Source organism: Chrysemys picta, chromosome 6 (genome assembly GCF_011386835.1).
Source record: "Chrysemys picta bellii isolate R12L10 chromosome 6, ASM1138683v2, whole genome shotgun sequence".
Lineage (NCBI taxonomy): Eukaryota > Metazoa > Chordata > Testudines > Emydidae > Chrysemys > Chrysemys picta.
Window position 1 is genome coordinate 114,237,553 of NC_088796.1, and position 72,089 is coordinate 114,309,641.

Below are 72,089 nucleotides of genomic sequence, written 5' to 3' on the forward strand. Positions count from 1 at the left end.
ATGGGGTTATTGGCCTATGGATAGGGGCGGGGAGCAGAAGAAGTGATATATTTTGATTTTTAGTAAAGCTTTTGACACAGCTCAACATGACATTCTCATAAGCCAACTAGGGAAATGTGGTCTAGGTGTGAGGTGGGTGTACAACAACTGGTTGAAATATCATATGCAAAAGAGTAGTTATCAATGATTTTCTGCCAGACTGGGAGGGTGAATCTGGTAAGGGTCTGCTGTGGTCAGTTCTGGGTCTGGTACTCTTCAATATTTTCATTAATGACTTGAATAACGGATGGAGAGTAAGCTTATAAAATTTTTGATGACATCAAACTGGGAGCGGTTGCAAGCACAGGATTAGAATTCCAAGTGACCTTTACAAATTAGAGAATTGATCTGAAATCAACATGATGAAATTCAATAAAGACAAATGCAAAGGACTACAATTGGGAAGGAAAAAAAATCAAACACACAATCACAAAATGGGGAATTACTGGCTAGGGGGTAGTATTGCTGAAAAGGATGGGGAGGGGGGTTTAGAATGGATCACAAATTGAAAGAGTCAATAATGTGATGCAGTTTCAAAAAAGGCTAATATCTTTACATATTGGGGTGTATTAACAGGAGTGTCGTATGTAAGACACAGGAGGTAAGTGTCCTATGCTACTTGGCACTGGTGTGGCATCAGCTGGAGTAGTGTGTCCAGGTCTGGGCACCACCGTGACCTAATGCACCCCTATATTCACACCTACACACTACTGTAGTAATATTTGTACAAAATATGCCTTGTGAGGCATCATCTGAAAACTAATAATTTGCTGGTCAATATAATCATGCTGAAATGTGTATAGCAGCATTAGATGTAAAGTTATGACATAAGCTGAAATCATGACTGAAATAAATTTACCAGACAAGTCTGGGGAGTGAGTAAACCGGTTTCTCGAAGACAAAGGACAAGCTGACGCTTCTAGCCAGGTGTCAACATTGACTGGCAGTCACCGGTCAAGTGGCCATTCTTTGGCAGCAAAGGAGGGCAGGAACAGATCGATTTGCATTTTAGCACACATCAAAATAGAACCTCTTTCACTGTGGGACTCTATGTCTCCATCCTCACAGCTGGAAGGAACTTTATCTAAGGGTATCCCTCAGGAAAATGCATTTCAAAGAGTGACAGGACTATAAAAGGGAGGGGCAACCCACCCCAGGGATATTCTCTCTCACTAACTTTTTCACCCGAAAAGACAAAGGAGCCAGTCTTTGGACTTTGCAGAGAGATCCTGACTTGAAAATTTGATCAGCAATGTTACTGGGAACCTGTGGTAAGAATTCTACCTTGAACGGCGGCTAATTTGTTAAGTTTTAGTTACTAAAAAGCTTTTTATCTTTATTTTTCTTGTAACCCTTTCTGACTTTAATGCCTTATACTTCTACTCACTTAAAAATCACTTTGTTGTTAAATAAACTTGTTTTATTCTTTAAAGACAACAATTGATTAGTTTTGATTAAACTTAACCATGTGGGTAACTCCAATTACATTAGCAAACCGTTGTACATTGACCCCTTATAGGGCCAACAGACCTGCAATATCTGGACTATCCAGGAGAGGACTGAATAATGCAGAACACATTTTTTTGGGACGGGGGGTGGGGGGAGAGTCTGGAACCGGGAGTGTATTGGGATCACACTTTAAGTGGTAACCAAGGCTGGTGGAAGCCAGAGTGTGACTGGACTGTGTTAGCAGGCTGCAGGTACACACAGACACTCAGGGTGTGACCTGCATGCTGTTTGTGAGGTAGGATATTACAAGAAGTAATGGGCATAATCTGCAATAAAATGGAAATCTTTCTAACTGTAAGGGTAGTTAAGTTCTGGAATTGGCTTTCAAGGGAGGTTGTAGAACCCCCATCACTGGAAGTTTTAAAGAACAGGTTGGAAAAACACCTGTCAGGGATAGTCTGGGTTTACTTGGCTCTGCATCAGCACAGGAAGTTGGACTTGACTTCTTGAGGTCCCTTCCAACCCTGCATTTCTATGACTGTCAGCCTCTCCTTCAGCTCCCATAAATAACTGACATACCACTACACACCAGCTAATTGGGGCTGCAAATTTTTTGTTATTGTACAATGAGCCAAGGATGGCAACAATGCATCTGAAAGGGTTACTGAATTTAACATATTTAAAGGCACTGAAAGAAAACAAAGAACCCAACACATAACACCACAGAGCAATTAGCAAAGGTGCTAAGTCAACTTGTTAAGCAATCTGCGATATCAGTCATGCAATCAACATGGGAGGCAATAGAAAGGAACTAATCAGTACTTAGGAAGGGCCACAGAGATATCGAGCTCAGGAGGGTCCCTCATTAACTGAGTTTGAGAGAGCAGATCTTTTTGTTACAATGTCTTTTTTGAAATCTAATATTTCCTCTGATATGATTAAATCCAGGAATGTAAATAAACATTATAGAAAATCCGAGGACCAGCAAAGGCTGCTCTCTAATGTACTTGTGCTTTAAAATTTGAGGGTAAATAGATGAGAGTGAGTTTTATGATGGTATCCAGCAGCAGAGGACCCCAGAACAGTGACATGCTCAATAGCAACATCACCCCTTTTTTGGCCTGATTCTCTAAGAGTGCTGAGCACACGCCGCTCCAGTTGACTTAACCAGGATTTATGGTTGCTCAGCAGCTCTGAAAAACCAGGCAATTGATGTAGTGCCTTTCATAGCCCAGGGTCACAAAATGTTTGACAGATTTAATGTTGCTCCATTACATAAAATAAATAGCAGCTACAGAATATAGAAAAAAATGCAGGAACAAAGTAACAGGGATTAAGAAATTAAGTATAGTCAATGGTTGAGTGAGTTTTTAGGAGAGACTTAAGAGGAAATGCATAGTCAGTGAGGCAGAAAGATACAAAAGGTTTCTGCAGAGGCCAAAGGAGGCAGAGAAGAGCACCGACCAGAGGTATCACTTTACACATCCATGTGCCAGATTTGTATTTGCAGTCGTGCTAACTTATGTGCAATTGTGCATGTAGTTTTCAAAAAAAAAATCAGACCTTTTATAGAAAAGGTACAGATAATTAAATGCACAGATACGATGATCTGCTCTTCTGGACTTACTCCAGCGTGGCTCCTTTGACTTCAGTGGAGTTACTCCTCACTTACACTGTGGTAGATACACCACACAGAGCATCCAGGTTCAATCATTCTAGTAATAAAAGGCAGTGCACTGAGTCCATGGGATGCGACTCAGTATAGAATGTATTCCAAAGTACATCAAAACTGGCTCCTGAGCTATGCTCCATTTTTATACAAACTTTGAAGGGAAGCTAGGCCCACAGTTGGTGGTGCCTCCCTATTCAAAGCAGGGAATTGAACCCAGATCTCCAAAGTCCCCTAAGCACAGCACCATACTTCCAGACTGAGTCAGAATAATGATCCAGTTTATTATCTGGAGCATCAGATTCTATTAGCCTTGTTATCTTAGCATGCACTAAACAACATGTGGGGTTTGCTGCCTGATAGCATTCAGTAATTTCAGGCTTTTGTTCCACCTGGTTATAAAGATTTGGTTTTATGAAGGTAAATGTGAAGTTTCCTCTCCTATGTAGGTGACTGCTGCTGATGATTATTTTGTTTTTTTTGCATATCAGTGACTCATGCTGTTGCACAGTAAATTCATGTTCACGATCAGAACTGCTTCTGTATTCTGATATTAGAATACGGTCCTGAGAGAGGCCATATTACAAAAAGGGTCATGCAAGGAAATTATCAGCATAAACCCCCAGTTGGCGAATAAGAATCAACCCTCTGAACTTACAATTATGGCATAGGACAAACTCATCCTGGAGAAACTCCTTGGAGGCTAATCATTATACCAGGGATGAATCTGGCCTCAAATGAGGTGTCTCACTTCACAGAGGTGGTCACCTAACTGAATGCTAATGGCAAAAAAATTATTAATGCTGTAACATTATGTAGAGGACAATGGAGACAAGGTCATCCAGAAAATCTCATCCTTTACCTCAACCTGGTCATTTTCTACAGGCGTCAAGGTTCCATTCCAGACAAAGCTCTTTTTCCAAATGCTAGTCTTGTGACGTTTAGCAGAGGGTCCACCTGTCACCTTTTCACTCCTTACAGCAGTTGTGATGGGTAGGCGAGCATTTTTGATCAAGGGTTCATCATGATAGAGCTAATCTAAAATTAGCATTTCTGTCCCACATGAAATTCTGACTTTTCAACATCTGTTTTTGTCCTGAACCAGGACAAAAAGTGGAAGTAGCAAAGTTTTTCAATGGAATGAAAAGTTCCAAAAAAAAAAAAGAAAGAAAAAAAACCCCCACAGACTAGAAAAGGGCAAAACATTTTGTTTCAGCATTTTCACTAGAAATATAAAACGTTGATACTCCTGAAACAAACTGTTCCAAAACATCACTACAACATTAAAATGCATTTACTTGTGGTGCCTCAAAGGAGTTGTAATTCAGTAGCCGCATACACTAATTATCCCCTATAAGCGGAGCTCCCTGACCAGTCTAACTCCCAGTCATGTGCTCTCCTGCCCCTGCCCCCGCAATGATGCGCCATGCAGCTCGGTCAGAGGCAAGCATGTTGCATCATGGGAGATGTCAGGGGGCCCAGGCCAGTGACTAAATTAAAATGACAGAATTCTCAGCTCCATGAAAACCAACTTCCTCCAATGACCTACTCAGCTAGGTGCTCTGCTACTCACAAACTTTCCTCAGAACAGGGTGTCTCAGATTGCCTTGCACACAGAGTGCGTAAACTAATACTACTATGCATTTATATAACACTTTACATAATCTCAGGGCAGTGCATTGAAAATCTAAAAATTGAGTGAGGAGACACCAGGATCTGATAGAAAGTCTGTCACAGCTCCTCAGTTCTGTAGCTTTTTCAGTAGAGCAAAAGGGCTTTTGTGAAGGGCGTGGAACAATGTACTTACCTGTGATCTAAATTAATATATGTTCTACTTAGATTATACCATGCTCATCAAAAGCTTTAAACTGGCTTCAAAGTAAAGGTCAGGCAGAGGTTCAGTCTTGTTCTTATACTACCCAAAAATAGTTTTCCCACAGCTGGTAATTATGTTTTGTATTCCTATATAGAAAAAACTGTGCTATTAGAACAAACTTTTCAAACAAACCATTATGGAGTAATTGCTAGTATGTTTCCTGTCTCTCATATTAGCAGCTGCTTGCCAGGCTTCCTATATATAATCATATGGCTGATTATAGAATAACATTCATTTTATTATCTGGAGCCTTTATAACTTAATGCATTGAGCTCCCTCACATCCCCCGCAGGTGTAGTCCCAGGCAGATGGGAACCCTGCAGCAACACAGGTCATCATTGGGAACAACAGGAAAATGAAGGATCTTAAATAAAAAGACCAGACAGTCCAGAGAAAGCAAGTATTTAGCTGTGGCTAATTAAGATGTGTAGAGGAATATGGTTGTTTACCACCACCCCCTCAGTGGAAGGACTTTACTGGGCCTAGACCATCCTGGTTAGATCCACAGATCAATCACCATTGCAGAAGGGGAACTTGGATTCCTCTGTATCATCACATATCACACCACCACCACCGATCTCTATTTAACATGAACTTCCTGAACGTTTTTACTATGGCCAGCCCTTCTACAGGGCTATTATAGATTGAGAATTGGGGAAGAATTGCAATTTATATTTTCTCTCTACAAAACAGCAGTGACTGAGCAAACACGTGACTAGCTCATCTACTGGTACAGCAGTTTTGGCCTGCTCTTGAAGAAAATATATCCTTTACAAAAGCATCTCTTTCTCTCTTCCTCTCCTCACACTATAAGTCAAACATGCAGACTGTTAGAAGAGATGGAAAGGCAATGTTTTGCTGAGGTAACAGGAAAACCATAATGGCTTTTCACTCCCAACAAACTAAGATGTGGATAGGCGTAGGTTCTATGGCAATAAGAAGCTAAGAATGGCCATACTAAGTCAGACCAATGGTCCACCTAGCCCAGGGTCTTCCAACAGTGACAAGTGCCAGATACTTCAGACGGAATCAACAAAACAGGGCAATTTATTGGGTGATCCATCCCTTGTCGTCCAGTCCCAGCTTCTGGCAGTCAGAGATTTAGGGACACCCTGAGCATGGGGTTGTATCCCTGCCATCTTGGCTAACAGCCATTGATACACCTATCCTCCATGAACTCATCTAAATTCTTTTCTGATCCCAGTCATCCTTTTGCCTTTCACAACATCTTCTGGCAATGAGTTCCATAGGTTGCTTGTGCCCTGTGTAAATGCTTCCTTTTGTTTCTTTTAAAACCTGCAGCCTATTAATTACATGGAATTAACCCTGCTTCTTGTGTTATGTGAAGGGGTAAATAACACTTCCCTAGTCAATTTCTCCCCACCATTCGTGATTTTATAGATCTCTATCAGATTTCCCCTTAGTTGTCTCTTTTTTTAAGACAACCAGTCCCAGTCTTTTTAATGTCTCCTCATATGGAAGTCGTGCCACACCCCTAATAATTTTTGTTGCCCTTCTCCGTACCTTTTCCAATTCTAATGCATCTTTTTAAGAGATGGGGTGACCAGAACTGAATGCAGTATTCAAGGTGTGGGCTTACCAGAGAGTTATACTGTGACATTTTCTGTCTTTTTATCCTTCCCTTTCCTAATGGTTCCTAACATTGTTAGCTTTTTGGACTGCTGCTGCACACTGAGCAGATGTTGTCAGGAATTATCCACAATGACTCATAGATTCTAGGACTGGAAGGGACCTCGAGAGGTCATCGAGTCCAGTCCCCTGTCCGCATGGCAGGACCATAAGATCTTTGAGTGATAAAATAATTTACACTGCATCAGTTTGTATGTATAGTTGGGATTATGTTTTCCAACGTGCTTTACTTTGCATTTATCAATATGGATTCCATCTGCCATTTTCTTGGCCAGTCACCCAGTTTAATGAGATCCCTTTGTAACTCTTTACAGTCAGCTTTGGACTTAACTATCTTGAGTAATTTAGTATCATGTGCAAACTTGTCCACTTCGCTGTTCACCCCGTTTTCAGATCATTTATGAATGTTGAACAGAACAAATGCCAGTGCTGTTTGCCTCTCTCCACTGTGAAAACTGACATTTGTTCCTACCCTGTTTTTTCGTCTCTTAACCAGTTACTGTTCCATGAGAGGACCTTCCTTCTTGTCCCACGACAACTTACTTTGCTTAGGAGCATTTGGTGTGGAAATTTGTCAAAGGTTTTCTGAAAGTCCACGTACACTACATCCACCAGATTAACTTTGTCCTTGTGTTTGTTGACCTCCTCAAAGAATTCCAATGGATTGGCAAGGCATGATTTCCCTTTATGAAAGCCATGTTGACTCTTCCTCAGCATAGTGTGTTTATTTATGTGTGTGATAATTTTATTCTTTACTATAGTTTTTACCAATTTGTCTGGTACTGAAATTAGGTTTACTGGCTTATATTTGCAAGGATTGACTCTGGAGTCTTTAAAAAAAAAGAAAAAAGTGTTACATTAGCTATCTTCCAGTAATCCGATATAGAGGCCAATTTAAGCAATAGGTTACATACCACACTTAGTAGTTCTGCAATTTCTGAAGGAACTCTAATATGAACTCTTGGATGAATACCATCTGATACTGTTTAAATTATCAGTTTGTTCTAAAACCTCCTCTATTGACCTCTCAGTCTGGGACAGTTTCTCAGATTTGTCAGCCAAAAATAATAATAGTGAATAGGTATGGAAATCTCCCTCACATTCTCTGCAGGGAAGACCAAAGCAAATAATTCATTTAATTTAGCCATAACAACCTTGTCTTCCTTGAGCACTCCTTTAGCCTCCCACTCATCCAGTGGCCCTCACGGATTGTTTGGCAGGCTTCCTGCTTCTGATGTACTTAAAGAAAATTTGCTGTTAACTCGTGTCATTTGCTAGTTGCTCTTCAGAGTCATTTTTGGTCTACTTAATTATATTTTTACCCTTGAATTGAATTTATGCTCCTTTATTTTCTTTAGTAGGATTTGACTTCCAGTTTTTAAAAGGATGAGTTTTTGCTTGTAACTGCCTCTTTTTCTCTGTTTAGCTTCGTGATTTTTTTTTCCTCATATTTTTTTATTTGGGCTATACATTTAGTTTGTGCCTTTATTATTGTGTGTAGTTAAATAGTTTTCATGCACCTGTGATTACTGCACTTGTGACTGTTCCTTTTAAATTCCCTTTAACTGGCTTCTCATTTTTGTGCAGTTCCCCTTTTTGAAGTTAAATGCAACTGTGGTGGATTTCTTTCCATCTTCAAGTGTAAAAAACAAAACAAAAAGGTAGGTGTGGGGGAAGAGGGGAAATGTGAACTCTATGCACAAACCCAAAATCCATATATATTTTTTTTAAAAAGAAGTAGGATAGACAGGGTTTCCATGGGGAGAGGGACTTAAAATATCTATTTTCTAGTGTGAGCATAAAGTAAAGGGCATTTATTTTGATACATCTGCTGGAAGGCTCTGCAGTACACAGAATGCTCAGAGAAAAGAGAAATAAGAGATGCTTTGATCACACCTTTTCCAGTTAGATTTGTATCTTGTTTTAACTCCCAGACCAACTTCAATGTATTGGGCTAGTGGGTTTTGTTTTGGTTATTTATTTTTAAACAATATCTCAGGTTTTTACTTTGGTTTTATCTGAACTCTCCATTTCAGAATTGTAGCAATATGAAGATGCCCCACGTTCTCTTCTCCTTGGGCTCAGACCCTTGGCAATATAGTTAGAAGGAAAGAAATTAGAGCAACACCTCTCTTTGCCCTCCTCAGCAACGAATTTCTCCTTCTTAAAGTTTTGGAAACATAACTGGGGTGGATTTGTTAAAAGTTAAAAAACCAAACAGATTTAGACTCCCATACCTCTTAAATTTTGTGTAGTGCTGAAGATTCCAAAGCAGTTGGTGCTTAGAAAAACCAATAATTGTCACTACTTCAACTCTCCCATGACAACTAATTCAATCTTACATCAATACCTCTTCCCTGCTGTCCATAATCCTCTGGTCTAGAGCAATAAGACAACAGGAAAAGTCTTCTACAAGTTTTGCAAGCACAATCTAATACACAGTTTATCTAAGAGGCTGTAGTCCCCTCTAATAGCACCGAGACAACATAGACTCCTCTGGAATCATAGAATATCAGGGTTGGAAGGGACCTCAGTAGGTCATCTAGTCCAACCCCCTGCTCAAAGCGGGACCAAGCTTCAACTAAATCATCCCAGCCAGGACTTTGTCAAGCCTGACCTTAAAAACCTCCAAGGAAGGAGATTCCACCACCTCCCTAGGTAACCCATTCCAGTGTTTCACCACCCTCCTAGTGAAAAAGTTGTTCCTAATATCCAACCTAAACCTCCCCCCTGCAACTTGAGACCATTACTCCTTGTTCTGTCATCTGGTACCACTGAGAACAGTCTAGATCCATCCTCTTTGGAACCCCCTTTCAGGCAGTTGAAAGCAGCTATCAAATCCCCCCTCATTCTTCTCTTCCGCAGACTAAACAATCCCAGTTTCCTCAGCCTCTCCTCATAAGTCATGTGCTCCAGCCCCCTAATCATTTTTATTACCTTCCGCTGGACTCTTTCCAATTTTTTCCACATCCTTCTTGTAGCGTGGGGCCCAAAACTGGACACAGTACTCCAAATGAGGCCTCACCAATGTCGAATAGAGGGGAATGATCACGTCCCTCGATCTGCTGGCAATGTCCCTACTTATACAGCCCAAAATGCCATTAGCCTTCTTGGCAACAAGGGCACACTGTCAACTCATATCCAGCTTCTCGTCCACTATAACCCCTAGGTCCTTTTCTGCAGAACTTCTGTCTAGCCATTCAGTCCCTAGTCTGTAACAGTGCATGGGATTCTTCCATCCTAAGTGCAGACTCTGCACTTGTCCTTGTTGAACCTCATCAGATTTTTTGGCCCAATCCTCTAATTTGTCTAGGTCCCTCTGTATCCTATCCTTACCCTCCAGCATATCTACCACCCTCCCAGTTTAGTGTCATCTGCAAACTTGCTGAGGGTGCAGTCCACGCCATCCTCCAGATCATTAATGGAGACCTCATTTCCTTGAGCACCTTCTTGTTGCTAACATACCCGAAGAAACCCTTCTTGTTACTCTTAACATCTCTTGCTAGCTGCAACTCCAAGTGTTATTTGGCCTTCCTGATTTCACTCCTGCATGCCTGAGCAATATATTTATACTCCTCCCTGGTCATTTGTCCAATCTTCCACTTCTTGTAAGCTTCTTTTTTGTGGTTAAGATCAGCAAGGATTTCACTGTTAAGCCAAGCTGGTCGCCTCCCATATTTACCATTCTTTCTACACATTGGGATGGTTTGTTCCTGCAACCTCAATAAGGATTCTTTAAAATACAGCCAGCTCTCCTGGACTCCTTTCCCCCTCATGTTATTCTCCCAGGGGATCCTGCCCATCAGTTCCCTGAGGGAGTCAAAGTCTGCTTTTCTGAAGTCCAGGGTCCATATTCTGCCGCTCTCCTTTCTTCCATGTGTCAGGATCCTGAACTCGACCATCTCATGGTCACTGGCTCCCAGGTTCCCATCCACTTTTGCTTCCCCTACTACTACTACTAATTCTTCCCTGTTTGTGAGCAGCAGGTCAAGAAGAGCTCTGCCTCAGTTGGTTCCTCCAGCATTTGCACCAGGAAATTGTCCCCTACACTTTTCAAAAACTTCCTGGATTGTCTGTGCACTGTTGTATTGCTCTCCCAGCAGATATCAGGGTGATTGAAGTCTCCCATGAGAACCAGGGCCTGTGATCTAGTAACTTCTGTTAGTTGCTGGAAGAAAGCCTCGTCCACTTCATCCCTCTGGTCTGGTGGTCTATAGCAGACACCCACCATGACATGACCCTTGTTGCTCACACTTCTAAACAATCCAGAGACTCTCAGGATTTTCTGCAGTTTCATACTGGAGCTCTGAGCAGTCATACTTCTTTTACATACAGTGCAACTCCCCCACCTGTCCTTCCTGAACAGTTTATATCCATCCATGACAGTACTCCAGTCATGTGAGTTATCCCACCAAGTCTGTTATTCCAATTACATCATAATTCCTTGACTGTGCCCCAGTTCTCCCTGCTTGTTTCCCAGGCTGCTTGCATTTGTGTATAGGCACTGGAGAAGCTCTGTTGTCTCAACCAGTATGTTAGACCACAGCCTTGCTGGAGATACGTCTTATGGGAAAAGACTTCTTAAGTCTGAATCCTTTCAACTGGAGACCTCAAGTCTGATTTAGGTCCAGACACCTTTCCTTCACTACCTTTTTTCAGAGGTTGTTTCCTCTCTCTGGGACAGTCTACATAAGATTCCCAAACCACAGTGTAAGGGGTCCTTTTATTCATTTAAAAAAAACATTATATTACTCAACCAACATGTTGCTGTAGCAGAAAACGTATGCAGCTCTGACACATGCTAATGTGCCCTGGAACTAAATTAGTTTTGAGCTCTTTAGCTCTAATTAAACAGCATGTTATTGCTTCTGTATATATCCAGCAAGGTGATACCATTTCAGAACACAACAAGACGGGCATAGTTTGGGTTGGATGGTGAGGTACAACTTGGTTGGGGTTCTGAGAAATGAAGAACTACGACACAGCTGAATCCCTTCTATGCCCATTTCCAAAGGGGCTTATGCTTGTAAGGCTTTTTAAATAGGTAGAAAGAATAATTCTATTGAAATTATAATCCAATTCCAGCATGTTAGGGAAATTCCCTTGATATCTACTTTAATCTTGTGAAAACCTTTAGTTTCTGAAGTCCAATAAGAAATGAAAATTACAATTTCAAAGCAAAATGAAAATCTGTTTCATGTAGAAAATTCTTCACCACAAATTTTGTCAACCTCAGACTGTTTTCATGATATATATCTATATTGATAAGAGTGCATTTTTTGCTGAAAAAACTTCAGTCAAAACATTTCAGTCAGCTCTATTCCTAATTAAGTATACTGTTTACTAGAGCTGGGCTTTTCAAAGTAGTCTAAGGGGAAGTGTCTGGTCTCCGGTTTTTAATTAGTGGGTAAATTCACAGCTTAAAGGCACATTATAGACTTTTCTCTGGGACAGAAGTTAAGAGGGGGGTGTTGGTTGAAGAGTGAAGATTGAAATGGTACCTTATATGAGCATTTCCAAACCTTCTAATGGTTGGGTTCTTTAAACTAATGATACAACATTCTAGTTTCCCAGGTCCCACGTGTTTTCAGTTTTTTAACCCTTACTCAGCATGTTGCCTTCAAACTTTTGCTGAGTTTTTATAAAGGATGTTTCAAAGGAAGATATCTATTTGCAATCCTAGCTCCCTTAATGACAAAGGGATCCTGTATGCTGCTGAGAGCATCCCATGAGGTGCTGAGAGTCCTCAGCTTCTGTCAGTGAAGGATTGACAACACCCGGCACTTTGCAGAATCCAGCCCTTGTTCTGTCTTCCTATGCTCCGAGACCAGAGTGGAAGCACAAGAAATATGCAGGCTGAACCGCAAACACTATTCCAGTCCTAAACTAATCTGGCATTTTAAGTCTGTCCTGAGTCCTCTGTAGCAGTCGTGGCTTGCAACTTTGACTCCAGTAGCTTTCTAAGATCAACAGCATCTGCCTTACCTAGCTGTTAGATATAATAGGAGCAGACAGTCTTGAGTTTTAGTTGTTCCCTGTGTAATTGTCATGTTGCTAAGTGTCGTTCGAGGTAGAATCTCTTGGAAGGCTTAAGTGAATGATATTCACTAACCTTTAAATAGAGAACATGCACTCACTGGAGCTTTTTGTGAAATCAGATATTTTCTTTGTTGAGGAACATGTATGGACAGGCTAGCAGACCATTCTGATGGAACAGAAAATGATGATTATTTCCATTATCAGTCAGAATTATTATACCCAAGGAGTGGTTTCTGACACTACTGGCACCTATGTTCACAAGCATATGCAGCATGGTAACACACAGAGTGTATCACCCCAGACTGGCCCTAGGTTGAATTATAGTAATGCCTCCAAGAACTGCTCTTGTTACAGTAAGCTTGTGTCAGCATTTCGGTTTCTCCATAAAACCATTTGTTTAGGGGATTATAACAACTCAACCATAAACATTATTCTGGGCTTGAATTATTATTATTAGCAGTAGTAATAATACCTTACATTTGTTTTGTGCCTTTCCTCCAGAAAGAGCCCAAGGCACTTCACTGACTGCATTGACAGTAGAATAACTTCAAGTCCCAAATGCAGGTACTCTAAGGTGGAACAAAGCAACTGTTCTGCACCAATAGCAATACCTATTTTTTTTTGTGCGGATGGGGGAGGAAAAATGAACACTCTCTTATGGACAAGAAGCTATGTGTAGATGTGAATTTTTTTTAAAATAAGTATTAACCTGAGATCCAGACTGCACACATTAAATTCCCACCCCACCCACTCCTTAACTTTTTAAATTATAAACCATAAAGCACTGCAGCTCATATTCTCACAAGACCACTATTACATACAATTAGCACCCTACTAAGAGAAATAAAAATCCACTTCTCTGAACAAGAAAGAACAGCAGCAGAAATATTCCATGTCCATACAAGTCGATGTTCAGGGGAAAAACCGATAGAGATACTGCAGACTAGCAATGATAGGTTGGATTAACCTATCCTCCCCTGAGAGAATAGGAGAACGCTTTAGGCCAGGTGTAGCCCTTAGCTGTCTGCTCATAGCTCCCATCAGACTCAGAGGCAGAATTTGGCCCTTAATATATAATACAACTTCTGAACAGGTTACAAGAAACATTACATGCAATTATATATACTTAAAGCCACTGCTTGAAAGAGCCCGAGTATAGAAAGTTTCAGACCAAAAGGTAACTGTTTTGGAAAGCTGTGAACATTTGAATATGGAGGATTATAAAGAAAACTGGTTAACTACCTTAAATGTATCATTCACCGCCAATGAACCTGATGGCCCAGCAGCCTCCTCCCCCTCCCCCCACATTAGTAGCTGAAGGCCAGATTTCTGAGGATTTTTTATGGAGATTCCCCCAAAGTATACTGTGGGAGGTCAGGGTCCAATTCTTGGAAAAGACATCTCCAAATATGGCAGCACCACTGGAATATGCGGGAGGCCAGAGCCATCTTGACAGAGGCCCTGAATCACAGCAGCTCTGTCCCTCAATGGTGCCTTACCACAGATTCCTCACTGGCCACAGCAGTTCGTAGGATGATACAATTCTGTCCCAGCCTGACTCCAGCCTCTCCTCACACACAGACTCCACAAGGTCTGGGGAGGGGAGTGGGGGGTAGGACTGTGCCGCAGAGGTGTGAGAGCCCTTCTTCTCCCTGGAGAAGGAAAGATCCAGTAATGGAGGACCCTCTCCACACCCCAGTTTTTTTTTTGGGGGGGGGGAGGGGGACAAGATATAATTTCAACCTAGAATATTTTACACTTTCTGGAGCACCTTCCGTTAAGGGATTAACACACTTTGCAAACATGGATTTATTCTTCTTCTCAACAGACAGTCAAATGAAGAAGTATTTTTGTTTCAGTTGTACAGAGGAGGAAACACAGAGGTTAAAGACACAGTTTTCAGACATGCTGGCCTAAAATTAAGTCCCTAAATCTTTATTTAGTTGCTGAAATAAAGCGATTCTCAGAAAGTGCTGAGCATGGGTGCTGTGACTGCTCAGTGCCGCTTGGGGGTGGGGGAGGAGCCAGGGAGTGAGGGCACCTTATTGACATGCCTAAATATGGATTCAAGTGCTATGCTTGGAGCATCCATATTTGAAAGCGTCATCCTAAATGAATTTCACAGAACCTCAGAATGGGTCAACAGACGGGACCTCAGAAATTCCCAGTTCCTACGCCTATGCTCCATCAATTATTCTATACTACCGCATAATTTTCTGTCAGAGTCAAAAACAACAAAACCTGACATATGGCAAGCCCTTCATGAAAAGGGCTGTTATAGTGATCCACACAGGTGGAAGGCATGCATCCCATCTAGATATGGACCCACATCCAAACACACCCAAATTGGGGGCATAAACAGATCCAGATCTGAACTTTTCATCTTGGGTCCATCTCTAATTTAATCTTCCTAAAGGGGGGCATTTATTATTATTGCTACTACTACAAACTCATATGGGTACCCGCATGGCCCCACAATATGCCAACATTTTTATGGCTGACTTAGAACAATGCTTCCTTAGCTCTCGTCCCCTAACGCCCCTACTCTACTTGTGCTACATTGATGACATCTTCATCATCTGGACCCATGGAAAAGAAGCCCTTGAGGAATTTCACCATGATTTCAATAATTTCCATCCCACCATCAACCTCAGCCTAGATCAATCCACACAAGCAGTCCATTTCCTGGACACTACTGTGCTAATAAGCGATGGTCATATAAATACCACCCTATACCGGAAACCTACTGACTGCTACACTTACCTACATGCCTCCAGCTTCCATCCAGGACACACCACACGATCCATTGTCTACAGCCAAGCTCTAAGATATAACCGCATTTGCTCCAATCCCTCAGATAGAGACAAGCACCTACAAGATCTCTATCAAGCATTCTTAAAACTACAATACCCACCTGCTGAAGTGAAAAAACAGATTGACAGAGCCAGACGAGCACCCAGAAGTCACCTTTTACAAGACAGGCCCAACAAAGAAAATAACAGAACACCACTAGCTGTCACCTTCAGCCCCCAACTAAAACCTCTCCAGCACATCATCAGAGATCTACAACCTATCCTGAAAGATGATCCCTCACTCACAGATCTTGGAGACAGACCTGTCCTCACTTACAGACAACCCCCCAACCTAAAGCAAATACTCACCAGCAACCACACATCACTAAACAAAAACACTGACCCAGGAACCTATCCTTGTAACAAAGCCCGATGCCAACTCTGTCCACATTTCTATTCAAGTGGCGTCATCGTGGGACCTGGTCGCGTCGGCTGTGCCATCAGGGACTTGTTCACCTGCACATCTACCAATGTGATATATGCCATCATGTGCCAGCAATGCCCCTCTGCTGTGTGCGTTGGCTGGGCAGGACAGTCTCTGCGCAGGAGAGTTGTTGGACACGGATCTGACATCGGGAATCGTGATATTCGAAGACCAGTGGGAGAGCACTTTAACCTGTCTGGTCATTTGGTGACAGACCTGTGGGTGGCTATTTTACAACAGAAAGACTCCGGGGACAGGCTCCGATGAGAGACTGCTGAGCTGGAATTGATGTGCAGGCTGGATACAATCAACTTGGGATTGAATGAGGACTGGGAGTGGCTGGGCCATTGCATCTATCTCCCCTTGTAAGTAGTCTCACACTTCTTGTCGAACTGTCTGTACTGAGCTATCTTGATTGTCACTTCAAAAGTTCTCCCCCCCCACCTTGCTTGGTTGGCCTCTCAGAGTTGGTGTGACAACTCCAACCTGTTCATGCTCCGTGTGTGTGTGTGTGTGTGTGTGTGTGTGTGTGTGTGTGTGTGTGTGTGTATCTATATCTCCCCCCGATGTATGTTCCATTCTATATGCATCAGAAGAGGTGGGCTGTAGCCCACGAAAGCTTATGCTCTAATAAATTTGTTAGTCTCTAAGGTACCACAAGTACTCCTGTTCTTTTAGTCTTAAAATAGACACTAAACAAAGACAGCTGGGATAACATACTTTGTTTGCACTGACAGTAACTTTTACTAATTGTCATCATAGAAGTCCCAGAAACAGTATTTATCATAAATCACGTCGCTAAAGAAGGTAGATAATCATTCTACTTGTTCTGCAGCCATTGCTTTAACTCACATTTCTTTGCCCTGAAACTTTGTCTGTGTTTGTTCTAATAATGAATATCTCAGTGGTGTGGAGAATAAGTAGCATTTTATTGTAGAGGACATCTGTTCCTGCTACTAGCAGGCAGTCTTTGCATATAGCCTACTATTCTATACCTTTAGGAAACCCTAAACAGCTAGCCAATACAATTTTGCACAGCATCGATAATGAATAATCGTTTCTTCCAATTACCTATTCGGTGTTCTTCATTCCTCTCACTTTGATGGCTGAAATTTAACAAAATGGGTGACATTTAAAAACCTATTTATACTCCATAGTTACACTGGTAAGCCTCCCATTTGCAGGTCATAGAAAAAGAACACTAGACCAAATAAACAACATATACACTCACTTGCAAACAGCAGCCAACATTTATATCTTAAGGCATTAAACTATTTAAGGATGTAACCTGAAACAAACTCACACATGGATTCCATGTTCTTATTCTCCTCATGTATAATTTGTCAAGCATTGACAGTGTGTTCAGAGCAATGCAGAACGCAGAAGACACACCATCCCTGCTCTAAGCAGCACCCATTGAAACTAGTATCAGAACTCCTCATAAGCTCAATAAATGCTGAAAAGGAGCTTAAAAATAGATCCTTAATGGCCAGATTTACTATATCTATATAAGATGCAGATGGGTGCCAAACTCCCGTTGAAAATCCATGGTGCATTTTAAACTCCCATGGAGGTGCCTATCTGCATCTATAGGTGCTTGAATACCTTTGGAATTTAAATCTGCCCCAAATAACTAGAAGGGGGAAATCCATCAAGTTTTGGTATTTAACCGCCCTGCAACATTCTTAACACATTCAACAGTAATCAATAATAAATGGCATTAATTACTAAGAAATAAGTGAATTACTATGAAAGCCAGCCTTACAAAATTCCATTTACTCACCCCAGGCAGTGAAACTTTTTGGGCAAGTAAAATTTTTTTACATCTATTTTTAAATTGGTCGTTGTGATAAAGCGCAAGTGAGACAAGTAGAGTTTGTGCCTGGGCTGCCAAGCTTTCATGACAGCCTTGCAAAACTGTCTCCTGGAGAATTAGACACATTGAAGTCAGTAGGATACTAGTTACCATGGGTCAGATTCTACCGCCCTTTGTCCTGATGAGTAATACCTCACTCTGCGGGAAGTCCCAGTAAAGTCAAGAATGGCAGAATCCGGTCCATAGCAATTAGCATCAGATTCAGGTACTATTAAATACCAATATTTTGACATCTCTCTCTTATGCATTTGTTTTAGAACAAAACATGCCCCAGGCATTCATCTCTGTCATAGCTCTCTCAGGGCATATTAAAAAGGAAACTGCCATCTCTTTGATCCCAAGTATTAGCCAATCTAAATGGAGCCCTGAGGACTTTTCAGACATTTCAATTTTAGCCCACCTGTGGCATAGTTTCCCCAGTATTATGGCAATCATTATGACTGCTGCACTGCGTTCATAGCTGGGAGTACCCCTCTCCTAGGACAGGATACATACATAAAGCTTCTTTTAAGGTGACACGAGCATAAGCTGAAAAATTCATATCAGGATTTAAAAAACAACCTGACCCCAAATCAGCACAAAGTTCAGGGGGTTTTGGAGGTGTGATTTTAGTGTAGGCTCCATCTACAATTTGAAGTGACCATGCAGGAAAGCAAGGAAATATTCACCTAGTAGAGGTATTATAAAGGAAACAAAATTGTACTGGAATCCACACAAGGACCATTTAAAGTTGGTGCTTAGGACAGTCTTAGGTGCCTATTTGGAAGCAGTCCTTAGAGTTTTAACTAATTATCTTCCAACCAACAGCTAGTGAAAAAGCATAACAACTTCCCTCTCCCAGACAGAGAGCATCACCATTCCTTGAAGCCTGCATTAGTGTTCCATGGTCACAACCATACCTGTCTTGCTCTAGCCACTCATCCCCTATAACGAGTCAGTCTTGCTAAGTGTTACAATGCTGTTTCTATCTGATCGCCAGCATATGGTTGGTGGCGAATCACCCTGCTATTATTTGCACATCTGTTGAGTAATATTAACTTAAAGCATTACATGCACAATTATGTTCAATTATATTAAATGAATCTATTTTACCTAATGCCAATTCTCCAGGGCTTGTGCGTCTTTAGTTACAGGAAGTTTAGAGCAGGGTAGCAGATGGTACAACAAAAATTGCGTCAGCTAATAAATTTAAATGCCAAGTACACACCAATAATTTCATAGCAGATATGTGCTTTAGTCAAGTTGGTTCTTATAAGTGTCAGGGAAATTGCACCAAGTTTGGCACATTGGCTTCTAACCATTGGGTAGTGTGTGCTATTAGGCACTCTGCAGACAAGCAAGCAGCATTAGGCAGGAACTTTCATTCCTTTATATTTTCACCTGTCAGTCATTCCCAAGGTCAAGAAGAAACAGAACAGATACATCCCCCGCGCCCCTCTTTTGTTTAGAGCTTTCCCTTGTCTCAGTTATCGCTCAACCATTTTCTCTTTGCCAGGATCTGTGTTTAGGGGGCTCTGGGACCACAGAATGCCCATTACAGCCAATTCGGAGAAGGCTTCAGTAATGCATTTTCTTTGTAAAGCCAGAGCTGGGTTGCACTCATTCCTTTTAAGTCATTCCCTCTTTCGGAAGCCTCCTGACTTAGCATTTGTTTAGCCTTCAACCCATCCACAAGGATGTAGAAGGGAAAATGTTTTCTATTTGACATTCAGGCCAAAGAAAAGTCTCTCACTTCCATCCCATCCTCAGTAAGAGCAGAGGTTTGGGTGATGGCAGCCTGGAAGGGGTTGCTGCTCATAACTTACTTGCAGACTGATCCACTTTTTCTTTTGGGCTCAATCCTGCAAGGTAGTGAGCACTCCTCCGTCAGTTCCCATTATTGGAGTTCAAGACGCTCACCCTACCGCACATGATCAAGCCCTTGTTTTAACATTTACTTGAAAGCTCTATTACTACCGCACTCCATAGGATACATTCCTCATTTTTCCTCAGTTCCTAGAGAGACACTGTATTGTACTTGAATACCCACTACAATGCTGATCCAGTCTCGGTTTTCCTTTAAACCCATGTTCCCACACATAGTACTAACATCATAAGAACAGCCATACTGGATCCGACCAATGGTCCATCTAGCCCAGAATCCTGTCTTCTGACAGTGGCCAATGCCCAAAGCTTCAGAGGGAATGAACAGGCAATCATACATTCCCAGCTTCTGGCAGTCAGAAGCTAGGGACATCCAGAACAAAGGGTTGCATCCCTGACCATATTGGCTAATAGCCATTGATGGACCTATCCTCCTTGAACTTATCTAATTCTTTTTTGAACCCCATTATAGTTTTGGCCTTTGGAACATCCCCTGGGAAAGGGTTCCACAGGTTGACTGTACATTGTGTGAAGAAATACTTCCTTTTGTTTACTTTATATGTGCTGCCTATTAATTTCATTGAGTGACTCCTGGTTCTTATGCTAGATGAAAGAGTAAATAACATTTTCTTATTCATTTTCTCCACACCATTCATGATTTTATAGACTTCAATAAAATCAATAATCTCTCCTCATATGTAAACTGTTCCATACCCCTAATCATTTTCATTGCCCTTTGTTGTACTTTTTCCAATTCTAACAGATCTGTTTTGAGATGGGACAACCAGAACTTGCACGCAGTATTCAAGGTGTAGGTGTACCATAGATTTATATAGAGGCATATTGATATTGTCTTATTATCTATCCCTTTCTAACATTCTCATAGTTTTTTGATTGCTGCTACATACTATCTATAGGGCAATAACTATGGCCTCATAGAAGCACAAGTTGACTTTCATAAATGGCCATTATTTATGGTTGGGGCACATGACTTACAAGGAGAGGCTGAGGGAACTGGGTTTATTTAGTCTGCAGAAGAGAAGAGTGAGGGGGGATTTGATAACAGCCTTCAACTACCTGAAGGGGGGTTCCAAAGAGGATGGAGTTCGGCTGTTCTCAGTGGTGGCAGATGACAGAACAAGGATCAATGGTCTCAAGTTGCAGTGGGGGAGGTCTAGGTTGGATATTAGGAAAAAAAAATCTCTCTCACTAGGAGGGTGGTGAAGCACTGGAATAGGTTACCTAGGGAGGTAGTGGAATCGCCATCCTTAGAGGTTTTTAAGGCCCAGCTTGACAAAGCCCTGGCTGGGATGATTTAGTTGGGGTTGGTCCTGCTTTGAGCAGGGGGTTGGACTAGATGACCTCCTGAACTCTCTTCCAATCCTAATCTTTTATGATTATCTGCATTATTGCTCAGTATAATCCATTTTATTAGTCCTCTCCTTCCCACTTAGTAGACTGCACCCTAATTTTGAGAGACACTGGGTCTTAGTAATACTAACCTTTCCTCCTACTGTATCTGGATTCTTGACAGTGCAAAGCATCCAGCTGACCTACTAGAAGATGCTCTAAATTTTGTATTGCACTAGTAACTACACCCTCGATAAAAGAACATACATAGCTTGTTGCACCAGGCTTGATTTGTCCAAAAAGTTTCTTATGTATTGTTTGGTAACAGAAAATGCCACCACACCTAAGATTATATAGAGCAGAAAAAGCTATACTCTAGGTCATGCCACTGCAAAAGCCTTAAGACCTCCTGTCCCAATTTCAGCAACAGAGTATTTTCAGTGCTATCACACTGGGTCTAGGTTATTTTCCCCTTCGTCAAATGATTCCAGAGAAGCACTGTAAAGAGAAACAAGCTCTTGGGCCATATAAACGGAGTCCCCATTCATTTCCCGGAAAACCCTGGCTGGCAAGCCATCTGGGTGAAGTAAGCAGCACACTGGTCCACCAAGTTACCTTCACTATGTGTGTTTGTTTCCTTTTTACATGCCAAATACAATACAATCATACAGCTGCAGTTCTCCTGCTCCCTGGGTTAGCCTTGTATACTGCCTGCTTTCCTTCCTGGGTTCGCCATCTGGTGAGCTAATTATTTCATCAGGCTACCAGCAGGTGCAAGTCCTCCCTTCTATCGTAGAACACCCAGGACAATGGGTGTTCTGAGTGAGCAGGATGCTGGCTCCCATAGAGCCGAAATTGAAGCTATTAACAGGCCATGAGATAAGTGCTTTGCCAGCTCATCTTAGGACAAATTAGCCCTTAACCAGGATCTGAGGAATGCAAAGATGGCAAAGAGCCACCTTTGCCCTTTGTCTGGATTTGCACCTGTTACATCTTAGCTGGTCCAGAAGGTCTGGGCCACAAGCAATAATGAGAGGGAGAGGGAATATACACCTTTTCCTGAAGTCCTGGTGGTCTCACCTCTGGAAACCTGCTCTATGGACATAAGGGAATTGGCACGTATGAGAGTCCTAAAAAGCTTTTGGTTAAGGATCTGTCCACGGTGCTAGCAGCTCCCCTTGTGATCCCCAAGTAGTTCCTATGGAAGAGTCTGCCTTGGCTTAGTACAGATTCGGATGGCCAGTACCAATGTCCACTAAATCTTTATCCTCCCAACAATTTTTCTTCCCCTACCTCCAGCCCCAGTCTTCCTCCTTCCAAGCTTCAGCTGTAGAAACAAACAGTATACATGTGAAATATCATGTTTCCCTTTCTCCTATATTTAACATAAGGCGGTTTTCTTAAAAACAGAATTTCAAGCCAAGAAGCCAATAGTTTACAGCAGGTGACCAAACCTATGACTTTCACTACTGCAGATAAATCACGCTTCATCTCTCTCACCTTCACAAAAGCATGAGTAGAAATATATATATTGTTAAAGAGAAGCTGGGTTGCTGTGTGCTTCAGGAACTTTAGCCAGGGACAGGGAAGCCAAATATAGTCTCAGAATAATGAGCTAGAGACCACTGACCCAGATTAACAACAAGTGATAAATGGCAGTGACTTCTTCCATCCAAATCTTCACAATCACAAGTGCAGCTCACAGCGGTGTGGCTAGCCTACTAAGTAATGGCAAAACCCAGTTATCTGCAGATACCTTTTATTGCACAGTTAGAGCAATCTGATTAGGAGGAACTGTTCCCATCACCAATAAATTGTCAAACGGTGAGACACTGCCTGGGTCTCTCAGGCCTTCATGAATGTAAACAAGTATTTGGAGTCTTGTGCTGCTCCTGTGAGATGAATAATTAGCCACAGGAGTCATTTAAGGCCAACTATGTGGTTGTCACCAGTCATGTTTTTGGACTGTGGGACTAAGTTTCATTCCAGATCTGGCTTCCTGAGCCCAAAGGTAGGTCCCTGTGATTCTGCTGCTGAACTCACCGATTGGCACATTCTTCCCTTTGCCCTGATCTCAGAGCCCTCCCTTCCCAGCAACCACAAACTGGAAGAGGGATAGTGCCAAAGAGCAATTGTGGGATCCACATGGAATTTCAGAAAGGACATAGTTAGACAAAAGCGGAGAGGCTTGGTGGGAGGGGATAAAGAGGTGCTAACCGAGGTAAAGCTTAGCTCTTTGTCCAGGAGATGGAAGCACTATTTGAAATGGTGTACGTACATAGGGGCATCCTTCAAGCAGGTTTTCAAGTTGCTATGAATCCAATATTAGGAATGGGTGAACTCATTTTGCCTAATTTGGAACCCACTGAAGCACTGGGGGTTCAGAAGTTTAACTTGAACTCAAACGCGATTGTGATTGTATTCCAATGAGCAGAGACTGGCGGACGGAGTGGAAAAGAGAAAAATGCTTATGACAGGATAGATGTGGTTTTATCTCCCTCTCTCACTTATACATACATACACACACACACACACACACACACACACACACACACACACACACACACTAGCAAGTATTTATACCGTACTATTATGGGAGCAGTGAGTATCTTAAATACACAGCACAGGTCTCTATATGTGTTGGAAATCTTTGTGGTTTTTAAACGAATCTCTGTTGCAAAAAATGAAAAATAAAGGACGACTGCAAATCAAATCCAACTTTGCAAATGCAAAAGCCAGCTCAGAAGATTGTAAAAGCCACAAGGTTCCAGCAGCCCTATACAAAAAGAAGAGACTTTGTACACCATCTTATTGCTCAAGATATCTTTGGTAACAGGTAATCATACTTAATCAGGAACTTGAATAGATTTATGCCTTGTAGCAGAATGCAGAAGAAACCCTATTGCTCCTCTGCAGCACAATGCAAATGCCGTGTGAGCAAAAACACGACCTCCAATACATAATGCATACAGTAGAGGCTACCCAAACAAGGCTTAATTGCTTTCCTCTGTGATACTCATTAATAAAAATTGGTTGGTCAGTCAGCTGCAGCCCAAGTAGTTGTTTCTGTTTTGTGGTATCTTCACAGATGAGCACATGTCCATTAGCTGGGTTTGCTCTGGTGCTTTGCACTGCTCTGCTTGCAGTAAAAGCTCACCACTTGTCAGATGACCCTTTTTTTGTGCACAAGTCCAAACAGAAGTCAGCCATACATTTTGGTGCCATGGATGATTTCTTGGTTTGCAAATAGGCCCTATTCCAGTCAAGAAGACACACTGGGCCTGTGAAAATAATGAAGGAACAGACAAGAAATCCAATGAAGCTTTCCTTTCTGGTGGAAGCTTCCCTTTGATCTCCTTGATTGTGTATCAAGAAGCCAGGGGGCTACATAACCTTGAATGTAGGTAGTAAAGAACAGGGCTACTGCCACATGTTTTTGTGGGCCAAGCCCAGGTGGGAGTCCAGGGCCATAAATGCCTCTGCAAGTAGGTCAGTTTAGACCATGTCAGGTGTAGTATACAGGTAGAAGCAGGGTTGCTGCCTGCTTCGCCTCTCACACTAAGGAGGGCCAGCAAGGGGTGAGTGCAATTTTGGATAGATGCTTGAGTCCAAACGGATCAGCACAAGAGCAGAGGGGAGCACAATAGGGAATCACGGAGCTTTAGTATTAGCAAGATTGCAGGGACCCGGCTGGTTGTGTCACTTCCATTTGGATCTCTTAGTAAGAGTGGAAGGGAAAACATGTGGCTGAAGGGAAGGGGCATATGGAAAATAAAAAGATACAAATAAAAGAGGGGGACATAGGGGAGTAAGAAGCAAGGGAAAAGGTGGGAGAGAGGAAAAGAAACTGGAAAAAGGGGGAGAAAGGAAAAGGAAAGAAACTGGGGACAAATTGGGGGGGGAAAAAAAACAACAACACAGGTCTGAGGGGAAGGAGAAGAGAGAAAAAAAATCAAGCTGGGGAGATTGCTGGTCGCAGAGAAAGCGAAAGAAGATGAAGAGACCAAGGCAGTGGGACCTGCTTCTGTGTCTGTCTGTGGTCCTGCAAATCCCACCTGTGGCTTTGGTAAAGGGACACAAATTTAGAGGATCTCATTTTCCCTAAGGACCTAATTCTGCCTTCAGATGCTTGGTTGGACGCAGCTTTTTCTGAAGTCAGGAGAAGCTGCGTAGATACAGCTGAGGGCAGAACTCGGCCTTAAGTCAGTAACAAGTTAAACAGATATGCTATGGCGAATTGATCTTATCTGCCACCGAAACAAACAGAATACTGTACATTGCAAACAGCAGCAAAACCAATGATCACCTGGGTATCGCTGCAAAGGTGAACCATGTTGGAATAATCCAGCAGATGGTGCTGCTGCTCCACAAGTCCCTGCTGACAGGGAGACCAGCTCTTTTTGCTGTGCAGAGATAAGAAAGTTGCATTTCAAATGAACAATAAAGAGAATTATGGATGCCTGCATGAGGATCTACCAGAAAGGAGAGTGCGGCATTGTGTCAGTCAAAAACCAGCTCTCTGTGGGAAGAGCTTAGCTTGGGTGACCTTGGGATCCAAGAGATACATGACAAGAACAAAAATTAGAAGGGGGAAGGCAAAAGAACTATATTTCCACCTACCTGTGTAAGGAAACAACTCTTTAAATGCACATATAAAGCAAAGAACTGAGAACAGTACCTCTGGATAGCTTAGCACATGAAAGCACTTGGTTTAATATGCTCTAAAGACTCCATGAAATCACCTCTGATATTAATTTGGTTTATTATCGTCTTTTTACGCTCGCAAAAGAACACTTTCCCCACCCTCCCTCCTATAGAGATTTAAAATTTCCCAGGGCAACAGTGGTTATTGTACCAGGAGATTAACTAGCAAAGAAAATTATAGCACCACATTTCTGCTATTAGAGTTAAGGTGGTGTCAGCATTTCTAGTATAAACTTATATTGTCAGGCAGGTTACAAGTTTGACCCAGCCATAAAAATTCACCGAAACTTGACCCACACGGCCTCAACCTGAAATATTCCCTCCCCCCTGCAATTAAAGTTATCTACATATATTCTTTAAATGGGCCACATTTTATACACACACACACACACACACACACACACACACACACACACTATAAATAAAAAATGTGGCCCATTTAAAGAATTCAAAGTCAAGTTCCCCCATTTCAAAGAAAGAAGACTGAGATGCTAACATTTTAAAAGACTCATTCCTGGAGCACATGTTCAGTAACGCTTTCAAAATTAAAAGGTGCTAAAGCTTTGCAGTGCATTGGTTTAAGGCTCTTGCATGGCTGTTGGTGAGACAGAATGCACTCTAATAGCTTTGAGAGATTTCTTGGGCATGTGATCCACGCACTAAGGTAGAGGGACAGGCATAGGCGCCAACTCCGTGAGCACCCATGGGGAAAAGTTAGTGGGTGCTCTGCACCCACCAGCAGCCAAGCTCCCTTCCCCCTGAGCCCTCCTCTCCACCCCTGAGTGCACCGCATCCCTGCTCCTCCACCTACCTCCCAGCACTTCCCACCCAACTGCCACCAAACAGCTGTTTGGCAGTGTTAGCATGCTCTGGGAGGGGGGGAGGAGGAGCGGGAATGTGGCGTGCTCAGGAGAGGAGGCGGGAAAGAGGTGGGGCCGGGCAGGTATTTGGAGAAGGAGTTGGAATGGGGTGGGGAAGGGTTGAATAGGGGCGGGGGGCTCGAGCACCCAGGGGAAAGAGGGGAAGTCGGTGCCTATGGTGACAGGATCAAATGCAATGGCTGTGAGGGGTTTCTTCCCTTCTGGCCTTCATACCTAGAGCTGTCTCCCTCTTTTTGCATTCCAATAGGCCACATGCTTCATTTGACTCCTCCCTTAGAAACCACATCTCATGCAAAAGCTTTTGGGCAGATCCTCATTTGCTGTAAGCTGATGCAGTGCCATTGACTTCCATGTCTATGCCAGCTGAGCGTCTGGTTTTAAAGTCCTAATACACCACTGAAAGGTGATTCTACATCTGGGATATACATACAAGTTACATTTTTAAAATGCATCAAACAAGGAATCCATGAAGCAAAGCCACTTTTCCATTCTGTTTTCCCCTCAGAGCATTATTCCCCGGTTTTGATTTTGTTTTGTTCTAATTTTAGCCTCCAATCCTGCAAACACTTACACACTTAAAGTTCATAGCGTGTGTAAGTAACATCCCTCCACTGACTTGTGCTTAATGTTAAGTACATGTACGGTTGTAGGATCATGACTTTAGGTTGCAAATCCTTCCAATGCAGGAACCTAGGGCCATGTCCTGCAATCAGTTACGTGGCCATAAATCTGGAATAACTACAATACACATTTTTAAAATTAGTTAGCATAATTAAACACATATCAATGTGTAGGAACATTTACAGTTCACTGGGTAAAATCCAAACAACCTGAATCCTAATCCTGAATATAAATTTACTTACGTGATATGCTGTAAGAGGAGGTGTTTTCATGCATATCAATATATTTGCACTTAAATGTCAACCCTTTCTTGTTAATGGGAGTGTGAGAAAAAGGAAAAGATATTCCCACACAAATAAACACTATAAAAAGTTCTGAGCCTGTATTCTTAGTGCACCAAGATAGCCACTGAAGTCAAAGGGGCTTTTGGGTATGCAAAGAATAAGGAATTAAGGTTGTGGTACAAATCATCCAAAGCAAAGACAAAGTTCCAGCGCTGAACTCTGGTCTTCATTGCCTCCCCCCGCACAGTTCAGTTGGCCATTTAGCAAATATGGCACAAGACATCTCTGTGCACTGATCTTTGACTCTTCACAATAACTAACCAAATAAAGGCAGCTAGGAATAGGAAGGGATAGCAGATATGGGGAACAATGGATTGTCACCAAACAGTCAAAGGTCATTACTACCAGAGATGATGGAAAACACAGGGTGGTATCCTGGCCCCACTGAAATCAATGGTAAAACTCCCATTTACTTCAGTGGCCCTAGGAATTTACCCAGAAAGATTCCATATATACAGCCTGATTCTCCAATGCTGGTTTTACACTGTGTAACTCCATCAATTTCAATGGAGTGCCATCAGTGCCAGGCTAATATGACAGAATGGAAAGGTCCACAGAATGCAAAGACTCTTTGTGTGGTTGACTGTGTGGACAGAAAGCCTACTCATCTGTCAGGATTGGTAGATGGGATTCTACCCCTCTGTACTGTGTGCACATATGAATATCCTGCATTTGTACATAATAGCATGTCTATGTAAGAGCTGGTGTAGCATTACTCATTTATTGTATCAGTTTATAATATACAGTACGTTTGTTACCTGCTTCAAGCTGTGGAAGCAGTCTAGCCACGTGGGCTTGTGAGACAGGGTCTATCTAGCCTTCTCTGCCTCCTGCTGCAGGCACCAATGCCCAGACACCCCGGCTTAAGGAAAACCTGCTCAGGCTGGGCTAGCAACGATACTTAGTCCTCCAGAGGCCTAGAAGGGCCAGGAGGCAACGCTGACCAACAGGAAGCTGGCAGATCAGTTAAGTGGACTTGCTCACTTCTTCTGAAGAGCAGTGCTGAGTGAGCCCGGGACAGGAAAAAGAGTTCCTTAGTAATAGCCCAGGACTCCTGGCCAGATCAGACCTTGCTTAAACCCTGTGCTTAAGCAGTTACTGGTTTTGTGTTTGGTTATTCATTTAAAGGTACAGACAGCTAAACTTCAAACGTGGTTATCGTTAACCATTTAAGACGGACACTAAACTCATGGCAAGGGCTATTCTGCTCCTGCCCAGCTACCGCAGCCTCTTTACAGAATCATTGTTAAAAAGGGGTTTGTTTCAAACTCTTAAAGTGACTTATGCCCTGTGTAGCAGATCGCAGACTCACCCGGACCATGGTGCCTCCTACTGATTGTCCAGGAATTAGCTCGATTCCAGTCTGAGCACTCTCTGCTGGCTGGTGTCTCTCCTGCCTTGTGTCCCTCCTGGACCCCGGTGCCCTTTACCTTGGGGTTCTGCCCCAGCAGTACCGCACACTCTGGGTTTCCCCTCCCAGGGGAACCCCCTACCTCTATGCCCACCTTGCCTCAGTGGCTACAGCCAGTCATCACCAAGCCCCCCCTCACTGGGGCAAACTGCAGTCTGTAATGGCCACTCACCACTGGCAAGGGGGTTGGACCGGCTGCCTCTGCCTATCCCCGGGCTCCACCTCTGCAGCCCCAGTACCTCCTCAGGCCTTTATTAAGGCCTCACCCTGGGGAGTTGCCGGGCTGGAGCTCCCCGGCTCCTCTTGTCCTTCCCCAGCACTGCTCTGCTTCAGGCACCCTGTACTCCCAGGCAGCTAGGCCCTTCCCATTCCAAAGCTGGAGTGAGAGTGACCTCTGCCTTTTGGCTCTGTTGCTCTTTTATAGGGCCCAGCCTGGCCCTGATTGGCTGCCTCCCAGCCTTTTCCTATTGGCTCTCAGCCCCAGCCCTCTCCCAGGGCTGGCCTTTAACCCTCTCAGGTCTGGAGCGGGGTGACCACCCCACTACACCTTGCCATAATTTTTTTGATGTTTGGTAACATGCAAGAACATTTTGCAGTTTGACAAACTGAAACATAATCCCTTCTCTCCATAAAGCAGCACATGGATCACCAAAACATCAGGTGTTTTCACTCCTAGAATTAGAGTGACTCTAGGACAACACAGCTGTATCAAAAGGAAACACTATTGCAACACTAGAGAGGTTTCTACATGCAAAGAACCCATGTCATAACATTGGTCTGAGTGATGGTAAACAGGTTGGATCTTAATGGCATCAGCACCTTCAGTAAGAGCCAGAGGAGTAGTGTTTGCGGGTGTCCATTCTCACAGCTCCAAAAGCACTTCTGTTCATTTTGAACTGGTTGGAAAGATTTTTTTTTTCCAACTAAATCAAAACCTTCCCCACCCCCCACCCCCCAAAAAAAGAGAGAGAGAGAGAGAGCCCATTTTGACAATTTCATTTTGAAAAAAGCCAAAATGAAGTTTTTCTGACCAGAATGTTTCGAGTTTTTGTTTCAAAATGACTTTTCAAAACAAGTTTTTTTTTTAAAAATATATAACAAACATTAAAAAGATTGAGACTGGAACAAAGTGTTTTCCTTTGATCAAAAGGAAATGTTTTGTTTGACCCCAAAGATTTTCACAATTTTGTTTTGGGGGAAATTTTTTGGTTTTGTTCCATTTTGGATTTTTTTTTTTTTGGTGGAAACTGCAAAATTGCCTGTGAAATGGAAATCCAGTTCCCACCCAACTCTACTCATCTGCTCAATGCCATTTACCTAGGGTTCTCTCTCTTGCGATTGCCTTCATGTTTAGTCTGAGATTATTTTTTTTTTGCAGAAAGGTTTCAAGTAAGAATTTAATTATATTAATATACAGTCATTGTGTGTTTAAATTAATGTCCTCTGAATTATTTAAACATAACAGCACCCATTTCTATTACTTGGGGCTCAGGATTTCATTTGTTGTTGCACATAGATAGCATGGAAAGCAAAACGCAGCTCTTCATACTTGAGCTTAAATAGACTATTTGAAGTAAGAATAACCAGTTACAATTATGAAGTTTCAGATTTACAGTTCTGTGTCTTGTACTTTGGAATATATCAGTTTTGTCAAGGTATAATCAGTTTCCTCAGGGTGAAGATAAACCTTTCATTGGCGCACAAGTGCACAGTTTCAACTTTAGTCTGAGCTTTGGGAAAAGGATTAGCGCTTAATTCCCGTAAAACAAATCAAGACACCATACCAGCCCCGAGGTTCCAGTTACCAAGTTCCTCAGAGTTTCTTCTGTTTCCTCTACAGCTTCGACACACCTTGACTTGCCTGTGTCTAGAACCCTCCAGGTACAGGTTGCTCCCTCAGCCTCAGTCTGTGCTTTATAGGACTGGCAAGATGAGGAAAAGGAGTCATGGTTTAAAACAAACATGTTAGCGAACATATTTTTAAACACCATTTAGGATCCAGAATAGACAAAGGCAGTGATGTTTACAAACGTGTTAGATGGTCATGGTCAAACATAGGATCTCCAGCAGAAATGTCCCAAGATTTTCTGAGGACCACAGAAGCAGCAACACCTGAGTGGGTCTCAAATAGAATATCTCCAAGCTTGCACTTTTCAGCTCGGACATGGACCAAGCTCTGATGGCACTGGAAGTTACTATCATGCAGTGACCTTGAATACACAAAGAAAAGGTGCCCTAGAACTTTCCGTATATTTCACTGCTCAGGAGGGAACACATCCCCCTGGGTCCATGCTCAGATAAAGCAGAGCACAATCTAACTGGATAGAAGTGGGCACACATTGGGATTTTTCTTCTTCTGGGGTTGGCTGCTACCTGTACCTGGTAGAACCTGCAGGTAGATAGAACCTACTTAGAGCTTTCCAGACTGAGGCAGCTTTACTTTATTTACAGAGGCTAGCGCTACATACAGGAAGTTGCTCTAGTTTAACTAGATCAGTGTAACATCACACCTTGTGTTATACTGGTGCAGCTTCTGCATATAGACAAGCTCTTACAGGGACCTTTGATAGGTTGCCCTCTTACTCTCTGGTAGATAAACAAGACATCACAATCTAGGCTTCGAGGCATGTGACTCCAGATTCTCTGGAACAGGCAGGTCTCTAAAGGAGAGAAGTTCTAACAGTATTAGGTTTCCTTCCATTTTATGTGGCATAATCTACACAAGGAAATGCATGCCACTTCCCTAATGTTTACCTCTCTCCTTTCATCCAGTAAGCATTTCTGACCATCGCTGTAAAACAGGCCCACCAAGTGGCCAACAGGGTGCTGGGCAATTGACAACTGTTCTAAACACCTCTGGGTGATCAAAGGAACAGAGTGACTTTTTTTTTTTAAATGGCTCCCCTTTTGGGCCAGTGAATATTCAGGCATCCACTGTGAATCCCAGCAAGCCTGAGCTGGAAGGAGGGTTTAATAGTTTTCTATATTTAATAGAATCCTTAGGGCCTTTAACAGATGGACTGTAGCAAGTATAGGCAGTTTTAGACATTCTTGTGACTGCAGCAATCTAGATATCATTCAAGGAAATAAGCACTTTCACTCCCTGAGATCTTAGGACATGAATAACTCATCCCATAACTGTGGTAAGTATTCTTGGGACAATGCCCAGGCCAAACCCCATTATATTGCAGTGAGATAGTGTTCCTTTCCAGGAGGACCTCAGGAGTTTCTTTAGGTGGTTCAAAGGAGCGTGGTTTAGATTTTAACCTGGACCATATACCCTGGTACACTCAGAGTCTATGGAGATAGAGCTGGGCTTATACAGCACCTTTCAGTGTTTTCATTTGGCACGACCTCTGAAACCTGAGATCTAAGCCTAAAATGAGATCACTGCCTGTTTTTATCTGTGGAAGGTTGGGAAGGAACTCATGCACTCGGGACTGTAGTGATATTTTATTGTAGGACATAGGATTTAGTCCAAACCACATCTGAAAACAGAACTATAGCCTTCCGGGGACTGGTAGTGGCACTCTGGACTCCAAAACTGGGTTTACAAAAATAGGTTTATTTTCTTGTTTTACAACTGCAGCATGCACAGAAATAGCCAGTTAATCCTCCATACAGCAAGACTGAGCTGTGAGGATAAACTATCTGCAATCTTTTCTGGCATAGTTTACATTAAATATAAATACTGAACTATTGTACGTGAAGTTTTAGTTGCAAAATTATAAAATTTGCAAGTTAAACTGGTGCATGCAACCAACTCTGCATTTGACTAAACTTGCATCTGACTTTGCAAGGTATCCCTTTCACTTACTGTTGCACATTAACAAACTTACATAATAATACTCTTTTACTCTTAAGGTTACAAATATACTTACTTAGGTTAGTCTATCATTAAATAAGCCTTAAAGGGCCAGATATTCACCTGGTGTAAATCAGCCACAGCCCCACTGAAGTCAATGGAGATATGCTGAGTTACACCGGCAGTGAATCTGGCCTATAGACTTTGAATTAATGAGAGCTGCAGGAGCTCAGCTGCTACATAATAGCCTTATTTTTATAGAAGACTAAATGTGGACTTAGAAGCTTAACTTTAGGCAGCCAGATTTGAGAGTTTTGCCTTCGGGCTCTAAAAACAGAAACTTGCTTAGAAAGTTACAAGCACATGGTTGCTGCATCACTTAATATTTCACTATTAAGTCTGTGATTCTTTACAACTTCAGCGTCTCACCCCCTCCCTAAAAAAAACCTCCCCCCCCCCCCCCCCAAGACCCTCTGGAACACGTACATAAAATGGAGTATTACAAACACCACTCAGTCTCATTTCTATACTAAACTAACAGGATCCAACAAAGAGGTTCAAAGTCTGGGCACTCACCTGCAACACTGCAAGATTCACATGAGTGCAAACTGCCCTAGGTGTGTTACTGATGGACCACCTGGTCTCGAAGGCACATGGCACTTTTTCATTATAAAACTGAAAAAAGTAGTAGCTTGGACAGTTGCAAACTACTTTTGAGGAAAGATAACTCTAGAAACCTTCAGTTAAAAGAAAGCTAAGCCTTTCATCATACCCGTTGAATCATCGTTATGAAGGAGCCTGGACTGGCGGAGGAAGGAAAAGAATATCTGCTTAGGGCTCCATTGGGTTGAATAGAAGAGGATGGGAAAGATCTTGCAAAGAGTTGCAGGCAGGTGATGCCCTACCAACAGGATAGGGTCCTGAGCTTGCAAGTAAATAAGCTGAGCTCGGTGGGATTCCGCAAGGAAACAAGGGTCTGTTCTTAGAGGATTGAGGTCTTAGGGCCTGATTTTCAGAGATGTTAGCATCTACAGCTACCATATATGTCAAATGAGTGCTCAGCATCTCTGAGGATTAGGCTCTTAGGACTGCGTTTTCAAAAGAACTCAGCATGTTGACCACTGAGTTCTTTTGAAAATCTGGCCCCAATATTAAGATATTAACTTAAGATACATTCCATGAAACATAGAAGATGCACAGTCCGGCCTTGTGGACATTGCTGTTGAGACATGAACCTTGGCATTGCCTGATATAAACTGCGCAATCTTTACACTGCAGTAACATCAATTTTCTCCAGTTAATATGTAATTAAAGATGCAGATGTCTGTTTTCAAGACACACAGTAGTGCAGCCTTGTAGCTATTAAAATTTCATTGGCAGCTATTTTATGCTTTAAGTTAATGAGAAGTTGTGTGCAGTTAGTTTCCCATCAGGAATAATCTAGAGCCAATGTGTGTAGATACTTTCTTCTACAGCCACTCATCTTGTTGCACTCCAAAATAATGACAATATTGTTTGTGGTGATAAAGGAAATGTAGATTAAAAAAAATTCTACTCTATTAATTCCTTTATGAAGTTAATGTAGAGTTGTTGAAAGAATTGCCAGATTCTTTATGGTTAATCTTAATAAAAGATATATTCTTCTTCTGTTGGAGTTTATATTAATAATTAGGACAAATGCAGCAGCAAACCCCACTTCAGCACACATATTTCAGCAGTGGTTAATATTATCTATTCAGAAGCTTTCAGCTAAATCTAATTAACCAAGAGTGGAGGACCTTCAGCTGATGCATCTGAGATTCATCAAAACCATAATAAATATTTGTATCTATGTTGTGTTTAAACCAAGTCTATCTCTGAAATAAAGGGGAAAAAAAACCTCTCCACAAATGGAAAGCTGAGGGTTTTTACATCGAACTCCTGATCCTATACTACCATTCATTGCATGTAATTGGCTTCTTAATCGCAGCTCTTTAAAACCCAATATATATACAGGGTTAGCAACCTCCAGGTAGTGAGAATAGTGCAGTGCAATCTCCAGCCAAATGTGTTTGCCTATACCCAAGTGTTATCAAGATTCCAATAATGAACGCATGGAGATACTTTCCATCAAGGACTAATAAAGCAATGCACAGGATGGCTCATTTCCTGCAGCATTTCTCACTCTTAACAGGAGATCGCTTTACAGGGAAGTTTAGTCAATTTAGGCCAATGGTTGAAGGCAGGAATTCTGGCTGTTACCAGATTTCAGGAACAGGGATGAGGAATCCAGGGATTCAGTGCTCGGCTGCAGAGTTCCTGTGTGACGTGGACCAAGTCATTTAGGCCCAGATGCTCAACAAAATATTTAGGTGCCTAACTTCCATTGAAATCAATGGTGCTTAAATAGTGTTGAGGATCTAGGCCTTTGTTCACAAGGGGAACTGAGGCACAATGGGAATAGCAGCACTTCCCTACCTCACCAGGGCATTATGAGGATGACTATAGCATGAGCTGCTCAGGTACTGTGCTAATGGGGGCCATATAAGTACCGTAGCATTTTAATTCAATTCACGTTGAATTCAAAAAGCAGCACTGGCACTTGTTTCCTTGCTGTTATAAGTGGTTGTAGTTTTGCAAAACATATCACATCTGACAACAATTGATAGGGCAAATAATTCCCTCAGTTCCCCAGCTGGCCACTTAGCCACCTAAAATGCCAGGTGGACACCAAGGAGGGAACTGGAAGATGACAAGAAAATGTGTGATTTTTTTATGGGGCCGGGCCTCACAGAGGAAGATTGGTGCAGGGTAAAAAGAAATTCATGCAGCCTCCTCGCAGCAAAGCAAATTAGGCAGCCACTTCCACAGTGGCATAATGCAGACACGAGAGCCCTTGCCCAATATGTACCTTATTTTTGTGTAAGTTATCTGCAGATTTGTTTGCATCTATCTGCACCTTAAGGCAGCTGAGTGCCTTTGAAAATCTTGGTGATCACAGAGTGGGCACGGAGTTACCATCAGGGACTACACTTGCAGGGCAAGGGGTAGGAGAGCAGTACAGACGAAACCTTCACTGTCCAGGACTCAGACACCAGTGGGGAAGGGTGAGGAGAAAAGGGTCCTTTGAGAGCCAGAAGCTGCTGCACAAGCAGGATGGGGAAGACAATGGTCCAAACAGGCCTTTGTAGCCTCTCAATCCCTATGACATCAATAGAACCCGACATTGTGTCCTTTTGATCCTGCACAGCCTCAGTGATGTTTTCAGCCCATTAGAAGGCACAAGTAGACCTCTCTGATACAACAGCATTCCTGCCACCTGAGGGATGCTGCCAGCTGTCTGTTCGTGCACTCAGCTTGATTGGCTGGGTGTGTGAGAGAGTCAAAGGATGGGAATTGGGAGTTTCTTTCACAGCCCTGGAAGCCACGGCTTCAGGCATGCTATGGAAGGGAAGGGGACTTGTGCCGAGAGTCGTTGTCTGGGACAGAAGGCCCTTTGTCGTGGGAGAGAATTTTAGTTAGTTTTGTACCTGTTGTAGAATCTATCCTGTAACAAGCCTTGCACACACAACCCTATCTTCTTAATCTCCCAACACACTTGTGTAGCTCTCACTTTGTGCACCACATCTTCCATCAGACTATAAACTCTTTAGGGTACAGACCATGCCTTTCTATGCATACATAGCAGTGTTGTCAACTCATCCCTTCTGCCTGGGCATAGTGCTCCAACTACTCTGCCTCGGTTTCCCCAAGAGCATTTCCAGCCAACTCTGGTAGATGGCTTAGTCCACTAGCCAGGACACTATGAAAGTTCAATCTCCCCCCCCACTTCCAAGGTAGCAGACTCCCAATCCCCAAACAGTGCTGTTATGCATCTACTCACTCTCTGGACTCAGACCCCGCCCTTCTCCTTAGGTAAGAAACCCTGCCATGGCCTAGCTTAAAATCTATGAGCAGGTCCCCTGATCCAAACAGACTAATGTTGGGCCTACCTTCTCTCCAGAGAAGCTCTGACCAGCCATAATCCTGCTCAGTTCCTGGCTCTAGCCAGTCTGCTCTCCTTCCTAGCCAGCTACCCCCTTTTCATCCCCTTCCTACAGGCCTAAAACCCACTCCAGGTGTGGAAGGCAGGGCTGATTATGCTCACCACAGTTTGTTAACCCTTTCTAGTCTCTCTGGGTTTTGTACCCATCACAAGCCCCTAGCACATTTTTGGTGAGACTGTAAAATGCCTAACAAAAATAATCAGGTAAACTAGTCCATCTTTTCCCCTTTATTTCTACAGAGAGCAAATTGGATCTAGACACTTGTTTTACTGCACCCTTTATACTCAGTCTGTGTAATGGGATAAAGTGTACACATTTAGATAATTATCTTCAAAGGATCATCCCAACCTCCTGTCTGTCTGTCCTTCTCTAATGAGCATAAAATCTCTTTCTCTGGATCTTTCACAGTCAGAGCAAGTTGCCGTATTTGAACACAAAGTGTATTGCACGGCAGAATTGTCAAAATGTGGGTTGATTGCACACTGAAGACTTGATTCTTACTAATTGTCAATTTGCATGCACAGTTCTCCAATGTATATGCACAACTGTCATAATTGCACGTACACACAAATTAGACATGCATTTTTGCAGCCTAACTGCATATCTGTGGTTTAGAAAACAAAAGCCATAATATTTTAGCAAAATTTTAGACTTGATCACAAGAATCTGCTAACATGATGCCGTGAATGAGAAGTGTTCTTCCAAAGGAGCAGCATAATGGAATATTCAGAGTGATAGAAGAATGTTAACCAGAAAATATTTATTCCTTTAAAGACCCTGGATAATATTACATAAGGGTCATGGAGTGAGCTTTTTCACTTTATTAAAAATAAACATTTAATAGCCCTTTTTTGGAAGCTCTCTTGACCATCCTGCCATTCATTCTAGTACCTCACACGTGTGTGTGCAGTGAAGACCTGCATCTCTGTGTGCTTCCTCAGAAGGTGCAGAGTCAGCTGTGAATCTCAAATTGGCATGCAGTGCCTGCTCCTGTTTTTTTTTGTTTTGTTTTTAAGGGAATGGTGGTGGGGAATACTCATGAGTCTTACAGGGCCAAATAAGTGAGCTTTTCAAGAGGAGTTTTACTGGTATTGATTCAACTGAAACCTCCAGTCAGAATTTGTCTTGCTTCACCTAGAAGCTACATGTATTTTGCACGGAAGGACTTGAGACCTGCTTGAGTTTGTATGCATTTTTGTTTAGTACTCAAGCTGAAGCAGCAGACTTCACCCTGGTCTGAATTTCTATGCTCAGCATTGTGGTCTTTGGGCCTACATGGTATGGAATCTGTCCTGGTCCCCAATAGGGCAGTGAGAGGTTGGGAACACTCCTACTATGAGGCATCAGCTCAGATAACACTGTGCTGGGGAACCATGGAAGAACATGGGTAAATGGCTGAATTTACACCCCATGATCATTAGCAAAGCCTCTACATGAAGGGGTATAGAATATACATTACTTCTCATCCCCGGTGCATGGTACACCATGGGGCATCTTAGTCACCCTACTAGAGGGAATGGGATGACGATCCTGCCTACTCAGCAACGGGCACCAGGGGTTTTCTGTACTTTATTCATGGACATATCTTTGCCCTTTAGAGAGATTGGCTTTGTAACAGAGTGGGCAGCAATAAAATACAAAATGCACTTGTTAGACTATGCTTCATAAGAACATCTCACAATCCCTTTCACAATCAAAGCTGTTAAGGAGTGTTTGTTTTCCACGGCAGCAAATGTGATATCACGGGGGATTAGGACTTCAGCTGAGGGAAATGAGCTGCAGGAGCAGATGGACTCTTAAGAAGAAAAGATCTGAGTTTCATAGAAGTGTTCGCAGCAGGGAGTTGATAAAAATGATAACATGGGTGGCTGATGCCTTGTGAGTGTTTGGGGGCGGGGGGGGAGGATATAAACAACAACACAGCTTGGAAGTAGTCGTTTTCGCAGGAAACAGATAAGTATATAAATGCTCCAGTTACTAGTCTCTCTCTCTCTCTATATATATATATACAAACAAACATAGTTATTGCTCTTCTCACTCTAGTTTCACCCCATTCCCCACTCACCTGCACATATAATTTTGGCTCAACTGAGTGCTTCAGATTTTCAGTGTTCGACCTCAGACACCTTAAAGAGGGCATGTCACTTACCCTCTGAAAAGCAGGCCCCTTTAAAGATGCCTCTAGTTGGGCATCCAAAACTCCAGGCACCCCACATCACGTTGACAATCCTGGCCTAAGTGTCTCCCTTGTTCTAAACCTTGTTCCAAAGCAAACTGAGAAAATGAACAAAATATTGAAATAAAATAACTTAATATTTCCATAGTATCACGACTACTCAGTTTTCATGGTTGAAGTCCCTATAAAAATCATATTTTGTATACTTTTATGTCATCATTTTACAGTATGTCTTAGCATGTGCATAACCACTATCATTTCATAAACGGCAGTTAATGCCTAAGAATTTGGGTGGACACTATGCAACAGGCTGACATAGGGAACTGATCGATTTGGATTTCATACAGGTGACATGGTACTGAACAATTAAAGTGGTAAATTTAAAATGTGGCTTCCACGATTACTGAAGAATGCGACTTTGAAACTATCATGTGAGCCTTCATGACAGTTGCATTTGATCACAATGCTTATGGAAAATTAGCACAAAATGGAGGGGCTGAAATTAATACATTTAAAAGTTTTACCAGCTATTTAGAGTAAAGTTGGGAAAAGGCTGCCCAAATCGTGCAGTTTCCTTCTGGCCCTTAATTTTCTTGTGCTACAGGTTATCAAAGCACCTTGATACTTCCTAACCCCATTGAAGTCAATGGGAGTAGGCTAAGGCACCAGCAGTATAGATAGTGGACCTTTCATCACACACATGGGGTTGACTAAATTCATCTCTGCTGTGCACAGGTACAGCTTCCATTGAAGTAAATGAGTGTTGCATTCACTTAGCCTGGGGCTGAATTAATCCCGCCACCATCTCACAGTGATCTCTCTACAGCAGATCCGCACATTAATCAGGATTCCCAGCTGACGGTTCAGGCATCCAACCAAGGCCACAAAGTTTCAACTTTATTATTAAAAAGGTCAGAGGAGTTTTCGCAAAGAGCTTTTAATGGAATCAGAGTTACAAGCTGTGCTTTTTGGTTTAAGCAACTCATTAATGGTGTGAAAAGGAGCAGTGGCTCGCTGCTTTTCTTTTCGCTGTTCTTCTTTGAGGAAATTATGTGGCAATAATAAGATGCCTATGCCTTCACGAGGACAGTCCATTTTTCAGACCAGATAATTTCCATGCATTTTAAAGAATACCATGAAAACCCTTGAAGATTGGAGGCCGACTGCCACATAGAAAGAGAGATTTCTGCTCCTGCATTAGTCAGGCATCTCAGACCCTCACCCTACTAGCTCCATTGTGCACTACAAGTACAAGTGCTTTTTTGTAGAGCCTATCTGAGCCCTTGATCACAGAGAGTGTGCTCTCTCTCTCTCACACACGCACTCCTGCTGTTGTGTGAAGTGAAATCTAAGGACGCTGAAACCCAAACTGCTAAAGCTATTTTCCTTAATAGTGCAGTAGCAAGTATTACAATAATGCTTCGTGTTTTCATAGTGCCTTTCATTCTAAAGACTTTTCATTAATAGATACTAAAATCACTTCCCCCCCCTAGTGAAATGCAGCTACTTCTGGGGTGGAAAATGGCAGCTACTGCAATATTAAACAGCAACAGACGTAAGGAGGCTTAGAAAATTATTATATCCAATTGAAGCGGCAGTAGAAAGTTTAGAGTGGCTGAAGACAATCACCCCAAATGGAATTAGTCTGGAGAACTAAGGTCAACACCCCTAGTATGATGAAAAGTGTAAATATTTAAATACTAAAAGTAAAGAACTATCTCTGCTCTGTGTTTGTACAGTGCCCCGCACATTTGGTCCAGATGCTATGATAATACAAATCATAAAACAATAAATAAAGAGATTAAGTTATAATTATAAACCCATTCTAACAAAAAGAAATGCTGTTTATTCTATAGGTGGGCAAGTCTTCTGCTGTTTTTAATCACTTCTGTGATGGAAGAAAATTTGGCTCACTAGCTATCTAAAAGAAAAAATCTGAGAGATGCATTAAGATACTGTGAATGCTGTTGATGCATAGTAGCTAATAGCTTTGAGATGTCTGTCACAGATGGCAGATCATAGACTATTTCAACTTCACAGCTCTCTTGAAAGTACCTCTGATGAGTAGATTCCCCATCCCTGCATAAACATAACAATTAACAAAGGCAGGTGAAATGGTGCTGTTGGAAGATAAGGTTTATTTCCCTGCCTATAAATTATGTGCGTGAGTGTGTGCGCACACGTGCATATGCTAGTATCTGAAAGTCTTTGCTTGGCTCTCCTCCAGTTTACCCCGGGAAGAAAGCATTTAGCATGAAGCAGACTACTTGAATGACGCTATGGTTAAACCATTAGAGCTGCTTCTGTTCCAAGCGAGTGTGGTTTGTGCAGGTGCAGTTTTTGGGAGACTACAGTTGTAGATTATGTAACTTGCATCTCCCTTTTTAAACCTAAGATTCATCAGTCTATTTGGGAAGACTGATGCACAGTTAGAGGTTTGAGTGGGAAGAAGTGAGCAGTAGTTTTGGGGATCTCCTTGCACAGATTTTCTAAGTATAGCTAATTTCAGATTTTTAAGTGCTGGATTTTTAAATGAAGGAGGCACACATTTGTGCCTCTATATTTGCACAAAATTGCTTCAGGTGCATGGACAAATTGGGCAAATGCACAGGCAAGAAAGTAGATCACAGAATCATAGAATGTCGGCTAAATATCCAGCTGCATGTGCAAATGCCTGATTTGTGCATGCCATTGGAGCAACTGCACACATAAATATAGGTATGTGCACTTTTGCACACTAAATTTGGACTTGTTTTTAAGAATTTGTCATTAACCGTAAGCCAAACTTTACCATATAATGTTAATATCTCAGGGTTCAGACAACAGCTTTCAATTGATGGAGCACCTGTCCTTCACTAACTCGAATGTTCAGTCTTCATTTTGGAGACATGACCTGCCAAAAAAAGAACTCTCAAAAGCAAAAATATAGTGCTGTGCTAAGATGTTTTCACACTTCGTACGACAATCATGCTTCATGATTTCACACTGGAGGAAGTTTATATAAGCTCCCACCATATCCCACACCCTCTCAAATGGCAACTCCAACAACAAAAATTCTCAGCAGGGTATTTGCCATAGCGTGAAACACCCCAGAGTGTTTTGTTCTGTCAGCAAAAATGGTCAGAAAATAGAACAATCAATATTCATTTTGAAGCTAGAAACCGCAAGAATGAGAAGTGGATGAAACTTAACTATTCTCGCCACAGTCTTACTTATCCGATGAGATGCTTTTTGGCCATAGTAAGTATGTTCCAGTGAGGTTGTGCAGAACGGGAAGAGTTGTGTGCATGGCATTTTTATGGCAATGCACGGATGCTTATTCCATGCTGTCTGGAGTGGCCCATGAGCATGAATCCCAACCTCCGGACAGACTATGAAGAAGTAGGGCACAAACCCCAAACAAGTTGTGAGTTCTATACTTAGATTTCACCAACCAAGTATCAAGTGGGAACTCCTTAAACTCTACAACAGCCTTAACATGGAGTCACAGACAGTCCCCTTGGGTACTCCAGTTTATCTTGCCACCCAGGCAAGCTTGCCTTTGTGATAGATGGTCTTTTACACCAGAAATCACAATGTTCAAGTTACTTCCAGTCCCAAAGGACCAGTCACTTACCCCAGGTCAATTGCCCCTTAGATCCTATACCAAAAACAACGCTTGTAGCTGATCCTATAATTAACTAAAGATTGATTGATTAAGAAAAAGAAAGGAGTTATTTACAATGTTGAAGCAGGTAAACATACACATACAAATGAGTTACAGTCTTAGGTTCCAAAAGGTTAATAGGAACTGCTGTAATCGTCTTCTTTCATATGGCGATAATGGAACAACAAAAGCAATGGCATGACTACAGTTGAATCTGAAGGTCTCTTATCCAGTTCAGAGCAGAGGGCATAGCCAAGTGAATGGCTGTGACACCTCCAGGATGAGCAAAGATTGGGCCATTGTCCGTGACGTGTCTGACAGTTTGCTCCATGCCACAGTTACAGTACAGTGACTTCCTCACTTTCCATCGATGGAGTAAATATGCACATCTTCCACATCAGGTGCGGACACAGTTTAGAGCTGTCCATATGTGCCATGAGGAGGAGAAGCCCAGCACTTGCACAGTTGAGTTGTCAATTAGATTTTTGTTTAGTATGTTGGCAGCTGCCCAGACTTCAGACCATCTACTGAGAATTCACTTATCTTCCACAAGGAGGGCTGTGGCATGAAACCAGAAGGGTTCTCTTGATTTTATTGGTGGGGAATAGAGGTGTTAGGTAAAGGTGGAGCAGTAGTATGGTGTTTGCCATGATCTTTATGTATTCCCTAACTGTTGCAGTGTCTCATCGGATATTTGTTGGCATAATGTTAGCCAGTACTGATTGCCATGCAAGTGGTGTTGATGTGAGGGTGCCGCTGATTATGCAAAGAGCGGCATTATTTTCAGTGTCCGCTAAAATGGTGTGTGGGCTTTTGCTCCAAATTGTGGCACCAGTATTTCACTGTGGAATAGCGCAGGGCCAGTGTCAATATTCAGAGTATATGGGTGTTGCTTCCTAAAGATGTTCCTGTAAGCTTCAGTATAACGTTGACCCTCCCCTTCCTTTTCCTTTTGGTTTGTTTGAGGTGGTGTCGGAAGTTGAGTGTGTGGTCCAGGGTTATTCCCATGGACCGCGGATAATGATTGTGCATCAACACTGACCCAGAGAAATTGACGTTTAATGTTTTCTTGGCCTGGGTATTATTCCAATGGAAAGCTGAGACCACTGTTTGAGGCATTTAGCTTTAACTGTCATGCCTTGAAATAGGTTTCAGAGTTTTTAGTCCCGTTCTAGTCTCTAGAACCTTTTCTGAGGTTTCAAATGAGGAAGCTTGAGTAGCCAGCATGATGTCATCCATGTACATGTGGGAGGATGTTGGTAGAATATCGCTGATGTAGAGAATGAAAAGTGCTGGAGCTAGAACGGACCCTTGTGGGAGTCATTGTACAGTTTTCGCGGGACAACATCACCAAGATACACCGTGAATCTGCGGTTGCTCAGCATTTCCGTGATGAGCCTAATGGTAGGGCAACAGGGCATGGCTATTGCAAGTTCCAGTAGAAGACCTTTCCGCCATACTATATCATATGCAGAACGAAGATCAATAGATACTGTTGCTGTTTTAAGTTGGCATTGGTAGATGGCTTCTATATGGTCAATGCGAGGACGTGGTCACAACAGTTTCTGCCTATTCTGAAGCCAGCTTGTTCTTTGGGGACCAGTTCCTCCAGCAATGGCTTAATTCTCCAACATACTCCCTTTAAAAAGGCATCTGAAAAGACAGCAAGAGGCTCTCTCAAGTGTGATTGCTGAAGTGTTTTTTCCTCAATGTGCAATGGTGTCCATCGAGCCATCCACGCAGTTGCAGCTGGAGTCACTGTGCCTCAGGTGGGACCAATGCCACCAAAGCCTATGGAAAGTGCAGCCACCATCTCACCTTTGGAGGACTGTGGCAAGTCCTCTCTTCCCAGTCCAGGACAGGGGGAGTGTTAGTGGAGGAAAAAGAACTGGCCCTATTCCTCTGAGGAGACTGAGGCCCCAAAACAGCGCTAGATGTAAATAGTCCTTGCACTCAGATAAATGCAAGGACCACAGCAGTGCTTGGCCCCTGGGTGGGGGCCCAAGTTGGGAAAGTCCCTCCTCCCTCTTTGCTCACTTATTCCTGAGCATGAGGTTTGCAGAAGTCAGCATTGTGTGTGGAAATATTGCTGCTGCCAGCTGCCATTTTGTGTTTTATGCCTGCATCTGTTGTCAACAGCCAGAATGATATGGGTAGTGGTCCTGCAGACTTTCTGAAGAGTTTCAAAAAGAAGGACCATGCCATGTGGCCCTACGTTCTACAGCTGTTTTTCTTGATTGGGAAAGAACCAATCCTGGAACTCATGGCAAACAGCAAGTTAAGCAGCAGCCTAAAATGAACAGGAAAACATTCCTGCAGATTCCTAAAATGAAAGACAGAATCAGTGTCATCCCATAATTCAATCTGAAAAAATCCTCATTTTTGGCATATTTCTCTATCAATCGCACGCTGTCAAAGAATTTATAGTTTGCCACAGAACCCAGCAAAGCTGAGAGACAGAAATCAGAGGCATTGCTGAAAAATATGGCTAAAGCATTCTGAAAGAAGCATATGTCCTCATTTACATTTTGTATATTGCATGTGCATACACCATATATATGGTAGTATGGTTGAAACAAATATAATGTAGTTCATTTTCATCTCGTTTTTCTAAACTCCTGTGAGGTTTTTTTGTACAAAGTTAACTCTCAGTGGTTTACATGAGACTAACTGTAATTTTCTCTTGCTTCATGTCTGTTTTGTAACTGTAAGGAACAGTAATTAAGAAGAGAAACAGCCTAATGGTCCCATAATGCACTATTATACTGTCAGAGAGATCATAGAAACCACCATCAACCTTTAGTATTATCTACAAAGGAAATACAGTGGTGCAATATAGTTCCATTACATTTTCCCCTCTAAAATGAAAACATACAAAAATTCACTTTTTACACTAAACTTACGGGCTTTGTAGCAGCTTGCTGTTACATAGTTAGATGCTGTTGCTGAGACAATTTTGCAGACAATCAAATGAAAAAGGAATAGGCCTCTGTCAGTTTACCACTCTAAAGCGTAGAGTGGGATTTTCAAAAGCACCTACCAACTTTCAATGGGACTTGTACTCCTAAATCGCTTAAGCCCTTTTGAAAATTCTACTCTTATGCACATGTTTAAAATCCCCTGAGACTTAGTACTTTTCCCAAATAGGCAGGAGCGGCGCCAGGGTTTTTGGTGCCCTAGGCGGGGGTCCTTCCGCGCTCCCGGTCATCGTCGGCAATTCTGCGGCGGGGGAGTCCTTCCGCGCTCCCGGTCTTCGGGGCACTTCGGCGGCGGGTCCTGGAGCGAGTGAAGGACCCGCTGCAGAATTGCCACCGAAGACCCGGAGCAAGGAAGGACCCCCCCCCCGCCGCCGAATTGCCGCCCCCCCAAATCCTGGCGGCCTAGGCAACCGCCTAGGTCACCTAAATGGAAGCGCCGGCCCTGCAAATAGGGATGCTTTCATGAACTGTCACTTACAGAGTAATATCACTAAGGATCTAGGTGATGAATTCAGTGAGACCTCTGTTTTGTCTGTCTGTCTGTCTCCTCTGCTCGCCCCAAACCATTACTGCTCCAAATAAAATGACTAGTCTAAGTCAAAAACGAGATAAAGAAGACAATGCAAAGTTGCTAGAGAGGAATCAAGCTTGAAAAATGGGTGCTCAGTTTCACTGACTGGTGGATGTCTGCATACTTATAAGAAATATAAGAATTCTCTGCTGGGTTATCCAACAACAGAGGAACTGGATTGGGGAAGGGAGGGATGTTGTGAACCACTGCTGCACACAACAGCAGTAAAAAGGTAACAAGGCGGTTAAATGACATTCTCTGCATCATATGAAATACGTTTTGTTCCCAAAGTGCTCTATCAATCTTGACTGGTCTATTCCCCAACTGGTAATTACTAACTTTACTCAAGAGAGTAGTGTGGAATAATTACTTACTATCAACTGCTGCAGGAATGTTCAAAAAGGCACCAATAACAATAAAAAGAGAAGCACAAAAAGCAAATCCAGAAAAGCAGCCCTTTCAATTTATTTATTAGGTGTGGGCATATTACTAGAGGTGTCTCTTAGTAGTTGCATATTGATGTACCTTTCCAATTACTTTTTGCAATAACTTTTGTTTAGGGAGATTCACAGACAGAAAGAAAAAGAAACAAAATCTGTTAAAGAATGTTACTGAACCGGAAGTTCAGCTCTTACCTGGAATTTGTTGAAGAGGCATTTCTGTAATTTCAGACTTCATTGGAAAAATGAATAAGATGGAACAAACTGAAGTGCCAGTTTACAGAATTATGGGCCTGTCTGGTACCTACGTCATCATTTACATTTGTCAAAGTGAAAATGCTGCCAGTTCAAAATGGCATGGGTCAGTCCTGTAAGGTGCTAAGCAATTTGACTGATCCAACAAAGCACATTCTTTATTATGGTCTAAGGGCTACAGCACTGAAATGAAACTCAGGAGACCTGGGATCTATTCATGGTTTTGCCAGTGGCCTGATGAGTTGCTTGAGCAAGTCTCTTTGCAGCTCTGTGCCTCAGTTTCCCCATCTGTAAAATGGGGATAACAATGCTGACCTCCACCTACTGATGAAAAGCATTATATAAGAGCTAGGCATTAGCAGTATTATTGTTAAGTTCTATTGGAGTACCTGAGTGCAAGATTGAGCCATAAAGACTACGAGATGCATGTGTTACATTAAAGGCAACACAGTCTAGATTTTTTCCCTTTTCTCAAGAAAACAGTAACTGGTAGACTTCAGGATTGCCTATTGAGAATAGGCAAAGATTGCAGCTTGCTAAGTTAAATTTAGTACATTAGATAGCTTGTTACTTTTGTTTTGTTTCTAACCATATCTGTCTTTTTCTCTTGCTTAGTATCATTTAAATCTCTGTTATTGACTAATACACGTATCCTTAGTTTCACTGTAAACCATCTCAGTGCCGTTATAGTAAAGCCTGGGTTCTCAGGCTGGTATTTGCACTGTCTGCTTGGAGGCAGCAGACTTGGTAACTGCTGTGAGTGTCCAGTGATAAGGACTGGATACTACAGACACATGTCTCTGGGAACTGGGGTTGCACTGGAAGTGCAAGGTTTAGACTGGCAGAGTCTCGAGGAGTTTGTTGGTGAAGCAGACAGACTGGCATGGCAAGGAGCTAACACACAATCTTTCTTGCTGAGGCAGAGAGGTAACAGTGGCTTAATCTGGGCTCCTTGAGGAGAGCATCAGAAGCTATACATGTTTTCCAGAACAATGCCTTGTAGGAATTTCTGTTGCTTATACTGCACCCACGTACAAACCCTGAAATTGTAGCATAGAAACATAGTGGATCAGGCCAGCATCATAGACCACAGTGGCCACCACCATATGCTTCAGAGGACAAAGCAAGAAACCCCGGTGAAGGCAGAGGTGGGATAATGTGCATCATCATAACAATAGTTAGAGCCTAGCTTAAACCCTGAAACCTGAGGTTTATGTGCCTTCAAAATGTTTTTTTAAAAGCATTAACTATCGGATATTCTTGCAACCCATATAAATGTCCAGTTCAAATCTTGCCCTGTCTTACCAGCACTCATTTCCCACTCTACAACATCTCAACCACTTACTCCAGAAAAATGGAAAAACTCATATAAAGGCTCTATCTACAGACTGTGGTGTGACAGGGCAAGGCCAGATGGCTATAGGGAAGTAGTCCTGTTGGGATCCAGGAAGTGGGTGAGCGAAAGCCCGCCCACTGCTAAAGGACCTCCCCCCAGCCTAGGGGGAGGATCCACAGGTCTGGGATTCCAAGTGATTGTGGGGGACAACTAAAGAGATAACAGGAACGGGAGTGAGGTCACAGGACTAACTGAAGGAAACCTGACGGGGACACCGAGCAGAGAACCCCGGACAGCGCCCACTGCTCCTTGAAGGTGTCACGGGAGCCAGCGGACACCGCCCAGAGGAACTCTGCCCGGATGTGTGAACGGACTGAGGAGCGGAAATAGGCCCCACAGTCGCAGGAAACCCCGCCGGGGCAACAGGCAGAGAAAGACAGAAACCTGAGAGAATTCCCTTCTTTGCTAAACTGGACTTAAGGGAAAGAAATCCTAGAAGAAAATTACAGTTTGGAGGTGGTTTTCCCCATCAAAATATTGGAAAACCACGAAACTGGAAAGTTAATAAAGACAAAAAAAAAAAAAAAGAAGTAAATCCCACAAACATGGGAAAGAATATGGAAATGCTGGATTAAGGTACTCTAAATTACCTTATCTCCATTTCATTACTACTTCCCCTGCAACTCTGGAGATAAGGTAATGCCTGCATACTTCAGGACTGAAAAAGAGCTATATACAAATACAGTATGTAAGCCATAGGTGTCTATGCAACCACAAATTCACCCTCCTTTGATAAGACAGCAGCACTGACATCTTGCTATATACGTACCAGAACAGCATCCTCAACCTTATTCTCTGCATGAAGACCAATACAACTTCCTTCCAAATTTGGATGGAGTCAATGACAAGAATATACACAAGATATATCTAAAGGCATTGCAATTGTAAATCAGAATAGAACTAAAGGCATTACAAAACATTTCAGCTGAACACTACTGTGGAATGCATTCAAACCTTGTTGACAAAGATTCCTTGACATGGAAGTGTGACAGAATATACTCATGTTCACACCATTGTAATAATCTTTGTATAAAGTATGTCTCTTGAACTATCATTTAAAAACTCAATTTTCCGGGTGGCATTGTCCTGGTAAAATATATGTGGCAACATTATATGTGAAGTTATAAGATTCCCCTATATGATGTTATTAACACATGTTCCAAACCCCGCAGCCCTGCTCAGACACAAACTAGCAAACAGGTCTGTCCTAAACAAAGGAATGTGTGCTTGACTTAATTTGCATTTAAGTAGTAAATAGTCATTATACAGCAAGGGAAAACAAAGGAAGTTCAAACAGGTGAAAAAACCAGCCAGGAATATCCTTCCACATAGACCCTGGGTCTCCTGCGTCTCAGCTGCAAATGTTCTTCAAGAGGGGGACAAACATGCCAAGGCACCCCCTGCTCTCTCCCCCTGCCCATTGCATTCACTGCACTTGAAGAGACTAGGGGCTTGTCTACGCTGGCAAGTTTCTGCGCAGTAAAGTAGCTTTTTGTGCTCAAACTACAGCCGCGCACACGCTGCCAAGCCACGTTGTGCGCAGAAACTCCTCACTTGCAGCGCTGCAAAAAACCCACCTCGATGAGAGTCGAATGGGTATTTGTGCAGCGGCACCAGCGCTCTATTGCCAGTGTAGACACTTGATTGCTTTCTGGGCTGTAATTGGCCTCCGGAGCTGTCCCATAATGCCTCAAGTGACCGCTCTGCTCATTGTTTTGAACTCGGCTGCTCTGGAGACATGCGCCCCTCCCCTTTCAAAGAACCATTTCTGACAGCCCTTGTGTGCTGTGCTGATCTGCTCCGGGACACAAAGCAAACCATTAATGTGGAATGCTCGTGCTGTTGAACATAGAGGCTAAGCAAATCCAATTTCCCCATAAGAATTAATGTAAATGGGGACGGGGGTTAGGTTCCAGGGAATTTTTTTTTTTTTTTTTGGCCAGACAACAGGCATTATATATATTTTAAACAATTTTAAACAAGCAATTTAATACAGGTATAAGTTTTAAAAAAATTTAAAGAAACAATTTAATACTACAATCATCATTGCTGAGTATGAACCAAAGGGAACATTATGGCTGAGTATGAAGCAATGGGAGCTGCCCCCACCTTACCCCACACAGGCACAGCCCACTGGCACTCCACACAATGAGGCAGGCAAGGAGGCTGAAGGTGCTGTAGGCTAGGAGGGGCACATTGTGCAGCAGGAGCTGCAGCTTCCCCTAATGTGCAAGCACCGGAGGTGGGGGGCTCAACCCTTGACCCGCCCACGCCGCCCCTTCCCTCAAGCCCCCAGCCTTAACCCGCCTGGTCTTCCCTCACCTTCTCCTCTGTTACTCCACACGCCGCATCCTCACTTCTCCCCCCTCCATCCCCTGCCTCCTGCCCGTGGCAATCAGCTGGTTTGCGGTGTTCAGGAGGGAGGAGTGAGGACTTGGTGCGCAGGCTCCCCCTCCCTCCCCTGCCTCCTGAACGCCGCAAACCAGCTAATTGCTGCGGGCAGGAGGCAGGGGGAGCAGGGGGAAGGTGCTGATCTCTGAGGTCCGCTGGCAGGCGGAAGGTGCTGGGGTGGTGGGCGTAGGGGAGCTGATAGGGGGGCTGCCAGCTGTGGACAAAGCAGGCAGCCAAATGACGTTATAGTGAAGCATTGCACAACTTTAATCGAGCATGTTCTGTAATGGAGCAGAGATGTAAGATCGAAACAACGTTAAGCGAGGGGACGTTAAGTGAGGAGTTACTGTACCACAATACACGGTCATCTTTGCCATTGCAAGCGCTGCTAATGTGGATGCGCCTCCAGCGTCACAAGGAGCACAGTGTGGATATGCAACAGCAGTTTAATTCCAGTGTTTTAATAAAAGTGGTATAACTTGTGGTGCAGAATGGGCTTAGTGAACTCGGCTGCCCTGGAGACATGCGCCCCTCGTACTGTCCAGGAAAGGGCTGGGCAGTACAGGACATACATTTCTGGGGGAAAGTCTGGGACTGGGAGTGTGATAATTTTTAAGGCTGATAAGAGCCAAGGTGTGGCTGGCTGGAGCACACTCAGACACAGCTGGGAGTGATTCACATGCTGGAGGCTGTTTGTGAGTAGTCTAGATTGGGGCCCACAGCAGAAAGGCATTGTAAAGGACACCCCAGGCTATAGGGAAAGGGTGACACAGCTACTCATTAATCTGGATTGTACAATGGTATCTCACAGGAAGCTATAATGCATGGTGAAAATACAGGCAAATGAAGCTAAGAACAGAGATCCTTCTCCTCCTATGGTAGTGTAGCGATGTGCGCTCACCCCTGCGGTGCCTTCTACTGGTTGTCTCTGGGCATTAGCTCGTTTTCCAGCCCAGAGCGTCCTCTGCGGACCGGTGTCCCGCTGCCGCTTGGCCCCCGTGTCCCTCCCGGACCCGGTGCCCCATTATCTGGGGTGCTGCACCTTGGCAGGAACCCCTTTCGCTCAGGGTCTTCCCTCCCCAGGGAACCCCCACCCCTTATCCCCACCTTGCCACAGTGTAAGGCTACTGCCGGTCACCACCTAGCCCCTGTTCTCTGGGGCAGACTGCAGTATAGGCCACTCATCACTGGCAAGGGGGGTTTGGACCTGCTGCCTTCACCTACCCCTGGGCTGCCCTCTGCAACCCCCAGTACCCGTTGGCCTTCTGCTAGGCTGCAGTCTGGGGCTTTCCAGGCTGGAGCCTCCCCAGCTCCTCTGCCTTTCCCCAGCCCTGCTCCACTCAGGTACTCTGCTCAGGTCCCTGCAGCCAGGTCTATCTCCCTCTAAAGCTAGAGGGTGACTCTTGAGCTCCCGGCTCCCAGCCTCTTATATAGGGCCAGCTGAAGTCTGATTGGGGCATGGCCCAGCTGGACCTACTTCCCCAATCAGCCTAGTAGCTGCTTCTCCCTGCAACAGCCCTCTCCCAGGGCTGTTTTAAGCCCTCCTGGGCCGGAGCGGGGTTACTGCCCTGCTACAGGTAGGTAAGTGCAATACTGAATACTTATTATTTTATGCTTGAAAAGGATAAATAAAGAAGATGGTCAGTCACTTGGATAGCTATGAAATATCTTCTCCAGTAATTATCTTCTCCAGTAATAAACTTGAGTTCCTTTTGGAACTTGGAGTTATGAGAAGCCAGTACAACCCCATTGAATTTATTCTATCCACCTCACACTCATTAATCAGCCATACCCAACGTGAAACACAGGGTAATCAATCAATTTTCAGTTTCAATTGTTTTGACATTGATATTTAAACCAAAGCTTTAAATAGGAACATCCAAAGTTAATGCTATGAGAGCATTTGTGTTTTGTCTGTTTTATTCTTATACTGAATTGCTTCTAAAGAGAGTTTCAATCAATTGTACTTGCCTTAAAGGAAAGAAAGACATGCACTTAGGATAAGACAGCTTATGTTCTGTAATATGTACATTTATGCAAATATCTAATTACATGATGTACATTTTATTGCAATTTTTCATGTTTCTTATTTCTTTCCCCTTAGATTTTGCATTTGAAATAATGGAAAGAAAAAAATATATAGAACCACTCAAGATTCCCAATTTTTAACCAATTTAAATACAAATAAGAATTTCATTATAAATTTAAGAGACACACAAACCCATTGGAAAGCCAGAGTAAAAACTGCAATAATAGATCCCATGTGTGTGCTTTTTCAAACAGATGCAAAATGACAATTTAAAGCTTAGCACTTAAAGCAAACAGCACTTTGTATCCTCAGAGCCCTTCACAAACATTAATTAATGAATTAATTGTTACAACTCCTATGAGGTAAATATTGCTATCCCTAGTTTACATGTTAGTCAGGAGAATTAAAACCAAATACTCTCTGGAAAGTTACTAAGGAACAATTGGTATTTTCATAGTCTGTTGACCTGCTCACTGTGTTGTAACTAGGGTTAGTCAAAAGTTTTCTATCAAAACTGTTCTTTAATAGAAAATAGGGTTTATGACTAAATGCATTTTTTCACAAAAAGCGTGATTACTATGGAGAATTTTACTTTTTCGTTGAAAAACCCAATGCCCCAAACCTGAAATATTTCAGCCACAATTAAAATATTCCAATTTGGAAATGTGCCACTGTGGCTAGCAACTCCTCTGATACACCACTGCCTTTCTCCAAGAGGGCAGTCCATGGTGCATCATGGGAGATACAGGCCAGGCACCCGGCCCAGACTACCAAGAGAATATAGGACCCGAACCAAAACTCCCAGGAGGCATTGCAGCAGCATTTTGAAATTAAAATATTTTGGGTTTTGGCTGATTTTTGGTAATCACATTTTTGCTGGAAGAAAAAAAATCAGTTTTCCATGAAAGGTTTAGATGAAAACAATTTTTTAAAAATATTTTCTTCCAAGTTTTCATATGGATCACCCCCCACTTCCCACCATTTTTTATCCAGTTCTAGTAGTAATTGATTAAGGGACAAAAATAAAATTATTGTTGCTTTTTATTCCTGTTAGAACTGAGCTAACACAGCTATGGGAGAGTGAGCTAGAGTCTTGAGTGTTGTCAGTAGAATTACTTTACAAGATACCAGTCAGTTATATTTGATATAGTAAGAATCACATAAACTTGGTGGAATGATGATAATTAATGGGAAACGGTAATACCAGGGTACAAAATATATAGTGGGGGAGTGGCACTATGTGTGAAAGAAAGCATAGAGTCAAATATAGTAAATCTTAAATTAATCAAACTGTTACATATAATCTTTATGGATAGAAATTCCGTACTTGAATAATAAGAACACAGCAGTAGGAATATATTACCATGCACCTGACCAGGATGGTGACCATGAGTGTGAAATGCTCAGGAAGATTAGAGAGGCTACAAAAACAGAAAACCCCAAAATAACAGGCATTTCAACTATCCCAATACTGACTAGAAACATATCACCTCAGTTTGGGATGCAGAGATAAAGTTCCTAGACTCCATTAATTACTACTTTTTGGAGCAGCTAGTCCTGGAACTGACAAGGGGAGATGCTGTTTTTGATTTAGTCCTAAGTAAAGCACAGGATCTGATCTAAGAGGTGAATACAGCTGAACTGCTCAGTAATAGTGACCATAATATAATTAAATTTAACATCCTTATAGGAGGGAAAATACCAAAGAAATCCACAATAGTAGTTTTTAACTTCAAAAAGAGGAATACTACAAAAATGAGGAAGCTAGTTAAATGGGAATTAAAAGGAACAGGCACAAGAATGAAATGCCTGCAAGCTCCATGGAAACTATTTAAAAATACCACAATAGAGGCTCAACCTATATGTATACCCTCCTTCCTTCCCCTGCAAAAAAACTGTAAAAGGACCAAAAAAATGTCACCATGGCTAACCAGAGTAAAAAGAGATATTAAGAGACAAAAAGACATCCTTTAAAAACTGGAAGTCAAATTCTACTAGGGAAAATAGAAAGAAAACTCTGGCAAGTCAAGTAAAAAAGTATAATTAGGCAGACCAAAAAAATAATTTGAAGAGCACCTATAAAAAACCCCAAAATGTAACAGCAACTTTTTTTCATAAAGCAGAAGCAGGAAGCCTGCCAAACAATCAGTGGGGCCACTAAACAATAGAAGTGCAAAAAGAGCACTCAAGGAAGATGACCATTGTGGAGAAAGCTTAATGAATTCTTTCCATTGGTCTTTACCTCAAAGGATGAGAGGTAGATTCCCCACACCGGAGAAGTTCTTTTTAGAAGACAAATCTGAGGAACTGATCCAGATTGAGGGGTCAACAGAGGTGGTTTAGAACAAGTTGATAAATTAAACAGTAATGAGTCACCAGGACCGGATGGTATTTACCCTAGAGTCCTGAAGGAACTCAAATATGAAATTACAGAACTAACCAACCATGATATGTAACCTATTGCTTAAATAAGCCTATGTACCAGATGACGGGAGGGTAGCTAATGTAACGCTTTTTTAAAAACAGGTTCCAGAAGTGATCCTTTCAGATACAAGCCAATATGCCTAGCTTCAGTATCAGGCAAACCAGTTGAAATGATAGTAAAGAATGGAATTATCAGACACATAGATAAGCATGATATGTGGGGAAGAGTCAACATGACTTATGTAAAGGGAAATCACTCCTCAATCTATTAGAATTCTTTTATGGTGTCAACAAGAATGTGGACAAGGATGTTCCAGTTGATATAGTGTACTTGGACTTTTAGAAAGCTTTTGACAAGGTCCTACACTATGGGCTGTTAAGAAAAGTAAGGAGTCATGGGATAAGAGGGAAGGTCCTCTCATAGATCAGTAAGTGGTTAAAAAGATAGGAAGCAAAGGCTAGGAATAAATGGTTAGTTTTCACAATGGAAAGAGATAAATAAATATCTCTCCTCCCCCAGAGATCTGTGCTGTTCAACATATTCATAAGTGATCTGGAAAAGGGGGTAAATAGTAAGTTTGCAAAGCGTGCAGATATTAAATTATTCAAGATAGTGAAGTCCAAAGCTGACTGCAAAGAGTTACACAGAGATGTCACAAAACTGGGTGATTGGGCAACAAAATGGCAGATGAAATTCAATCCTGATAAATGCCAAGTAATGCATTTTAGCAAAAAAAAAAACCCAGCTATACATACAAAATGATGGGATTTAAATTATCTGTTATCACTCAAGAAAGAGATCCTGGAGTCATCGTGGATTGTTCTATTAAAACATCAGCTCAATGTGAAGTGATAGTCAAAAAAGCTAACAGAAAATTACGAACCAATAGAAAATAAGGTAGAAAATATCATAATGTCACATATAAATCCATGGTATGCCCATACCTTGAATAGTGTGTGTGATTCTGGTTGCCCCATTTCCAAAAAGATATATTAGAATTGGAAAAAGTACAGAGAAGGGCAATAAAAGTGATTAGGGGTATGGAATAACTTGCGTAGGAGGAGAAATTAAAGACTGGGACCGGTTTCAGAGTGGTAGCAGTGTTAGTCTGTATCATTATAATATTCAAAAACCAGTAGGGGAACACTTCAATCTCCCTGGACACTTAATAATAGACTTAAATGTGGCAATTCTTCAACAAAAAAACCTTCAAAAACAGACTCCAACGAGAAACTGAAGAACTGGAATTAATTTGCAAACTGGACACCATCAACTTAGGCCTGAATAAAGACTGGGAGCGGATGGGTCACTATAAAAAAACTAATTTTCCCCTCCTGATACTCTCACCTTCTTGTCAACTGTTTGAAATGGACCACCTTGATTACATTGAACTCATTGGCACTACAAAATATTTAAAAAAAATTGTTTTCATCTAAATCTTTCATTGTCAACTGTTGAGAATAACCCACTTCCACCTTAATTGAATTGGCTCATTAGCACTGACCGCCCCCACTTGGTAAGGCAACTCCTATCTTTGCATATGCTGTGTATTTATACCTCTCTACTGTATTTTCCACTCCATGCATCTGATGAAGTGGGTTTTAGCCCACGAAAGCTTACGCCCAAATAAATTTGTTAGTTTCTAAGGTGCCACAAGGACTCTTCGTTGTTTTTAAGACTGGGATTCTTCATCTTAGAAAAGGGCTGACTATAGGGAGATATGATAGAGGACTATAAAAGCATGAATAGTATGGAGAAGGTGAATAGGGAAGTGTTATTTATTTCCTTTATAACACAAAAATCAGGGATCACCCAATGAAATTGGTAGGTAGCAGGTTTATAACAAACCTAAGGAAGTACTTCTTCACTCAATGCAGTCAACCTGTGGAACTCATTGCCAGGGGATGTTGTGAAGGCTGAAAGTATAACTGGGTTAAAAAAAGAATTAGATGAATTCGTAGAGGACAGGTCCATTGATGGCTGTTAGTCAAGATGCTCAGGGACACAACACAATCCAATGTTCTGGTGTCTCTAACCCTCTGACTACTAGAAACTGGGACTGGACGAGAGGGGATGGATCACTCAATAATGGCCCTGTTCTCTTCATTCCTTCTGAAGCATCTGGCACCAGCCACTGTTGGAAGACAGGATACTGAGTAGATGGACCATTGGTCTGACCCAGTATGGCTGCTCTTATGAAGGCAGTGGAGGGCCTTCAGCTGTATTAATGTCACCAAAAGCATAATGTGCCCTGTACAAACCTCTATTACAATGATTATGCATCATGAGAAGAGATCCCAGCTTAACTCTCAGAGACCATCTTAATTTTACTGGTATGGTCGTCAGAAAAAGAGAGCCATTTTACTTGTAAATTAAACATATTTGATATGAAAATCATTGAGATGCAATTGACGTAGAACTCCACAGTGCTATTTTAGTGCAAACTATCCCACTGCATAGGAAAGATGGGAAGTATGGCAAGAGACCAACCTGGCTTAACCAGGAGATCTTCAATGATCTAAAAATCAAAAAAGAGTCCTACAAAAAGTGGAAACTAGGTCAAATTACAAAGGATAAATATAACAAATAACACAAGTATGTAGTGACAAAATTAGAAAGGCCAAAGCACAAAACAAGATCAAATTATGTAGAGAAGTAAAGGGTAACTAGAAAACATTCTACAAATACATTAGATACAAGAGGAAGACCAAGGACAGGGTAGGCCCATTACTCAATGAGGGAGGAAAAACAATAACAGAAAATGTGGAAATGGCAGAGGTGCTTAATGATTTCTTTGTTTCAGTTTTCACCAAGAAGGTTGGTAGTGATTGGACGTCTAACATAGTTAATACTAGTGAAAATGAGGTAGGATCAGAGGCTAAAATAGGTAAAGAACAAGTAAAAAATTACTTAAGTTAGATGTCTTCAAGTCACCAGGGCCTGATAAAATGCATCCTAGAATACACAAGGAGCTGACTGAGGAGATATCTGAGCCATTATCTTTGAAAAGTCATGGAAGACGGGAGAGATTCCAGAAGACTGGAAAAGGGCAAATATAGTGCCTACCTATGAAAAGTGAAATAACAACAACCCGGGGAATTATAGACCAGTCAGCTTAACTTCTATACCTGGAAAGATAATGGAGCAAATAATTGAGCAATCAGTTCGCAAACATCTAGAAGATAATAAGGTGATAAGTAACTGTCAGCCTGGATTTGTCAAGAACCAATCTTGTCAAACCAACCTGATAGCTTTTTTTGACAGGGTAACAAGCCTTGTGGATAGGGGGGAAGTGACAGATGTGGTATATCTTGACTTTCGTAAACTTTTGATACTGTCTCGTATGACCTCATAAACAAACTAGGAAAATGCAACCTAGATGGAGCTACTATAAGGTGGGTGCAAAACTGGTTGGAAAACCGTTCCCAGAGAGTAGTTATCAGTGGTTCACAGTCATGCTGGAAGGACATAACGAGTGGGATCCTGCAGGATCAGTTCTGGGTCTGGTTCTGTTCAATATCTTCATCAATGATTTAGATAATGGTATAAAGAGCACACTTATAAAGTTTGTGGATGATACCAAGCTGGGAGGGTTTGCAAGTGCTTTGGAGGATAGGATTAAAATTCAAAATGATCTGGACAAACTGGAGAAATGGTTTGAAGTAAATAGGATGACATTCAATATGGACAAATGCAAAGTACTCCACTTAGGAAGGAACAATCAGTTGCACACATACAAAATGGAAAATGACTGCCTAGGAAGGAGTACTGCGGAAAGGGATCTGGGGGTCATAGTGGATCACAAGCTAAATATGAGTCAACAGTGTAATGCTGTTGCAAAAAAAGCAAACATTGTTCTGGGATGTATTAGCAGGAGTTTTGTAAGCAAGACACGAGAAGTAATTCTTCTGCTCTACTCCACACTGATTAGGCCTCAACTGGAGAATTGTGTCCAGTTCTGGGCGCCACATTTCAGGAAAGATGTGGACAAATTGGAGAAAGTCCAGAGAAGAGCAACAAAAATGATTAAAGGTCTAGAAAACATGATTTATGAAGGAAGATTGAAAAAATTGGGTTTGTTTAGTCTGGAAAAGAGAAGACGGAGAGGAGACATGATAACAGTTTTCAAGTACATAAAAGGTTCTGACAAGAAGGAAAGAGAAGACTTGTTCTTTTTAACCTCTGAGGACAGGACAAGAAGCAATGGGCTTAAATTGCAGCAAGGGAGGTTTAGGTTGGACATTAGGAAAAACTTCCTAACTGTCAGTGTGGTTAAGCACTGGAATAAATTGCCTAGGGAGGTTGTGGAATCATCATCATTAGAGATTTTTAAGAGCAGGTTAGACAAACAGCCATCAGGAATGGTCTAGATAATACTTAGTCCTGCCATGAGTACAGGACTGAACTAGGTGACCTCTTAAGGTCCCTTCCAGTCCTATAATTCTATGATTTATTTATTTTTAAGAGCCACTTTTCAGAATGGAAACACATTTGAAGGATTTTGCCAAATGCCACAGATTCAGATTGTGTGAGTCAAGTGTCAGCGTTGGGATTAGAACAAGAGTTCCTGAGACTCCTAAATCCGGATCTTAAAACCACTGTCTCTCGCTGCAGAGAATTTTCTCTGTGTGCCTCGAAAGCATGTCTCTCTCACCAACAGGAGTTGGTCTAATAAAATATATTACCGCTCCCACTTGTCTCTCTAATATCCTGGGACCAACACGGCTACAACAACACTGCAAACAAGAAAGGAGTGTCAGATGGGGCATCCCCCACTGACAGCTTGGCAGGTTGCACCAACTCAGGACATTCATGATAAAGGAAGTCACTTACAAAGCATCACATTGAAAGGGCAAGAGAAGAGTGAAATCTGTCAGCACACATGCTGAGCACAGAAAATTCAGAAACACCTCCAAAACTTGGTATACTTCCTGGAAGTTCCTCTGTGCAATTAAAAGAAGGCAGCTGAGAGGCAAAGAAGGTTGATTACTATAATAAATCTTATATTATGCTTATTATGGTAGCAGTTAGGGACTAACCAAGATTGAAGCTCCATTGTGCTAGACACTGTACAGAATAATAGATAGTCTTTGCCCGAAAAGCTTACAGAGATGTTATTGAACGGCATGAATCCCTGACTGATAACAGAATATAAGTGTTCATATGCTCTCTTGGTTCATATATGATGTCCATCACCATAGCATCTGAGCACCTCATATAATGAATTTATCCTCTGGAAGATGGGGAAATATCAGCATCCGAATTTTTCAGGTAGTGTGCTGATGCACAGAAATAATTTACCAGCCCCCTTCGCCCTTCCTCCCCATATCAGTACTCATGCACCAATCCAAAATAGACGCAACACTTAACAAATCCACACTGAGGGCGGCGCCACCTGGAGCACCCTCCTGTGACAGGCCACAGCATAACAGTCATGTCTGCCTCAGTTTCCCCTCTCAGGTGACCCTATAACTTCACTTCAGGCTGTCTTGTCCCATCCTCCAGGCAGGTTTAGTACAACAACATAGTCCAAATAGTCCATAACCTAAGTCCCAAACATATCACCCATTTCTCACTCCAGTGCAAACAGTAATTAAAACTCAAGACATCTCATTCCTCGATACCCCACATACTGGCACCTTCAACCAGGCTGGGACTCTCCTCAGTCCCCTCCTTTCTTTGTACCAGGACAGCCATCCTAGCTATTCCAAATGGAGTGCAAACCTGCTGTTCCCAGCAGGAACCCCATAGCCTTTCTGCTGGAGCATCCTTGCCAGGGGAACTTCCCCTCACTTCTCCAGGCCCTTTCGTGGTTCTTTTGTGTCCAACTCTCCAGTCCTGGACATATAGGGGCTTACCCACTGCCACTGTTCCCTTGCCCTCAGACCTCTTCAGTCCTCAGGTCTGTCTCTCTGGCTTAGAAGCAGCAGGCAACTCCCTCTGCTGCTTCTGCTCTCTTACCTTCAGCTTTTCCCCGGGAACCACCTTCTGCTTCTTTCTGGGACTCCTCCAGTCCCCTGGACTCAAGCAGCTCCTACCTGCCTTGACTGAACCAGTCTGGTCTGATTCAATGGAACTTCCCCTTTATGGGTCTCTCCCTGATCCTCCACGCTCTCTTAATTGGCCAAATGAGAGCACCCACTCTGTCACAGGGGAACTGGATCTACTTCATTTACAGGGGCCAGCCACCCTGTGACACACTGTATGGAGGGTATGGAAAGAGTTATTTTTCCTCCCCATAGTGGCGGAACAGTATTTCAGGTTAGCTATTACTCCAATGTGGAATACCACTTTGGGATAAATTCTGTGGGAACCAACCTTTTAAGTCCTCAGTTCAACATCCAATATGTTGTTAATTGATATTTCTGTATAAAATGGGCGTGTTTGAAAGGCAGCTTGTTCTTTTGCATCTAATTAATTTTCAAGTCAAACTCTAGTCTTGCCATAGAGTTTGCTTGCCCCCACTTTCTAACTTTTACGAGTGCTGACATCCAGCGATTTACTGACACCATATCATTCAAATAGCCAGATTCTGTTCTTCAAAGAAGATAGGCACAGCTCCATGATAAATGGCTAGACATACATAAGCATAAAATATCAATACTATAATATCTAACCTGGTCTACTTCTTTGCAAAACCACTGGTGATTGATTATTTACTTTAATATGGGGTATCCGCTGTATCCATAGTTTTAAATATAATTTGCTTTGCGCTACAGATAGCTAGCAAATGTACATTTTGAATTTCCTTGATGGTCAGTGATGACTTATCCGGTGAAATCTGACTTACAGTTTATCACAGTGCTGAGGTTGAAAATAATAGAAAAGATCTGTCAAGGTGATTTGATATTCTTTCACATAAGGGACTGAATCAGCAGTCTGAGAGCTCATGAGAGCTAAACTCTAGGTAATAGAGCAGTCACGGGGTTTAACTTTAAATGATGTCCAGTAACACTGCACACGTACCAGTCACTTGTGTTGTGTTGCAATGGTGGAAGGAGTAAGGACCATGGTGTGTGGTTACAGTAAAGGGAAGTGCTGTATTAGTAATAATCCAGAAGCAACACACAGTCAGCACTACTTCTGCATGTAGCAAGACTGACAGTATTATCTGTTCAATTGTTTTCCAATACCTTTGCTCCCATGGGCCGTCACTTAGGACATTAAATTATTTTGGTGGCTCTTGCAAAGCTGAAACACTGGCCTGTCTAGTTAAGGTGGTAATTTGAATATTAGCTGCATAGGCGCAGGCCTTGAACTGAGCTCCGTGTGGGTGGATCTGAGTCCACACTCGGACTGTGTGAATAACAGATTTTTTTGGTTCCCAGGCAATGGAAGAAATCATTTAAACCATTTTTTATTTTAAAATAAATTAAAGTTAAAGGAAATTTTGAAACAAAAAATTGTTTCAAACTGAAAGTTGAAACATCTCATTTCAAGATCGTCAAAATGAAAAATTTCGATTAAAAAAAAAAAGTATTTTTGGAGCTAAAACTACACAAATTTGCAAAACTTTTGGGTGTCTCCTGTGATGCTGGCTGGCCAGGTCATGCTATAGTGTATTCAGGTCAATTCAGTTGCGTAGATCAAAATAATGGTTAGATGTATAAGTGTGTATTCAGATGTTTAAATTTCATGAAAACTAGTGGAATGTTGCTTGTATTGTTTTCACTGATCGGAACCTGTCAAAATATAATAGCGAACATTTAGCTGGTAAATATCCTTGTAACTAATTTACCCATCAAAGAAATCTTGTGAAATGCTAATGAAGGACATAATTTCAAACCAAGGGCCATTATGTAAATCAGGGGTCGGCAACGTTCGGCACACGGCTCGCCAGGGTAAGCACCCTGGCGGGCCGGGCCAGTTTTATTTACCTGCTGACGCGGCAGGTTCGGCCGATCGCGGCCCCTACTGGCTGTGGTTCGCTGTCCTAGGCAAATGGGGGCGGTGAGAAGCCGCGGCCAGCACATTGCTCGCCCGTGCCTCTTCTCGTCGCCCCCATTGGCCCGGGACGGCGAACCGCAGCCAGTGGGGGCCGCGATCGGCCGAACCTGCCGCGTCAGCAGGTAAATAAAACTGGCCCGGCCCGCCAGGGTGCTTACCCTGGCGAGCCGCGTGCCGAACGTTGCCGATCCCTGATGTATATGGTCAGGGTCAAAAGTTTAAGTGTGTTCCTCACTCACCTCATCAAAGGAAAGGCCCACATGGGTAGAGACACTGTCAGCTTGCTTTCTGGGTGAAGACACTATAAATATGGATTGAATGAAAAATCCTTTATCTCTTGACTGTTGGATTCTAACGGAGCAGAACAATGGAATGTGAAGATGGAGATGAGATCCCCAGAGTTACTCTGGGTAGCCCTGAGAGACTTTTGGGAAACTGACAGATTACCACATCTCTGCTAACATTTGGAATTATAGACTGTGACTCACCTGTACATATCTTTTTCCTGCTTTAACCTCTCAATAACTCATTCTTTTTTCTTAGTTAATAAGCCTATAGTTAGTTTACTATAGAATTGGGTGCCAGCATTATCTTTTGTTTTCTGACAGTCTGGCCTGAGATAGGCACTCTCAGTTGTGAGCCACTCCAGACAGCATGACATCGCCGAATCTGCATTTTTCATGAAAAAAAAGTTTCTGCTAATTTTTTTTGCTCAGAACAAGTCCACATGGAGCCCTGTTGTCTTCAGGGCCATCAGAGGAATTTGCAACAATGATCTGTGAGTCAATCACATGACCATAAATGGAAAGTTCTCTTTGCCTTTGTACATCTGTGCTTTCATCTGCAAGGATGCTGAGAACAGCAGAGCCTTGCATTTTTCATCAATTTGCTTTGAGGAGAATGTAGCCAATTTCCCATGAGGTAATTTATCAATATTAGGGCACTTTCATTCAGAAAAAAACTGCATTAAACTCTCATTTGTGCATGGGAAGGCTCTCTTTTATTAGTTAAGCAATTTTAAGACCTGCAGTGATAGCTCTTTGTCTGCAATGCCTTTAATGCAGAAATCATTGTTCATCCTCTCAGAAACGGCAGCTGCTTTGTGATCTCTAGTGTGTTCACGGCCAAATTCATCAGTCAGACTCCCTTTGACCTACTTAAAGCCACTCTGCTCATAAGCAGGGAAGTCTAAGTTGGCATAAAATTTACATGCTAGGGGACCCGAAAAAGATCCAACTTAAAGCAATCTTCACAATACTTTAGACCCCAATTCATCAGTCCGTCTCTGTTCAGCAAAGCACTTATCCACGTACTTAACTTCAGACATGTACTTAAGCCATATCGACTTCAATGGAATGTCAGCACATCAGTTTGCTGAACTGGAGCCTTAAAATACACCTTCTTCCAGATCCTTGCCATACAAATTACACCAAAAGACTCCTGTACTCATCAGTAGAGGATAAGAGAGTCTAATTTTACAGGTGTCTTATTTACACCATCTTAACACATCAGTTTCGAATCTCGTCTTGCATGTCTTTGCAGAGTACTATTCTAAAGGTATATTTGTTCTTATAAGTTTTGCATATAGTACATCATTTTATTTTTATCTGCACTGAAATATAGCCGCAAGAAAAATCACAAAGCCATCAAGGTTGGAAAAATTCTCTTTGTGGCTGATTTTATCATAGTGGAACCTGACTTAGGACCCAGTTCAGTAAGGTACTTACAGGGCCGGCTCTAGGCACCAGCAAAACAAGCTGGTGCTTGGGGCGGCACATTTTTAGGGGCGGCATGGCCGGCGCCAGAATGCCGCCCCTAAAAATGTGCCCCGGCCGCCCTAGCTCACCTCCGCTGCTGCTGCCACGGCGTGCGAAACAGCTGATTCGCGTGCCGCTACTCGCCCTCCCTCCCAGGCTCTCAAACCTGGGAGGGAGGGGGATACTCCGAGTGGCCGCGGCGCGGCGCCGCTTCTCCCCCTCCCTCCTAGGCTTGAGAGCCTGGGGGGAGGAGGAGGCAGGGCTGGGGATTTGGGGAAGGGGCGGAGTTGAGGCGGGGCTGGGGGGGTAATTAAATAAGGGGGGGGAAGCCAAAATTGTTTTTGCTTTGGGCGGCAAATATCCTAGAGCCGGCCCTGGGTACTTAATCACGTGCATAACATTAAGCACATGAATAGATCCATTATTGTTCAGCACACGTTTAAATATCTTGCTGAATCAGGGCCTAAGAACAGGGAGGGGTGTGACAAAATTAGAAGTTTCAGCACCATTACTGTGAACATCACCTGGTACTTTAGCCCTGAGTTCTGTTTGATCCCATTGAAGTACGACTCTGTGCAGTTGACAGGACAAATATGCTTTTCTCAGAGATACTCTTCATTGGGGGTAATGCCATGCTACTAAGGCCTCACCTAGACTAGGAAGCGTTTGCCGGTATAACTATACCGGCAAACCCTCCTAATGTAGATACAGTTTATATCTGCGAAATAGTGCTTTTGCCAGTGTATTTGTACCAGCTTATACCAAACAAAATAAGCAATACCTCACAAGTGCTTTTTTGTTGGTATAACTATATCTACACTAGGAGTTTTGCTGCTGTGGAAATGATGTAAAATAATCACAAGCATAAACAGCATTGCTATACTGGCAAAAGTTTCTAATGTAGACCAGGCCACAGCTGGCACCGGCTCCTAGCTGACAAGCATACGTAGACTCTACAACAATGCAGAGGGCATTAGAGAAAGGTTGCATTGTACTTTTCCAGACGGTTTTCACAGATAGTAAAGGATACAAACAACCCCCCCTTTTCTGCTGTGGCTGAATTGTATAAAACACCCCTTTCTCTATTACTACTTTTCTGAGGGGTTTTTAGCAATTGTTTTTCATGAGCAAATTAAACGCCTTTTAATGTTTCAGGCTTTCAGCTTTATTGCATTGCTGAAAGCCTGGGGAATTAATTTTTTTAAAACATATTCTTTGTCCAGCCTCAGATCGTCTAACAATGCGTTAGTCACTCTTCCCAACCCTTGGGCTTTTTCAATGACATTCATTTTGTCAACATTATGCCTGATCCCTGTGTGAGTGTAAGTGTATGAGTGGGGGAGGGGTCAAAGATACTTTTTCTCACAGACCCTGCCATGGAGTGCTCTACTCACTGCTGAAGCATCTAGGGATTAGCTGTGCCTGGCCAATGCCCCTTCCTACGGTGGCACTCCGTCATTCTCTCAGTCCCGTTATCTTGGGACTCAACTGCTCTCGCTTTGTGGCTTGGCCCTCCGGCCAGGTCACTGTAGTTTCCCCTTCCAGGGGATCATGTGCATTAAAGTCTCTCTGGACCCACAGGTCCTTTAATGATGCCACTTCTCCAGTGGCTGGCAGGGGTATCCAGGCCCATCCTATGTACTGAGGTCCAGCCCAGGGACCCTGCAACAAACAGTCAAGGTCTGCACACACCCATCCCTTAGTGCTGTATCCCTGGGCTATTTCCTACCTTGTCTTCTCTCACCCGGACAGTGACTGCAGTTTCTCTCTCTGCAGCCCGCTTCTTCTCTCAGCTACTGGCAGGGCCGCCTCTGGCTTTTTTTGCCGCCCAAGGCAAAAAAGCCTCCCGCCGCCCCCCCCCCTCCAGCTCTGGGGGGAGGGCAGCGAGCCTGGCCGGGGCTCCGCTCTCCCCAGCGGCCAGAGCGCCGGGCGGAGGGCGGAGAGCCCGGCTGGGGCTCCGCTCTCCCCGGCGGCTGGAGCCGGAGCTGGAGCACCGCGCCAAGCACAAGCTTGGTGGGCTGCTGCCTGGAGCCGGCCCTGGCTACTGGGCTTTATACAGGCTGTTCCTGTTGCTGTCCAGCTGAGCATCCTCTTTAATTAAACCTCATTATTCCTCAGCTCCTCCTCCAGGTGCAGCCTAGGCAACTAATTGGCCCACTTAGCCACCTTAACCCCTTCGGGCCTTGTGTGGGGTCAGGGGCACAAGGGGGGGGACAAGCAGGGGCACAACTCCCCCCCCCCGCCCAAATCTCCATGTGTTCCTGCAGCCCGGGAAAGGAGGAAGCAGCAGGGCGTCTGGCTGAGCTCCTCCTCTCCACACTCCTACAGCTGCTGCTTCTCCTTCCCGGCTGCTGGAGTCCCACGCGTTGCCTCTGCCTTCACCCCTTGACTCACCTCAGCGGGCGGGCTGCAACGTAGGCAGCAGTGCTGGGACGCCAGCAGCAGGGAGGGAGAAGCTGCAATGACCACTCACCTCCCCAAAGGATTCTATGGCCTTAAATTTGGGCATGTCTTCACCGCAGTCAGCCCATGCTCTTAGCTAGGTGTTGGCCATAAGCCCTCTCCCATTCTGATACAAAACTCTCTTCCCCGAGTTAAGTGGGGCTTTCAGCGTAGGCTAGCTGGTATGGCTCGGGGGGTGGGTTAGAGCCTGGGTTCCATATTTACTCAGGTCACATCTACACAGGCCGAAGAAATGAGCCTCCCAGCCCGGATCAATCGATTCAGGTTAGCAGGGCTCACACTGGCACTCTAAAAACAGCTGTATAGACCGTGCTTTGACATCTGGTTGGAGCACAGGCCCTGAACAGACTCCCGTCTGTTGACCCAGGCTGGGAGGCTTGCTTCCCTGGGCTGCATAGAGGTACCCACAGGCTGGTAACCCAGCCACTTTGGAATGAGGCTAAATCACACTAGGCTGGTAGTTCTCCTTTGCTCTACAAAGGATATGCCTCCAGAACTCCTAGCGAGATGCATGGTGAGTGCAGTGCTCACGAGCATGAACCAGCAGGGGCAGGGCTTTGCAGTGTGGCTGCTGACACCTTGGCTAGGCTAACTCAGGTGCAAATCCCATGGGTTAACTGGGCAATGAAGGCGTACCCAAACTCTGGGCACTGGCAAGCTCTGGAATGAATGTAGCATTATAAGAAGGCGATACACCAGCCACATTGCCACTATACTCCCAGAGCTCCAGGAAGCATTGGACCTGTTTAGGGAGCTCCATACAACCCTACATTTGGGATGAAACTTAAAGGTACATTATAGCCCTAAATATCTGCCCCCCAGCCCAAGGTACTTTTGTTTGAACAAACCAGATGGAATGTATATGACCAAACTTGGGCTGTTTTGTGATTGTTCTAACCAAAGTCAATTCATTTTTTGTCCCCCTCTATCCCTCTCGTGTTGATAAAGGGGATCCAATAAATTTGTTCCAGGTCTCCTCTATCCACAGCTATGATAGAGAATTACAAGATATAACAGAATCCAGTGTGTCTGTCAGGAAAGAAACAGGTCAAGGCAGGAATAAAGATTCCAGCAAGCACTACAAATTAATGTGAAAACTCATCAGATGCATCGTCCAAGTGCAAATTAAAAATCAGCCATCACTATTTCTAAAATCCCCCCCTTCTCCCACCCACACACAGAGACACATGCACACTTGAAAACTCCAAGGCAACTAGTTGCCTCTTTTAGAAAGGGATGGATGATAATGGCAGTGTACAGAAGTGAAAAAATGTGCAGTGCCAAATTGTTGAGATATGCAACACATGCACCACCACAGGTTACCAATGGAATCAGAGCCCAGATATGGCATCACTGCTGGATGTCAAGGTTATGAATAGCCTTGAAAGTCTAGATTCCAAAGGAGACATAGGATCAACTGCCACCACCTATGCCTTCCGTAGTCCTCAGAATATCTTTCTGCCCCGTTTAGCAACTGCAACATTGATTGGGAAGGTCAAGGGTTTTCTCTTATTATTTGTTGATATTGGCTCAGATCCAGCCAAACATTTAAGCACACTTCAAACATGTGTGTAGTCTCATTGAAGTCAATGGGACCATTCATGTGCCTAAATTTATCCATGTGCTTAAGTCCTTTACAATCAAGGTCATGTTCCTATAAAGAAAATCTCACTTAACACAAAAATACAAGAATCCAATAAAAATGTAGAAACACAATATGATAAAAAAAAATAAGAAATTTGAAAAGGTCTGTCCTCAAGCCCCATTTCCACCCTGATTCCTTTTAGAATATTAATAGATTTGTATATTTTTTTAAGGCCAGATAGCACAATTATGATCCTCTAGTCTGGTCTCCTCCATGGAACAGCCCACAGAACTTCACCCAATAATTCCTGCATCAATTCCAATAACTTGCTCTTGAGCAGCAATGTATCTTGGAGAACAACATCTAACCTAGGTTTAAAGCTTTAAAGTAATGGAAAATCCACCATGTCCTTGGTAAATTGTTTCAATTGTTAATTATCCTCACTGTTAAAATTTGAAAAAAAAAAAAAAGTAGAAACTTGAGAAGTTAGTCCTCGATCAAGCCTTCTAGTGAAGACATCAATAGCCCCTGAAGGCCAAATCTAGCACTAAAAGCTCTGTTGTGTGCAAAACAGCTCTTTCTGCCTTATCACACAAGGGAAAGGAAGTAGACTCTAGGGGAGAAAAATGCATGGTTTCAGAACCACCAACTTCCCCTGTTAAATAATTCAAGGAACAATGGTAGATATATCTCATAGACTCAGATAAGTAACCAATCAAAGTGTAATTGGTATAAATAGGAAGAGGATGTTATTAGCACTCAATCTCAGATAATCTATGCCCAGACAGTCTCACAATATTATCAATCAGCCCAACTATGCAAAAGGAAGACCTTCATCTCTGTCACACAACCTTCCTTGGACAGATTGTAAGTGCCTTGCAGTTAACAGGCAATCACTCAGTCTATCTCTGATCATTATCTTGAATGCTTGATGAATAACAGAATGATTTAAGTGGTGAAAAATCCCATAGCTCATGCGTCAGCTTCCACCTCTGACTCCTACAGCCATCTCTGAACTCTCAGCCTGGTATTGAATGCTGTTCTTGTCTATATTTCTATACTCATTCTATCCTGTAACTGTATTTCCTGCTGGTTTCTCCTTTGGCTTTGCTATTGGAGAGAGCAACAACTCATCAGTTCATCATCTCACTTCAACTGATGTTGCTCTTTCTCCAGCTGCTGAAAAAGGGGCTCCAGGCTTTCCCCTCTCCAAAGCCATGGGCAGACTAAGTCTTCACATCCTTTATTATGTTGCTATGTTTCTTGTGGGAGTCACACAACCTTGCTCCTATTTGCTGAGTAATCAGCATCATGGTTACTTTCTGATAATTAAACTAGTGACTATAGAAACCTAAATGCTAAAAGCTGTTTAACTTTGCAATATAGTAATAAAACAGTAAAACCTGTAGCTGCAAGCAGCTAAAATTAACCTAGAATTACAAGATAGTCTATAAAGCTTCCTGTAACCCAATTATTCTGTGACCAGAAGCAGGTAATCCATTGCTACATTTGACCTTGAATGTCCAGTTTCTCTCCCACTTGTCAGAGTAGACAACAGGGAAATTAGCTTTAAAAGAACTGGTGTGTCATACAGGTAACCTTATCATTCCACAAAATTTTCTTTCCACTGCTTCTTTTGTGGAAAAAAGATACTCCATTTTTTTCAGGAAACATAGCCATAACACTGGTCTACAATTTTTGAGACGTCGTCTGCTTCAGAGATAAAATGTGCTATTTATTATGTATTTTGATGTGCTGAATTCAAATATGACAATTGAAACAACTGATTGGCTACTGTTTTTAAGATATTTAAGTTTTTACATTTTATGTCTAAGTATATTGTGTAGATAGTAGAGTTTTAATCAAATTGTAAATCTAGGTCTTTTCATGTGTTTATGGTTGCTTTACATGATAATATTTCACCTGTCCTGTTTATGTAACACTTTAAAAATCAGCAAAAGGGTTATATAAATAAAATGTAATATGAAACAAAAGGCAAAAAACTATTATGTACATAGTTTAGTCCTATTCAGTGTCTACTTGGCGCTTCTTGGCTTGTCTCTTGTATTCATTAAATGGAGCATCTCTTGTCACTGTCCAGCAATAGTCTGCAAGCATTGATGGGCTCCATTTGCCCTAAGAGCGTTTCTCTATTGTTGCAATGTCCTGGTGAAATCTCTCACCGTGCTCGTCGCTCACTGCTCCGCAGTTCGGTGGAAAAAAATCTAGATGAGTGCAAAAAATGCAGGTTTCAGAGTAGCAGCCGTGTTAGTCTGTATCCACAAAAAGAACAGGAGTACTTGTGGCACCTTAGAGACTAACAAATTATCCAAAGAAGTGGGCTGTAGTCCATGAAAGCTTATGCTCTAATACATTTGTTAGTCTCTAAGGTGCCACAAGTACTCATGTTCTTAGTGCAAAAAATGTATCTTTAGTGACATGTTGCAACCAAGGCTTCTGTATGCCTTGAGGAGGTTTTCCACCAACAACCTGTAGTTGTCTACCTTGTTGTTTCCGAGAAACTTTATTGCCACTAACTGGAAGGCTTTCCATGCCGTCTTTTCTTTGCCACGCAGTGCATGGTCAAATGCATCATCTCGAAGAAGTTCACGAATCTGAGGAGCAACAAAGACACCTTCCTTTGTCTTAGCTTCACTTAACCTTGGAAATTTTCCACGGAGGTACTTGAAAGCTGCTTGTGTTTTGTCAATGGCCTTGACAAAGTTCTTCATCAGACCCAGCTTGATGTGGAAGGGTGGTAACAACAACAAGTGGTGGATGCTGAACACTTTTCCTCCCAGGCTCCAATGACTGTTGGAGTGGCCAATCTTTCTTGATGTAGTGGGAATCTCTTGCACGACTATCCCATTCGCAGAGAACACAGCAGTACTTTGTGTATCCAGTCTGCAGACCAAGCAAGAGAGAAACAACCATCAAATCGCCACAAAGCTGCCACAGATGTTGGTCATAGTTTATGCACCTCAAAAGTTGTTTCATGTTGTCATAGGTTTCCTTCGTATGGACTGCATGACCAACTGGAATTGATGGCAAAACATTGCCGTTATGCAGTACAACAGCTTTAAGACTCGTCTTCGTTGAATCAATGAACAGTCTCCACTCATCTGGATCGTGAACGATGTTGAGGGCTGCCA

At 42.7% G+C, this 72,089-nt stretch overlaps 1 long non-coding RNA gene across 1 annotated transcript; it reads right to left on the bottom strand.

The window, feature by feature from the left end:
* Positions 1–22,531: 22,531 nt before the first annotated feature.
* Positions 22,532–36,883, bottom strand: LOC135972272 (uncharacterized). Its single transcript, XR_010588699.1, has 4 exons — positions 36,825–36,883; positions 30,833–30,970; positions 25,394–25,490; positions 22,532–24,368 (listed from the first exon to the last, which is right to left on the bottom strand). It is a non-coding gene; the product is annotated as an uncharacterized LOC135972272 (long non-coding RNA).
* Between the last annotated feature and the right edge of the window lie 35,206 nt (positions 36,884–72,089).